At 34.3% G+C, this 60,948-nt stretch overlaps 5 protein-coding genes and 1 pseudogene across 7 annotated transcripts; 2 read left to right on the top strand and 4 right to left on the bottom strand.

The window, feature by feature from the left end:
* Positions 1 to 1,428: 1,428 nt before the first annotated feature.
* LOC131610429 (probable glutamyl endopeptidase, chloroplastic) lies at positions 1,429 to 7,724 on the bottom strand. The gene is made up of 11 exons (XM_058882375.1): positions 7,429 to 7,724; positions 6,289 to 7,276; positions 5,474 to 5,602; positions 4,835 to 5,134; positions 4,291 to 4,749; positions 4,092 to 4,154; positions 3,726 to 3,786; positions 3,484 to 3,633; positions 3,210 to 3,347; positions 2,754 to 3,070; positions 1,429 to 2,623 (listed from the first exon to the last, which is right to left on the bottom strand). Exons 1-11 carry the CDS (start codon positions 7,670 to 7,672, stop codon positions 2,593 to 2,595), a joined length of 2,880 nt encoding a protein of 959 aa, XP_058738358.1. The 5' UTR covers positions 7,673 to 7,724; the 3' UTR covers positions 1,429 to 2,592.
* Positions 7,725 to 10,416: 2,692 nt separating this feature from the next.
* LOC131610428 (probable glutamyl endopeptidase, chloroplastic) lies at positions 10,417 to 16,577 on the bottom strand. Of its 3 annotated transcripts, none has more exons than XR_009286471.1 (12): positions 16,260 to 16,577; positions 14,548 to 15,535; positions 13,741 to 13,869; positions 13,122 to 13,421; positions 12,578 to 13,036; positions 12,376 to 12,441; positions 12,018 to 12,078; positions 11,776 to 11,925; positions 11,488 to 11,625; positions 11,025 to 11,341; positions 10,724 to 10,896; positions 10,417 to 10,566 (listed from the first exon to the last, which is right to left on the bottom strand). XR_009286471.1 is itself a non-coding variant. In XM_058882374.1 (11 exons), coding segments are annotated over exons 1-11 (2,883 nt in total). In that variant the 5' UTR covers positions 16,534 to 16,577; the 3' UTR covers positions 10,417 to 10,895. The 3 variants fall into 3 exon arrangements, 1 of the variants encoding a protein (XP_058738357.1); XR_009286472.1 differs by having other exon boundaries at positions 10,417 to 10,729; positions 10,839 to 10,896; XM_058882374.1 differs by having other exon boundaries at positions 10,417 to 10,896.
* A 5,015-nt stretch (positions 16,578 to 21,592) lies between these two features.
* On the bottom strand, positions 21,593 to 24,928 carry LOC131612714 (FACT complex subunit SPT16-like). Its single transcript, XM_058884473.1, has one exon. It carries the CDS (start codon positions 24,821 to 24,823, stop codon positions 21,737 to 21,739), a length of 3,087 nt encoding a protein of 1,028 aa, XP_058740456.1. The 5' UTR covers positions 24,824 to 24,928; the 3' UTR covers positions 21,593 to 21,736.
* Positions 24,929 to 36,353: 11,425 nt separating this feature from the next.
* Positions 36,354 to 37,893, top strand: LOC131614965 (uncharacterized; annotated as a pseudogene).
* On the bottom strand, positions 37,405 to 45,832 carry LOC131610427 (serine carboxypeptidase-like 11). The gene is made up of 13 exons (XM_058882373.1): positions 45,563 to 45,832; positions 45,300 to 45,445; positions 41,775 to 41,851; positions 41,526 to 41,648; positions 41,306 to 41,408; positions 41,176 to 41,213; positions 40,805 to 40,903; positions 40,473 to 40,709; positions 40,292 to 40,363; positions 40,028 to 40,146; positions 39,811 to 39,924; positions 39,665 to 39,710; positions 37,405 to 39,556 (listed from the first exon to the last, which is right to left on the bottom strand). Exons 1-13 carry the CDS (start codon positions 45,703 to 45,705, stop codon positions 39,473 to 39,475), a joined length of 1,401 nt encoding a protein of 466 aa, XP_058738356.1. The 5' UTR covers positions 45,706 to 45,832; the 3' UTR covers positions 37,405 to 39,472.
* Positions 45,833 to 57,308: 11,476 nt separating this feature from the next.
* Positions 57,309 to 60,015, top strand: LOC131610426 (pentatricopeptide repeat-containing protein At1g09900). The gene has a single exon (XM_058882371.1). It carries the CDS (start codon positions 57,526 to 57,528, stop codon positions 59,884 to 59,886), a length of 2,361 nt encoding a protein of 786 aa, XP_058738354.1. The 5' UTR covers positions 57,309 to 57,525; the 3' UTR covers positions 59,887 to 60,015.
* Positions 60,016 to 60,948: the final 933 nt, after the last annotated feature.

Below are 60,948 nucleotides of genomic sequence, written 5' to 3'. Positions count from 1 at the left end.
AAGTGTTTTCTAGCTAAGGGGTGCAAATAATGATAATTGGTGGTACTATAGTAGACATAAAGGCCCAATTGCACCAAGAAGGTAAAATTACGTAAGCCCGGTCGATTAGCGCGTGATAATAACTGATTAGAAAAGCTTGAAACAAAGTATGCTCAAGCAAATCAAATCCCAACATTAATGAAGATTTCATAAAATCCTAAGAAATTGGAAAATCTAACCGATTAGAGCCCTTAGCCAATCGATTAAGAGATTCGAAAAGTAATAATTTTGATTTGATTTTCGATCAACACATCTCCGTATTTTGTCTATGCACAAAATTACATAGTAATTTTGCTTTTAACTTTGGTTTTTCTTTATTCATGTTTTCTCAAAAAGGAAGGATTTTTTTTCCAAAAGATGCATCTTTGTATCTAGTCCAAGCAAACCATACTAGGTATTTGGAGCTTCCAATTGTATTTGGAAGGTCCAAGAAGGAGGTGTTCGCATTTGTTTTGGACTGAGTTTGGAAAAATCTTAAAAGGTGGAAGGAGAATGCGTTGTTAGGAGCAGGCAGAGAAGTCCAAATTAGAGCAGTTTCTCAAGCGATTCCTAGTTGAATCATGAGTTGCTACAGGTTGCCAGAGGGATGTTGTCAGAAGATTGAACATATGGTGGCTAAGTTCTAGTGGAGGGCGAAGGAAACTCCAATGGGTAAGCTATGATAGGTTGCCAAAGGCTAAAGGTAATTGAGGCTTGGGATTCAAAGGCTTTTCTGATTTTAACAAGGCTTTAATAGGAAAGCAATGTTGGAGGCTGATGAATGGTAGGAATACCCTTCTTGGTAGGATTTTCAAGGCCATGTACTTCCCTAGAAGCAATTTTGTTGATGCTAAGGTTGGTTTTGCGCCGAGTTTTGTCTGGAGAAGTATTATGAGTGCAAATGATATGGTGGTGAACGGGTGTAGATGGAAAATTGGAAATGGAAAGAGTGGGAGAATTCAAAAGGATAGTGGATTACTTGGAAATTCATGAGGAAAAGTTGTAAGCCAAGTCACCTCTTTTGAGGCTGATGCAAGAGTCAACATTCTTATTGATCCTGACATAAAGCAATGGAAGAAGGACATGGTCATTTCAAACTTTAGTGAGCATGAGGCAAAGAAGATCCTGAGTATCCATATCTCTAGTAGACTTCCTGATGACAAGATGATTTGGTCCGCAGAGAGAGATGACACATTCGGTTCGTACAACTTACCATAGTATTGGAATGAAAAGGGAGCGTTTTACTGCTAGTACATCTGGAGACAACAACAAGAATTTGTGGAGCGCAATCTGGAGAATATAACTCCCTAATGCAGCAAATAACTTCCTCTTAAGGCTAGCTAAAGAAATCTTTCCAACCAGAGCCAACTTCTATAGGTTGAGGAGTTCAATAAAGTAACTACAAGGAAGGATTATAAATCCAAGGATCCTAATGTTGGCACAAGCACTGTTGACTTTCATGCAGATGTTTCCATCTCTGTTGATGCTGGGTGTTTCCATGAAGGGGTAACTACTTGGGACTGCTATGTGAAAGACCAGGAAGGAAGGAGTTGCTCTCAGCTTGTAAGAAGGAGATGATAGCCATGGAACCTACACTTGTTGAAGCTTTGAAAGTCAGGTGAAATTTGGAGCTTGCTAGGAGTCAGCAATGGCGCAGAATTGTCATTCAAACTGATGCGTTAGTGGTCGCGTAATACATTCAAAGGAAATATTCTATGGCAACTTTAGACAGGTTTAGAAAACAGGGTTGGTGATTGTTTTTCTCTTTTGTCTGATTTTAATTTTGCTACTGTCTGTTTCATTGGGAGGATAGAAGCATAGAAGCTCACAAACCGGTAGGTTTAGCTTCGAATGTTGGTTCAAGAACTTGGCTTGGTGACCTTGTGGGATCATCAGCTTCTTGTTTTCCCTCGTCATTTGCTAAATGAAGCTTTTTAACCATAAAAAAAAATGTCAAAACTCTTGGGAAGAATTAGCCACTCATTTGACTCCCACCCACAGGCTAAAGGATTAAACTCGATGGATTAATATTTAAAGTTGCACACACAAAATAAACGATTTACGCCAACAAAAAAAAAACTAATGTTAAAACCAACTATTCATTGACTAAATAAATCCAAAACAATATTCTGTCTGATATATTTGAATGATGAACCCAAATACAAAATAATACAGAACTTGTACATCATTTAAACCAACATCCTTGATCTTCTGATAATGAATCACGGCTGAATAATTAGGAAGGCAAGATATTAGAAAGCCCAACAGCCCTAAACTGCATTTTGGTGCATATTGTTTAGCTAGATATTACTCGAGTACATATGTTTAAATTTACCGTGCATTATTCGCCTAAGCAGCTAAGATCTTTCTGAAAACACTGACCACAGATTATAAACATCCTGATAAATTAATGAAGGTATGATTTGGTAACCTGCCACTGCACCAGCAATGCAATTATTGCTATAGAAGCTATTGAAGGAATGCGTTTGATATTCAACAACTATAATGTAAGTGTTCCATTCTCTCAGTGAAGGGCATCTATCTTCCACAGTGTATCATTTGGACGCTTCAATTCTAGTGCTTCCCAGAAGATTGGAAAAAATTTCTACAAAAAAGAAGAGTTTAAGGTAAGAATACAAGTGGAAGGAATAGGCACTAAAAAACATTGAAGTGTTTAACTAGTTTGGCAGAAAGTGTTTTATTCAGACTTCAAATTTTAAAGTTGAAGAGCTTACCCCAGGAAAGATCTTGGAAGAGAATGAGATTCTTCGTGCTCGAGATCACATTCTTCTTTGCTGCTACCTCCACTGGCTGCAGCCACTTTGCTTTCAGCATCTATAGTTCCTTTGCTAATATTTTCTTTGACTGTACCAGGATAATCTTCACCTGCATCGGAGGTATTTGACACGCAGTATTTATGCAGCCATCTACCTGTTTCCCAAAGGACATGCATGTTGCCTTCTCTGGAAGAATAACCATGGGTTTCATAAGGCAGAATCACCAGCCGACAAAGAGCACCATGACCCTTCAGAGCACTGAAAAGCCTGTCTGACTGCATAGCAGCACAAAGGATAGAAGCAGCAAGAAATTGACTAAAGTAAGGCTACAGGAGGGTTTATTTCTTTCAAATACTGCAATAGTCAGTTACTGTCTATTTACAAGAATAATAGGGGTGGAAATTTCTATCTTGCCTGTATGGGTAATGTTCCTGAATTATTATCCTCTTCCCCATGGATAAGCAAGATAGGCTTCTTAATTTTATTAGCGAACATGAAGGGACTCATCTCGAGATAGGTATTAGAGGCCTCCCAAAGAGTTCTATATTCATCCTACAGAAGAAAGTAGTATAAGATGTAAGATACTCGTTTCTAAATGATATTTTATGGAAAGGAGATTAAAAGTAACTATGGAGCAAATGACAATTTATGAAAAATACTAAAAATCGAGCCATTATATAGGTAGTACCTGAAAACCAAAAGGAGTAAGCGTTCTATTGTAAGCACCAGAACGAGCAATTCCACAACAAAAGAGATGAGGGGCATGTGCTAGGAGGTTGGCAGTCATGAACGCACCATAGGAATGTCCACAAACAGCTATTTTCTTTGGATGAGCTACCTAGACAGGATAACCGAAAAATGCTTGATTCAAATGATATTTCTATTGGATTGATAACTTAATCTACTACACAAGTAAAAACAAAAGCTTACCCCACGCCGGATAACTTCTTCCACAGCAGCTTCTGCACTTGCAACTAATTGCTCTACAAAGCTGGTTTATAGATATCTAATCAAATAAACGTTTTTTTTTAAAACACAATCAGATACACTTTAACTGCTTATTAAGTATGGAGTATGATTACTTCAATAAAATTTGAAAATGCAGAACAAGAAACCCACTGAAGAAACCTAGGCCTCACAAGAGTGAAGAGGCCAAATATTTAAAGTTCAAATTTGAAGAGAAATGAGATTGAAGAAGAGGAGATTTCTCTAGATACTTAAGAGCAATTATTTAATACAGTAGTAAGTAAACAGTAAAGATCTCACAGCTATATAACAGTACTGCTATCAACTTACCTATCTTTATCCTCTTCTCCCTCACCAATAATAGGAATGGTTGGCCTAGATAGAACTGCAAACCTGCGACACTTAAAGTAATCAAAGAACAGTCCAGCTAATTTAATTCAAAATATTCTGAACCGGAACAGAGGAACTAAATAATGCCAAATCATCTAGAGCATGACAACACAGATAATTGTCAAAGATATTTTCACACCTTTGAGCCAGCCAAAGAAGGGGTGATGTGGAACCGATCACAGCAAACTCATTTGGAGAACCACGAACTTGGCTATCAGCATCTTTTCTCTTAAACTCTCTAGGGTAAGACCAAAACAAACATGGCAAAGGACCATCTGTTGATGGATTGTAACCGGGTGGCAAGTATAATGTAGCAGCAAGCTGAACCCCATCTTTTCTTTGATACCTGATTATCTCTTTCTGCAATGATGCAAGCTGAGGGTATGGATGAGGGAAATTTGTAACTTTAACTCTTTTTGCATCTGGCCAGCTAACAAAGTAATATTGGGTGTTTTCTCTTCTTGACTCTTTTGAAATCAGTATTTTCAGCCTATCTAACTGCAAATCCCCTTCTTCTTGATCAGACATTAGAGCAACAACAGTCTCAAAATACTTTTGCTTATCACTCTCCCAGATTCGTTCTTTATTACCTGTATGTCTGTAACAATTTGGTCGAAACCACCGGAGCATAAATGAGAATCTGTAAGGGCATACACCGGAAACAAATAATTCAAGACACGTACATGTCAAAAAGATCAAGGAATGGAATGTTTCCTTTTGGTGTTGCACCACTTCCCTTTAGTAAGATATATCTTCCTTCATCACCCCCTTTCTTTATCTTGGTAATAATATATGTCCCAGCTTGGGTTCTCCGCAGCATGGGAGTGCCAGGATTAGAGTACACATCATCTGAAGATCGATCGAATAGGATGCGTGGAGGCACATCTTGAGATCCAGGAGAGACTACCCATGTTCTTATTCGTCTTGTTTTAAACCAAGATTCGTATACAAAAGCTAACGAATCATCACACCAAAAAATTCCTCTGTAGATACAGAAAACAAGAATATCAACCATGAACTTGGTCAGACCTTTTCCTAACAAGTGTTATATGATGGACATACATGTTAGACTATGAGAATGCAAACCAAATGTTGGTCATGATGATGATCAAGCATGTACAAAGATATGAATAGCAAGCACAGCACTAGCATAGAATTTTTGAAAATGGTTGAGACTTGGCATTGAAGTCACAATGTCAACTGCAAACCTCGGCTTAGAGCAGCACATTTGAAATGCTAAGAAAGAATAAACAGTTTTAGAAAAGGATCCGGTTATGTCCAAGTATGTTGGCTAAATGTGAATCAATAATTTGTATTCATACCTATAGCGGAGATCAAGCTTGTGTAATATCACCGGTTGTTCACCTTCTAGTGGTTCAGCAGGTTGTGAGTAGACTATATCACGAGGAGAAACTTCCACTTTTGCATCACCCCCATCTTGAGTCTCTACCCTAGAAACCTCGAATGAAGAAATTTTAACAAAAAGAAATCACAAAACAAATAAATATATAACTAATGGGACTACAAAAACAATATAAAATGCAAAGACAAACATATATTACGTAAAATAAAGGAAATGTTAAACTTGACTGTGAAAAAATCTAACTGAGAAGTTAGTTCGTACGATGAAAAAGTCAAAAACTAACCATAAAAGGGGGAAGAAAATGAGATAAGCCAGTTGGAGAAAAGAACGTAAGTGATCAAACATTGACTTGTAAATTGCAATATGAGTAATTCAGTAAAAGGTAAAACACAATTTCAAATGCCTAAACATAATATTCCACGAGAAGAGCATCCAAATATTGTGATGCAAGTGGACAACATATGTGTGTATGGATACATGTATACAGGTAAGCTTACCCGTATACCCGAATGGTTGCTCATAAAAACTGCACACTTAGTACTATTTGCATGCCAATGAACTTCATTATTAATACATTCTTGGGAAGTTTAAGTTTACAAACACTTACAAGAGTTTGAGAAAAAATAATAAAATTATTTCAACTGCAGATCAGAAAATGTCTAAATAAATAAAAAATGCATGCTTTATAAGTTGACTTAAACTATTATAATACTTTGTGATGTTGCCAAAGCACATGCCCAAGAAGAAATATAAATTATTAACTCAGAATTATACCAGTAGAGAGTTGACGGCTTATCAGCTCTCCACTTAATAGAACGCATCCCTTTTCGCACACTATTTGATGTAATTGGTAAGTCTTCGGCAAGCGGCAAATCACAAAGCTCCCTGACAAATTTTCCATCGGCACTCCATAACTCTACCTTCTTCGGAAATAAACCACAAGGTGCAATAAAAGAGTATGGCCTGTGCAGTGAATTAATCATAATGTACTTCTCATCTGGGGAAGGGTCCAGAGAGGTATAAACAGCCGGCGGTCCGAAATTCTTTGTCGTACCATCCAAAGATGCTAAAACAAGCTGAGATGTTGCATAGTAGTCAAATAAATCTTCATCATATTCATCCTTCAGCAAATGCTTGTATGTCCTTACTCGAATAACGTTTTTCGTTTCATTAGATTGAATTTTTGGGCCTCCGGGAACCAAAGGTTTCTTCGGTGGAGCTCCACGAGTAGATGGAATGGTACAAACTAACAGTGTAGAGTTATCTACCCAAACATAGTTCTCAAAAACTGCATTCAAATATACATCAGGAGACTGAAACAAAGGTCTAGCATTCCCTGTTTCCACATCTGCAATCCATACTCTGAGTTTACTAGTATTACAATCTTCCTCGTTCACACGAACACTGAAGGACAAATGGCGAGCATCCGGAGACCAAGTAACAAAATTGATCTTCGCGCCTTCAGGGAAACCACGCACCTCAACCTCCGGTCCTAATGTACCATCAGGAAGAATTCGATGGATCCCTAAACCTGTGTAGAATGACATACGACTCCTTGAATTTAAGTGTCCATCAATTCGTATACCGGCCAACTTTTCCTCCGGTCTAGCCAATTCAGTTAGCGGAGGTAAGGCTGTTCGCTTAAGAAAAATAATTTTGTCTCTATATGGTGAAAATGACAATGCAGGAACGGGCGGAGCATCAACAATGTCCCTGATCACTGGTGGAGGAACTCGATACCCTACTCCTAGAGTTGAATCATCTAACATCAATCAATTAAAACAAACATCAGCAATTATTTTCACTGAACAGTACCGAGAAATGAAAAGTGCTGCATAAGAAAAATCCAATAAACACTTTAATTTTGCAATAAACGTGTGGGGATAACAGTAAAGGAGTGAGAATTGAGTTAACCTTCGTAATCAGCGAAAGTATCGGTGGCGGAAGAGGGAGAAACGGAGCCGTTGGAGGCTCCGCCGGCGCTGTCTTCGGTGGACACAGCAGCGAGAGGTGCTATATGGCTAAACCGGGAGGTGGATACAGAGGCGAAGTTGGCGGCGGTTGTGTAACGGAGAGTGAGGGGAAGAGAAGGATTGGAAGGGAGGGATAGTGGCGAAGATGAAGAGAGGAGAGTGAGGCGATAGTAGAGTTTATGCATCTTTGATTGCTATTCTATTCCTGCTTCATACTTTCCTTGGTCTAACAATATTTAGATTTTTCTTTTTAATAACTTTTTGAAATAAAAAAATAATTGCCGACAAAGAATTCTTTCAATTTCCTATGTATATTTTATTCCACTAAATGACAAAATATTAGCCAAAGAAATTAACGATGATTATGTTGGGTTTTGGCTTCAATCCTATGCGGAGAAAGTCACAAATATAATTATTTAATGTATCTTATTTATTTAAGTGGAAACATTGATTCAGGTTGTAAGAGATAGAGAGAAAAAAATGTTTAAAAAGAGAGAAAAGAGGAGAGAAATATATTTTCGTTTTTTTGCAATCAATCTCATTAAATTGATAATTTCGGCTTCGTTAACGGTCGGGTCGAGCTCAAATTTGAAGGGCAAGTTTGTAATATTTGTATCTACTTTTTGACTGTATTGAACTTCAAAATAAGTCTTAGGTGAGAGATATCTGCCTCACACTAAAGTTGTAAACTTGGGTAATTTTTTAGCTTCTTAATTCTTATTTGTAAGCTAGTATGCTTCGTGATTTGTATTTAGCATTAGTTTGAGAATTACTCTAAGACTCTCTCGAAATTTTCCAAAACGTCGTTGGAAGATTGCCAGAACAGTAACGACAACAGTGGCGACAAAGTGGTTACCGGGAAATTTTGAGAATTGAGAGGCAAATCGGAGTGATGACACGGTTTACAAAAGAAAATCTTACGAAAAGACAGTGGGTCAACCGGGTAAAACACATCGAAGAATTGCCTCTTAGTAGGCTCAAGATACCATGTTAAAATAAGCGAGACTAAGAGACATTTAGGTTAAAACTGTATGTTTTGTAAAACACTACAACGACTTTATTATATAGAGAGATTACAACTAATTATATGATATAGTCGATGTGAGACTATTCTATATACAAATATTCTTAACACTATATATTTACAAATATTAACAGTATCGTCTTTTCCCCTAGTCTTCACCGCAAAATGGAAAAATGCAAAAAGCCAATGAACTACCGCCAATTTTAAATTTTTCGGTAAAACTTTTAACATAGTAGAATTTCTGGTACAGTTGTATGAGCAAATACCAAAAATTCTAAAATTCCTAATAAAAACTCATGAATAGATACCTGCATTTATGAAATTCCTAATACCGATTTAAAGAGTTTTATCAAAAATTATAAAATTTCCAATAAAAACACATTATTTCTAGAGATAAAATCTTACTTTTAATTAAATTCTGGTATGAAGAGCAAACTTTTCGATATCTCAAGAAATTTTGAGTGGATTTTAAAAAAATTAATTAAAAGGTGTGAAGAATAATATAGTTTGTTCACTCAAATTGTGGGAGTGTCATATATAAGTTGGAGTGGCAGGTTAAATTCTTCTAATGTAACAACCCTTAAATTGAGTTATTTTTTATAGAAAATTTTACTTGCCACACCTCAAATTATACCTGGCACCCCTCCCCCTATTTTTTATTATTTTAGAAATGGCCTTGGTGAAATAGGAACATTTTTTTCCGAACGTAATTTCTGATACAATATTAAAATTTTCGGTATATACAAAATTATCGTTTGAAATTTTCGGTAAGTTGCAAGTACCGAAAATTTCAAAATTTCTAGTGAAATCCTTTAAATTTTGAAATTTGTTGTAAAATCCTAGAAATTTCGAAATTACTGGTAAAATCTCCCGAAAATTTCAAAATTTCAGGTAAAATCTAATGGAAATTTCAAAATTTCTTGTAAAATCCCCCAAAAATTTCTGATAAATATCTCACTTTTAAAAAAAATTCCGGTATGTGCTTGGAATTTCTGATATCGCCTAGGAGATTTCAAATTTTTTGGTGGAAACTTCGATCAAAGGTTATTTTGGTCTTTCCATACATTGTGAGGGTGCTTGATATAAGTGTGGGGTGTCAGGTTAATTTCTCCTATTCACAGGACCTTCCTCTCTAGGCCCAATAAAATTGTATGTGTATATTCTATGATTAATTTTGAAAGGAATTCTTATCCCATCCCATGGTTTAAAGAAATACACTTTGCAATTTCGATTTTGTCCCTCTAAAAATCAAAAATATATTTCTGGTGTGCATCTTCTTTAAGTTGCATTTACGTAAAACCGAAAATGCACTTTTAAAATCAAAAATGTATTTATGCATTTAAAGTGTGAAAAAAAAGTAAAGATTGCAAGATTGGGAGCCGCCCCATTTATTCAATTCTCAGAAGAAATTAAACACTGTGTCACAAGAGAATTGACTTTTCAATTCTTAATAAAAACCTATAATAGGACTACACGTGGCACATGACTTTTCTATGCATTATCTACTTTATTTTTCTATGCATTTATAGGTTTTTCTACTTTTAATTAATTACAAACCGGAAATACATTTTCGGTTTTTTATTGGAAGTGTATTTTCGGAATAAATTTTATCGTAAATTGGAGACGAATTTCAAAAACAAATGAACAATGTGGGTGGGAGTACGAACCGGAAATATTTCCGGTTTTCATGAACATTTTTGGAATTTCAAGTGATGTACTGGAAAAGTATGGAGGGAATAAGAAATTCCCAATTTTGAAACTAATGTTTTCTTTAGCAATAATTCGTAAACTAATGTTGAAATTCCTGGGAAGAATTAGCCATTCATTTGATTCCCACAAGCTCATGGATTAAACTCGATGGATTAATATTTAGAGTTGCACACAAAATAAACGATACACACCACACACACACACAAAAATCTATTGTTGATTTAAAAATAATACAGAACTTGTACATCATTCAAACCAACATCCTGGATCTGCTGTTGAAATACAATAATGAATCCCGGTTGAATAACTAGGAAGGCAAGATGTTAGAAACCCAACAGCCCTAAACTGCATAGTGGTGCATATAATTTAGTTATTTATTACTAAAGTACATAGGTTTAAATTATACTGTCCATTATACGCCTAAGCAGCTAAGATCTTTCTTAAAACACTGACCACAGATGATAAACATCCTGATAAATCAATGAAGGTGTGATTTGGTTACCTGCCACTGCACCAGCAATGCAATTATTGCTATAGAAGCTATTGAAGGAGGCATTTGATATTCAATAACTATAATGTAAGTGTTCCATTCTCTAAGTGAAGGGCATCTATCTTACACAGTGTATCATTTGGATGCTTCAATTCTAGTGCTTTCCAAAGGATTGGAGAATTTTTCTACACAAAATAACGAAGAATTTAAGGTAAGAATATAGGTGTAAGGAATAGGCAGTAGTTGAAGTGTTTAACTAGTTTGGCAGAAAGTGTTTTATTTGGACTTCAAATTTTAAGGTTGAAGAGCTTACTACAAGGAAGATCTTGGCAGAGAATGAGATTCTTCATGCTCGAGATCACAATCTTCTTTGCTGCCACCTCCACTGGCTGCAGCCACTTTGCTTTCAGTATCTATAGTTCCTTTGCTAATATTTTCGTTGACTGTATCAGGAGTGTCTTCACCTGCATCGGAAGTATTTGACACACAGTATTTATGCAGCCATCTACCTGTTTCCCAAAGGACATGCATGATGCTTTCTCTGGAAGAATAACCATGGCTTTCATAAGGAAGAATCACCAGCCGGCAAAGAGCACCATGACCCTTCAGAGCGCTGAAAAACCTGTCTGACTGCATAGCAGCACAAAGGATAGAAGCAGCAAGAAATTGGCTAAAGTAAGGCTACAAGGGGGTTTATTTTTTTCAAGTTTCAAATACTGCCATAGTCAGTTAGTGACTGTTTACAAGAATAATAGAGGTGGAAATTTCTATCTTACCTGCATGGTTAATGTTCCTGGATTATTATCCTCTTCTCCATGGATAAGCAAGATAGGCTTCTTAATTTTATTAGCAGACATGAAGGGACTCATCTCGACATAGGTATTAGTGGCCTCCCAAAGAGTTCTATCTTCATTCTACAGAAGAAAGTAGTGTATAAGATTTAAGATATTCATCTCTAAAGGATATTGGAAAGGAGATTAAAAGGAACTGTGGAGTAAAAGATAATTTATGGAAAATCCTAGGCAATTGGAATAATGAAAATTGAGCCATTATATGGGTAGTACCTGAAAACCAAAAGGAGTAAGCGTTCTATTGTAAGCACCAGAACGAGCAATTCCACAACAAAAGAGATGAGGGGCGTGTGCTAGGAGGTTGGCAGTCATGAACGCACCATAGGAATGTCCGCCAACAGCTATTTTCTTTGGATGAGCTACCTAGACGGGACAACCGAAAAATGCTTGATTCAAATGATATTTTCATTGGATTGATAACTTAAGCTACTACACAAGTAAATACAAAAGCATACCCCACGCCGGATAACTTCTTCCACGGCAGCCTCTGCACTTGCAACTAATTGCTCTACATAGCTGGTTTAAGGATACTTAATCAGATAAACTTTTTTTAAAAAACATAATCAAATAAACTTTAACTGCTTATTAAGTATGGAGTAAGATTACTTCAATAAAATTTGAAAATGCAGAACAAGAAACTCACTGAAGAAACCTACGGCTCACAAGAGTGAAGTGGCCAAATATTTGACACTCAAATTTGAAAAGAAATGAGACTGAAGAAGAGGAGATTTATCTATGTGCTTAAGAGCAATTGTTTAGTAGTAAGTAAACAGTAAAGATCTCACAGTTATAACAGTACTGCTATCAATTTACCTATCGTTTGCCTCTTCTTTACCCTCACCGATAATAGGAATGGTTGGCCCAGATAGAATTGCAAACCTGCGGCACTTAAAGTAATCAAAGAACAGTCCAGCTAATTTAACTCAAAATATACTGAACCGGAACAGAGGAACTAAATAATGCCAAATCATCTAGAGCAGAACAATACAAATAATTGTCAAAGATATTTTCACACCTTTGAGCCAGCCAAAGAAGGGGTGATGTGGAACCGATCCCAGCAAACTCATTTGGAGAACCACGAACTTGGCTAGCAGCATCTTTGCTCTTAAATTCTCCAGGGTAAGACCAAACCAAACATGGCAAAGGACCATCTGTTGATGGATTGTAACCGGGTGGCAAGTATAATGTAGCAGTAAGCTGAACCCCATCTTTTCTTTGATACCTGATCATCTCTTTCTGCAATGATGCAAGCTGAGGGTATGGATGAGGGAAATTTGTAACCTTAACTCTTTTTGCATCTGGCCAGCTAACAAAGTAATATTGGGTGTTCTCTGTTTTTGACTCTTTTGAAATCAGTATTTTCAGCTTATCTAACTGTAAATCCCCTTCTTCTTGATCAGACATTAGAGCAACAACAGTCTCAAAATACTTTTCCTTATCACTCTCCCAGATTCGTTCTTTATTACCTGTATGTCTGTAACATTTTGGTCAAAACCACCTGAGCAAAATTGAGAATCTGTGAGGGTATACACCTGAAAACAATAATTTAAGACACTTACATGTCAAAAAGATCAAGGAACGGAATGTTCCCTTCTGGTGTCGCACCACTTCCCTTAAGTAAGATATATCTTCCTTCATCATCCCTCTTCTTTATCTTGGCAATAATATATGTCCCATCTTGGGTTCTCCGCACCATGGGAGAGCCAGGATCAGAGTACACATCTTCTGAAGATCGGTCGAATAGGATGCGTGGAGGCACATCTTGAGATCCAGGAGAGACTACCCAGGTTCTTATTCGCCTTGTTTTAAACCAAGATTCGTATACAAAAGCTAACGAATCATCACACCAAGAAATTCCTCTGTAGATACAGAAAACAAGAACATCGACCATGAATTTGGTCAGACCTTTTCCTAACAGGTATTATATGATTGACAATGACATACACATCAGACTATCAGTATGCAAACCAAATGTTGGTCATGATGATCAAGCTTGTAAACAGATATGAATAGCAAGCACAATACTAGCATAGAATATTTGAAAATAGTCGAGACTTGGCATTGAAATCACAATGGCACATTTGAAATGCTAAGAAAGAATAAACAGTTTTAGAAAAGGATCCGATTATGTCCAAATATGTTGTTGGCTAAATGTGAATCAATAATTCGTATTCATACCCATAGCGGAGATCAAGCTTGTGTAATATCACCGGTAGTTCGCCTTCTAGTGGTTCAGCAGGTTGCGAGTAGATTATATCACGAGGAGAAACTTCCACTTTTGCATCCCCCCCATCTTGAGTTTCTACCCTAGAAACCTCAATTGAAGAAATTTTAACCCAAAGAAATCATAAAACAAATAGATATGTAACTAATGGGACTACAAAAACAATAAAAAATGCAAGGACAAACATATCTTAAGCAAAATAAAGGAAATGTTAAGCTTGATTGTGAAAAAATCTGACTGTGAGAAGTTCATATGATGAAAAAGTCAAAAACTAACCATAAAAAGGGGAAGAAAATGAGATAAGCCAGTTGGAGAAAAGAACGGTAAGTGATCAAATATTGACTTGCAAATTGCAATATGAGTAATTCAGTAAGAGGTAAAACACAATTTCAAATGCCTAAACATAATATTCCACACGAAAAGCTCCAAAATATTATGATGCAAGTGGATGACATATGTGTGTATGGATTCCTGTATACAGGTAAGCTTAACCTGTATGTTTGCTCATAAAAACTGCACGCTTAGTACTATTTGCATGCCAATGAACTTCTTTGTTAATACATTCTTGGGAAGTTTAAGTTAACAAACACTTAAAAGAGTTTGAGAAAAAATACTAAAAATTATTTCCACTGCAGATTTGAAAATGTCTAACAAATAACAAATGCATGCTTTATAAGTTGACTTAAATTATTATAGTAATTTGTGATGTTGCCAAAGTACAAGCCCAAGAAGAAATATAAATTAAAAACTCGAATTTATACCAGTAAAGTGTTGATGGCTTATCAGCTCTCCAATTAATAGAACGCATCCCTTTTCGCACACTATTGGATGTAATAGGTATGTCTTCGGCAAGCGGCAAATCACAAAGCTCCCTGACCAATTTTCCATCAGCACTCCATAACTCTACCTTCTTTGGAAATATTCCACACGGTGCAATAAAAGAGTACGGCCTGTGCAGTGAATTAATCATAATGTACTTCTCATCTGGGGAAGGATCCAGAGATGTATAAACAGCTGGTGGTCCAAAATTCTTTGTGGTACCATCCAAAGACGCTAAAACAAGCTGAGATATTGCATAGTAGTCAAATAAATCTTCATCATATTCATCCTTCAGCAAATCCTGGTACGTTCTTACTTGAATAACGCTTTTCATTTCATTAGTTTGAATTTTCGGCCCCCCAGGAACCAAAGGTTTCTTCGGTGGAGCGCCACGAGTAGAAGGAATGGTGCAAACTAACAATGTAGAGTTATCTACCCAAACATAGTTCTCAAAAACTGCATTCAAATATACATCAGGAGACTGAAACAAAGGTCTAGCATTCCCTGTTTCCACATCTGCAATCCATACTCTGAGTTTACTAGTATTATTATCTTCCTCGTTCACACGAACACTGAATGACAAATGGCGAGCATCCGGCGACCAACTAACAAAATTTATCTTCGCGCCTTCAGGGAAACCATGCACCTCGACCTCTGGTCCTAATGTACCATCAGGAAGAATTCGATGGATCCCTAAACCGGTGTAGAATGACATTCGACTCCTTGAATTGCAATGTCCATCAATGCGTATTCCGGCTAACTTTTCCTCCGGCCTTGCTAATTCAGTCAGTGGAGGTAAAGCTCTTCGTTTAAGAAAAATAATTTTGTCTCTATGTGGTGAAAATGACAATGCAGGAACAGGCGGAGCATCAACGATGTCCCTGATCACTGGTGGAGGAACACGATACCCTATTCCTAAAGTCGAATCATCTAACATCAATCAATTAAAACAAACATCAGCAAATAGAAACAGCAATATAATCTAGACATTAAAATGGCAGTTAGTTTAGTTCTACTTCAACCAGAAACTCAAATACTAAATCTAAAAATTGCAAGGCTTCCCTTCAGTACATAATGACCAAGGGCCTGTTTGGATCAACTTATCTGAGTTTAGTTATTGGCGTAAGTACTTGTGAGACTGCTTGAGGGAGTTTATGAAAACAACTTATGACTTGTTCACAAGCTTTTTTCAAGCTCATTTCGATAAGCTCTTAAGAATATCTCATAAATACAGTTTATATTATAGCCTATATAAAAACAATTTGACTTTATTTTTGTCTGTTATTATAAAAATAGTTAATACATAAGCACCTACATGATAAATATGTTAATTAAGTTGATTATCCAAATAGAGCCTTAGGAGTATATAACTGAAAATGAAGAGAAACTCTTCACTTCATGAGCTTAAGCTTTAAAAGTTGCTAATGCAAAACTCTAGACTATAAGTAAACACGAAGGTGAAAATTCATCATATATTAATCAACAATTATCAAATCATCAGATCATATAATAGTGTATTAACTATAGGTTTCTCAATTACGTGGATAAAGATGCAAGAACACTACGAATTGCGAGATTATATACTAGTGAACTAGTGCGAAACTCAACAGCTAGTATATGATTTTCAAATAACAGTATCGAGAATTGAGTAAACCTTCGTAATCATTGAAAGTATCGGCAGCGGAAGGGGGGGAAACGGAGCCGTTGGAGGCTCCGCCGGCGCTGTCTTCGGTGGACACAGCAGCGAGAGGTGTTATGTGGCTAAGCCGCGAGGTGGACATAGATGTGAAGTTGGCGGCGGTTCTGTAGCGGAGAGTGCGGGGGAGGGGAGGAAGGAGAGGGAGAAGAGAGGGATTGGAAGGGAGGGATAGTGGCGAAGATAAAGAGAGGAGAGTGAGGCGATGGTAGAGTTTATGCATCCGCATCATCGATTGATTGATAAAATTATTCTATTCTATTCTTGCTTGATATTTTTCCTGTTATTACGATATGTAGCTTTTTCTTTTTTTTTTTAAATAACTTTTTGAAATAAAAAAAATATTGCCAAATACTCTATCTTGAAATGAAAAAGAATTCTTTCAATTCTCTACTTATATGTTATTCTACTAAATGACAAAATATTAACCAACAAAACGTGAATTGAAATTATCGATGATCCTCTCTCTTATTGTTTTTCTATTATATTAATTATATGAAAATTAATAATATGGTTAATAACTAATAAATATAAAAATAATAATTAATTAATGAGTGATAAACTTGATTTCATGACATGTATCTCAAATATGAATGTGTTCTCCCCTATTTTGTAGGTTGATTACGTACAAGGAGATGTTTAAAGGGGTCGTTTGGAAGAGTTATGCACCTTTTAAGGTTATGCTCTACTTCAAGATAGATTGTTGACTAGGAGGAATCTTCTAAGGTGTGTCAGATTGTGTCTAGTAGTCGTGATGTGGGGTGCACCGTGTGTGGAGGGAAGCTGGAGACGACTGATCACTTTTTTGTGTTGTGCGTGTGAGTGGACTATCCCCTTAGATATTTTGAATGATGTCAAAACTAGGTAGTATTTAGTATTTATACATTGGACATTTTCTCTTTTATGTCTATGTATGCATTTTCATCTTAGAGACACTTATAGAACAAGTCAAGAGCATCCATGTTAGTAGTCGGCTCCCTTTGAAGAAAAAAGAAAACAAAATTCTTTGCCACTTATGAGTCGATACACAAGCATTATGAGTCGACACACAACATAAATGGGTCGACTCCCTCGAGGCGTGGGTCGACTCCTACTGAAATAATTTTTAAAACAAAATATTTGTCTCTGATGGGTCGATACGCAAGTGTTAAAAGTCGACACACGACACAAATGGGTCGACTCCTTTGAGTTGTTGGTCGACTCCTTCTATAGCATTTTTCTTGCAATTTTTTTTGTCCTCTTGGAGTCGATTTCTAGGCCGCATGGGTCGACTCCCCAACTCCTATGAGTCGACTCCCAATGCGAATGGGTCGACTCCCTCTGACTTAAAAGTGTCTAAAACTATAATTTTTCAAATCTGATTTTTTTTCTGTTACTTATTTCTCTCTCACACACACATATAAAAGGATTCATGCATCAATTCTAAGCTATTGAAACCATAAACATAAAAAGAATTTTTCTTCATAATCATCCTCTCTCATTGGATTTATACAACAACTACATTCAATCATTTTTGTTGTGTGATCTAGAGATAGTGTGATAAGGTCCAATTAGGTTTGCTGTAATCAATTGAGCTGGAAATTCTTTGGGGATTTCAAGATAAATCCAACTGGAGTTTTCTTCCAAGATCGAGGTTGATTTGAGAGTTTTTTTTACAAGATTTAGCAAATTGGATTCATTCGAGTGAAAGATTTGAAGAAAGGTGTTTCTGTCAAAGGAGTAACGGTAGCTGGAGAATCAATTTGGTAGTCTTGGCGCAATTTGGATTCCGCCGAGTGAAACTTTAAAGAACAGAGTTTTTGTCAAATGAGTAGCGGTAATTTGATGATCAAATTGGAAGTATTGAGTTACTTGATCTAACTTAAGATCAAGGGAAGAGAAAAAGTTATGATCAACATCAAACATAGGGTTGGATTGCTACTTTTTCTTTTGTAAACAACATTTGCAAAGGTTAATTTTATTATCTCAATTCCATTTGGAATTAGGGGCAGACGTACCTATAGCGAGGTCGATTGGGGAACTACCTAAACAAATTCTTCTCTCTCTTACTTTCATAGCAAATTATGAATCCATTGATTGTGCAATTAATCCATTGAGAAAATTTCTTAGTCAATAATATTTCAAACTATTTTTGTTGAGTTGATTGCAATCTATAAGATTGCAATTGGACTTTCATATCAACAAAACCAAAGAAAAATCTTACTAGAATTGATTGCACATCAAGTGTTCGACAAATTGCTTAAGTCAAGTTTTTGTTTAATATTTCATTGAAAATCTATTATTATTGGGTGATTTTATTCAAACATTATAGTTGAAAATATATTGATTAGTTTTCTCATCATTTGAATTCCTTTTTAATGCAGTTTAACGAAAATTCGATCCTTTCGATAACGGTTCGGGATAGACGATTGTCGATCCGAAATTGCTTCCGCTTGTCATAGTTGATATAATTTTTAAAATAATTTTTAAACAAGAAAATTGTATTAGCGATCTATTCACTCATCTATATTGTTGTCTATCGTTTAACAAGTGGTATCACGAGCACCGGTTGTTTTGTGCTTCAAAATTGCTTACTAGATTATGGCTTCCGAACTGTTTTCAATGACGAAAATTATGGTTATTGGAAGGATTGTATGCATGTCCATATAAATCTATTAATATGAAAGTATGGAAAGTCATTCAAAATGGTCCTTTTCAAATTACTATGACTAATGCGGATTTGTACATAAACCGGAAGCACGTTGGAATGAGGAAGATGAGAAAAGTGGTCGTATGATTGGAAAGCAAGGAATATTATTATATCCTCTTTAGGAGTTGATGAATATTACCGTGTTTCCCATTGCACAACCGCTAAACCAATGTGGGACTCATTACAAGTTGCCTATAACAGCACATTTGAGATAAAACAGGCTAGAATCAAAACTTGAACTAAGAATGTAAACTCTTTCATATGAAGCATGATGAAACCATTGTCAATATGCAAAATAGGTTCACTCATCTTGTAAACTGTTTAAATGCACTAGGTACGTTTGTTTCCAATGAAATTGCTACTAACAAAGTTTAAGATGTCTTAATAGGGAATGGTAACTGAAGGTCATCGAAATCAAGGAAGCTCACAATCTCTTGACAATAGATATTACTACTTTGTTTGGAAAGCTTAAAGAACATGAACAAGAGCTCATTTACTTAGAGAAGCATGAGAAGAAACTTAAGAAAGAGAAGAATAAGAAAAAAGATGTAGACAATAATGTGGCTTCTAGCTCTAAATCCTCTACTATAGAGCAAGATGATAATGGAATTAGTGATGACTTCTAGCTCTAAGTATATTTCTTCAATCTTTAACTCAACTTATAATTCTCATCTTTATAAGACATTTAATATATTTGCAACAAAGATTGGTCTCCTTAATGTGTTCTTATCATTATGACTTATATTAGCAACATCGTCTATGCAATTTGAAATGCAAGGAACTATGCTAGGTTTAGTAACAAGTTCATCCCATGCACTTTTCTATCTCCCATACCATCTCTTTTGTTTCTCTTACAAACTAGAAATCTAAGTTAACTGCAAACTCTCACTAGATACTTTGTGATTCTAAAGGCTTTGAAAGTCAACATACAATCCTCCAAACACTTTTACATCAAATCAAAGAGGTAGTGTGGAAGCCTTTTTTAACTTAATGGATTAAGTGTAATTATTATAGGGCTTCCCTAAACAATCTTAGGAATTCCTCGTATTTTCACGAATATCACAGGCTTTTTTTTTATGTCTTGTTGAAGACTTGGGTTGGAACAACTCTCTCGTTGTTAATTTCTTTAGGGTATGAGAGCTATAAAGGTAGCCAAAGACAATTGATGGAACAACCTGTGGCTCAAAACTCACTCCATGCCTATGGTTTTGGCCTTTAAATCCTCCGATGTAATGCCTTGGCAATTAAAAAATCGGTGGAACGGTTGTTTTCTATAACTTCCACCATGAACTTCTCGGTATCAAATATTTATAAGAAAGGTAATAGTTGTGCTGAAAAACTACTTATCATTAAAATTTCCTCCATTTTTTAGTCATTTAAACTTTGTTCCTTTAGTTTTCTATAACTTTGTTCCTTTAATTCACATTTTTTTAGAGGATTTTGGTATAGTGGTCTATGTCCTCTTGTTTCCTTTTCTTTCTTTAAATATATTTGAGTTTAGATAACATATTAATTATATATATATATATATATATATATATATATATATATATATATATATATATATATATATATATATATATATATATATATATATATATATATATATATTTAAAATAGAGAAACCTAGCTATTTTAATTGGCAAGACCCTTCTTTTATTTTATTCTTTATTAAACTTGTTCTTGCAAATAATATCATCTGGTTAATTTTTCTGATGCTGGTCAGAAAAAACTACAAATATTTAGGAAAATAATGAGAATCAGTGTTTAGTGTTTTTTGAGAAGAAAAGAATAACTACCATTTTTTATTCCTCAAGCTTTTTTCGCGTGTGTACAGGCTCTATCCTTTTTGTCAAATTCCTCCCTCATTTTATCCTCAATCATGAAGGGATACATTTAATTACGTTCAATGACCATCACTAATGTAACATACTCCATTAAACATTTGTAACGGATTTTATTAACGATTTATAACAGATTCATGATCGTTGATTGACACTTTAGGTACTATAACAGAAACACGCTACTAGATGCGGCTTCCCAGAGTCCGAGATGAAGAGTCCATCCCAACAATGAATAAACCCGGAATATTCACGAATTATGACACCGTCATCGCGCCATTTACAAATTGTTGGTGTGCAACCCAGCCTTATCCGAACTATATTCCGGGATGTGCAGAACTAAGGGCAATTATTAAATACTATAGTTTTCTCTTTTACTTAACTTTCAAGAGAATTTTTTTTAAACATTCAATTTGAAATAATAAACAGTCCAAATAAATCTAAAATATTCACTTTTTAAAAATTATATACCTAAAATACATTCAACAATTTAGTTACTCACTAATTGCTGAATAAATTATTATCTTTATCCAATTTATATAAAATAAATCAGTCACCTTTCTATCTTGGCTCTTATTGATTAAATAATATTGAATTGTCATGAAAGTTTGGTTTAGTTCAAAAGAAGTCAGTAACAGTTTATGTTTGGTTTAGTTTGAAAGGAATCAATATAAATTTGGTTCCATTTTTTTGAATTGTTATAACAATTCAGTACAGTTTCTTCAAACCAAACCATGAAAATCTTAGTTGTCATCAATAAACATTCACTTGTATATTTTTGTAGTTTCAAAACCTGCTATGTTTAAACAATACTAAGAACACTTATAAGCACACACTCTTATGAAATCAGTGGCATAGCTCTCTAATGTTAAATTCTAGTATGAACCAATAACAGAAACTATAATCTATCTTAACTTGCGCCGCTTTGACACACTACTACTTAGATTGCCTCGTGACTTACCAAAGGCAGCTTTTACTTTCCTTCTTTTACTGTCTTCTTCACTGTCAGACTCATTCCCTTCCTCCCTATCTGCACTGCTTGCTTCCCTCTCAAGTTCTTCCCATGTCTTTCCTTTCTCTTCCTCTGAATCCTCATCAGAGTCATCTTCCTCTTCATCCTCCTCAGATCCAACAACTGATTCATTGTCATCAGTATCCGGTGGTTCGTATTCTGATTCCTCCGAGTTATCTGATTCTGAATCAGTAGCTTCCAAATTCAGAAACTCCCAGCCGCCATCTTCAGTGAAGCTTTTAGGATCATCGATGAATCTCTTCAGGGTAGTACGCCAGATTAGATTCAACCTGCTTTCATAATATTTGATGTCTATTGTGTCAAGCCAATCCTTGATGCCATCGAGTGATGTAGAAGGTATAGAATCGATCCTGACGACATCCCTCTTGAAGTCCTTAAATACAATTGCCATATCAAAGTTCTTCTGACCAAGGTCAACCCTCTCCAGATTCACAATCTCAATATCACGTAGGGTGACAACAAGAAAAGGAGTCTCTATCAGTTCAACAATGCAGGCTGATGTTGGGACGATAAATACCGAAGATTTATGAGGTACCCCGGGAAAGCCAAGTTCTCTAAGAGGTTGATCAAACTCCAAGTCAAGGTCACTGAATTGTGGCTGTCGCCAGAGATCATTTACTCGATTCACAAAGCTTTGAAATTCTACATTAATCTTGTTCTTTCTATCTCTTTCTCTTTGTTCTTCTTCAAGCTCATCAGGATCATAAGCTGATCTCTTCCCACCTCCAACATTCTGAACCATGTCCATTACCTCAACATAAAACTGAACATCCTTGGTCTTTTTATTTCCCACCATAATATGATTGTGCAGATGAAAGTGCAGGAGAGTAATCATTTCATTTCGTGCTGGCTGGAAGAATGCGTGTTTAATATTGGCAAACATCACATCAACACGCTCATTAGCTCTCGTGGTAGAATATCGAAATCCATTCACATTAGCCTCAAGAGTGCCTGGTATCTTCCTTCCACGCCTGCCAAAAGCAGGACGAATCGAAAGGTTAGACAGTCTTATTGGCTTAAATCGGTTGTTGGCAAGCTGCAGTTTCTCCTGAGTAACCAAAGTTGCTCTCTCGGCTCTCTCGGACTCCCTTGCTTTAACTTGTTTCCTGAGTGTTTTGATGGATTGCACAACCTCACTTATGCGCCTTGAATCCTTGGAGCGGAATATAGCTTCCTTCAAATATATAGATCCTTGGAACTTCATTGAGTTTGAATTGCGAGGATTGAAAGGTATCCCGGGTAAATTGAAACTAATTCTTATATAGAAACTGTGATTGGTGTCCTGATGGATCTCTTCATTTCGAATGAAATACACATGGAAAGGAACCATACTTCCATTAATTGGCAAGAGAACCGCTTCATTCTTTTGATCAACACGAATCATCATCTCTCTGGGAGGGGGAAGGTCGTTTACGTTCTTGTAGGCAACCAGTTCTGCAGAAGACCTGGAAGAAGAACGGTTTTCTCCCGCCTCATTACCACCACCAGCAAGTCGCCTAGCAGTTTCTTCATTTTTTCGAAGTGCAAGTTCTGCCTGATGCTGTCTTCGGAGTTTCTCTTTTGAAATCTCTCGATTATTTGACCTCAGTGCTGTCTTAGACATCAAGGACTCTGCACCACTGCGACGAGCCTTTGGTTTGGGCTTTTCCTCCTCCTCGTTGAAAGAATAAGCCACGTCTTCCAAAGCTTTGGAGCTCATTGAAGTCACAATATCCGTCTTGTCTTTGTTGACGATAACTGTATCAGCAAGCAAAAGAGAGAAGACCTTGTTCTTAGACTCACTGTTCTCACACTGCAAATTCTGAAATCCTATCGACACATTGAATGCCATGCCTTCTTTAACTATCTGGTCATTCTCCGCATTAATATCCAAACCCAACTCTCGAAACTCAATACCAATGCCCGTCCCAGCAGACTTTGTCAAGCAGGCAACCATACGAGGGGCAACCTTCTCCACAACAGAAACTGCAGCTAGATACACAGCACCCAACTTATTTCCAGGCTTTAGAGAACGAATAACAGCCTCATGCGCTTTCAGAAGAATCTCATAAGCCTTAGATTGAAAAGAGTCTGCATCAATCAAGAATGTCCTAGCTAAATTCGAGCAGTAGCCCTTGTACCGGGCACCGAAACCACATATAATTACACTCCCAGAGGCATAGTAAAGCACCTCATTGTCACTAACAGCACTAGGCCTAAGATCAAACCTCCCCCCACTCTGAAAAACCGGACGATAACAGATATCAACATTATCCTCCTTCAGTTTACAGTTAACTTTCAAAGGCTCCAATATAACTCTCTCAGTCTCCTCCATCAATCCAGAATGCAAAATTTCCTTCTTATCATAAATCACATTCTCAACCTTCGAAACTACAAAGTTCTTCATCACAGTAGCCGTAAGGTACGCGGCTCTCTTGATAAACATAACTTCTTCATCACTTTTCTCCGCAAACAACGCAGAAAACCCATTCGCCACATCACTCAAAACAAACTTAGAATTTCTTAACTTTTCATCCCATGCAACAATCAATTTCCCTTCAGGTTTCTCTCTAGCTATATATCCAACCATGGAATTTTCACGAGCACCAACGGCACGAATTATAGCATCCATAAGAGAAGCTCCATCGTCATTCTTAGCCTTAACGTGCAACACAATCTCCACACCAACCGACTCTATCGCAGATTTTTTGACAGATTCGAGAATATACGCCTTCTTCTGGCTGCACAGTATATGAATCTGCACCTTTGTGAAAACCATTATTGTTTCCGGGAACTCATACCCAAGAAGCCACAAGAATATAGCACTGGATTTCAAGTATCTTAAATCTTCTGAAGGAGAAGGACATGCAACAGAAACTGCATCAGAAGAACCCCAGAGATTTGTTCTGTGTTCATCCCAATGTTTGTAGAATAACTTCAGTCTTGTTTGAAAAGCATTCAAATCAATAGCATAGGCCATGTTCTACTATTTCTGGAGAAAAAAAAAAGAACAAACAACAAGAAACATGAATAAGAAACTAGAAGAACATCAAGAACGTGCAAAAATTCAATCAGTTTCCAATTTTCCAAAAGGTCTATAACCTAGGTAGTTAGTTGCGACCAATTACGTCGCGATTGCGGCCGCTATAGCGATGCCTGAAGCGGCGGCGCGCAACACTGCGGTGCATGTAACTGCCGTCGCGGAGTTTCGCGGCCGTTGCAAAAATTAAAAAAAAAAAAATAGAACAAAAATAAGAACAGAGAAACTACCGAAAGAATGAGAGTAGATGGAAGAGGTATGGTGAAGAAGAAATAGAAGTTCTCAAGGGTATTTATAGGTAATGGGCCATTGAATAGGTTCTCGCTTTTTTTATTAATTCTTACGTATTTTTAGCAAAAAAGAAACAGAAAAGGTGGGTCCTATTTCTTCTTATTTTAGTTTATTTTTTCATTTGTTTTCGAGAACAATAAAATAACCATTAAAAAAAATAATAAAATAACTTTAAATCAAATTTATTAATAAGTCATTTTGCTAATATAAATTATTATAAATTATAAATTATTTTACAATTTCAATTCAATGTACGTTTGTTAATATACCCATAAGTATTTTTGGAGAGAGTGTGCATGAGTTCGCCATTGTTAGGGTTTGTTATCGCAAACCTTGATATGCAAGAAGAAGATCTGAAGAAGTGAAGAAGATGACGAGATAGTGGAGGATGTAACGCCCGTATAATTTTAATATTAATTTAATCAAGAATATTGAATTAATAATTAGAATTATTAAGGATTTTGTGAAAATAATAAATAAATAATGGTTTGTGGCATTTGGGCCATGTGAGAAATAGTAAAAGAGGGGGTGTGATATAGGAAGGCCCTTTACTAATATTATTATTATTTTCATAAAATAATTGGAATTGGGAAGAAAGAAAGAACGTGAAAGAACAGAAGTCTGAGGAACGAGGAACGTGAAGGAGAACGGTAGAGGGAGAGACCAAGAATCAAGAATTTGTCTAAGGTAAGGGGGGACTTATCTGATTATCATCTATTATCGGGTTAGGGGTTGATAATACTGAATAGATGTGGAATTCGGGTCGATTGAGTCATATGATAGGTTTAGGGATTAAGTCAATTGTATGATGTTTGATCTCTATGTTTGAATCTATGATGTCTGCGTTGTTATGGTCTCAATTGATGTGTAATCGGTGTATTATGAGACGTATTTTGTGTTGTTTGTGCATTCTATTTCCCTAGGTTCGTACTGGTATGGTTTGGGTGTGTTTGGAATGCATAGAATGCTGTTTTCTGCAGGTTGGGGTTCTGAAATCGCCGGTTCGCGCCGCGTGCACAGGGTGGCGCCGCGAACAGGTGGGCAGAATGCCAAGAAGTTGTGATACGCTCAGGTCGCGCCGCGTACCTGCGTTCGCGCCGCGAAGGCGTAACTTTTTCTCGTTTCGCGCCGCGTGTGGATGTTTGCGCCGCGAACAGCTTGGCAGAGAGCCAATGAATTTTGGGACGCTCAGTGCGCGCCGCGAACTGGTGATGGCGCCACGTGCTGTTGGTGTTTTGAGATGTTTTTAAAAGTTCAAAGATGTATAACTTTTTAACCGTTGGTCCGTTTGATGCGCCGTTTTGAGCTAAACGAACCTTGTAGGATAATCTATATGATGATGATTGATTGGTTTTTAGAGTGATGAAAATACATGTATGCTATTCTTGTTGAATATGATGATTGGTGCAAATACGTGTATGTTGTGTATATGATGATGATGAAATTGTGATTGAATGATGTTAATGTATATGAACATACTGGAATGATGATGATGATGCTGATGATTGATGATGATGATGGTATAAGTATGTTATATATGTTGCATTCATTCATATTCATTGATGATACTGTATCCATAAGGGTGTGTTGGATCAGTGAAGGGCATGATTCCCATCGTGTGGAATCTGTGCTGGCAGGGCCGTATCTTGGACGATGTTGGATCGGTCATGGGTTACCCCCATTTGATGATGATCGGTACCACATGCATAGTGTCAGTTCATACATATGCATAATTTATAACATGATTGGATGTATTCCAGTGTTGTAAATGTTGATGATGTGTTGCTTGTTGTTTGATTGTTTGGAATGTCTGTTATGAAACAATTGGGTGAATGATACAACTGTGATGTGTTATTACTTTATAACCTTATAACATTTGTTAATTATGATGAGACTCACCCTTACATGTTGTCATTTTCAGATTGAGGATAGCGGCTGTTCGACTCGGTGAGGATTAGCTCATGAGTCAGGGTCTTAGTAGCGTCAGGTGTCATGCTCTGATAGTTGTAACACTGGGGACGCGATTTGTTTAGAGTTTATGATTATGACTCTAGTTATGCTTTGATGTTTTGAAGGATAAGTTTTGAAGATGTTAAACTTAGTCCGTTTTTGATAAATTTCCGCTGTGTGAACATGAAACGTTTTAATTTATGATGATTACCTCAGTGTATGCATGACATGACTGAATGATGTTTGTTTATTATGAATTGTGGCACCCTTATTTCATGTACTCTAAATAATTGTTTTAAAATTGCCGCGGGGTTAGTAAGGGGTGTTACAATAGTGGTATCAGAGCATATTTGGTCGTTATGACCAGAGTCTTAGTGTCAGTTTTGCTTTCCTATGTATGCGACTAGTAAGAGTTAACTGTCGATACTTCTGTTCTGATTAAATTGGTTGTGATTTAAGCAGAACAATGGCTGGAAGAGGAGGAAGAAACGATGATGCTATCGCTGAGGCTCTGGGCATGATTGCTGGTGTGCTGGGAGGAAATGCCAATGGAGCTGCGATCGGTGCTGACAGGCAGCTGAACAGCTTTCAGAGGAACAATCCTCCATTGTTCAAGGGCACGCATGATCCTGAAGGTGCTCAGAAGTGGCTTAAGGAGATCGAGAGAATCTTCAGAGTCATCGATTGTGCTGAGGATCTGAAGGTGAGGTATGGTACTCACATGTTGTCTGAAGAGGCTGACGACTGGTGGCTTACTACCAGGACTGAACTGGAAGCTGACGGTGTGGCTATTTCTTGGGCTGTGTTCAAGAGAGAGTTTTTGAGAAGGTACTTTCCTGAAGACGTGAGAGGTCGAAAGGAAATTGAATTTCTGGAACTAGTTCAAGGTAGCATGACAGTACCAGAGTATGCTTCGAAGTTCGTGGAGTTGGCGAAGTACTACGTTCACTATAACAACGATGAAGCTAGTGAATTCTCGAAATGCGTCAAGTTCGAGAACGGTCTCCGTGATGAAATTAAGCAGGGTATCAGATATCAGAGAATCCGGAGATTTGTAGACTTGGTGGACTGTAGTAGGATCTTCGAGGAAGATAATCTCAAGCTGAAGTCATCTCACTCTCGCGAGTTAGTTGACAGGAAAGGGAAGAAGCCTATGGATAAGGGTAAGCCATATGGTAGAGGTAATCCAAAGACTGGTGGTTGGAAGAAGCCTAGTGGGGGAAACTCCAGTGCTTTTGTCAGGTGCTATAACTGTGGTGAGGTCGGGCACCGTAGGAATGAGTGCAAGCTGAATCAGAAGAAGTGCTTCAAGTGTGAAGAGGTGGGTCATGTTGCCGCTGATTGTAAGAAGAAGATTGTGACTTGTTACAATTGTGGTGAAGAGGGTCACATTAGCCCACAGTGCCCTAAACCGAAGAAGAACCAAGCTGGAGGGAAGGTCTTTGCTTTGTCTGGATCAGAAACCACTCCGGAGGATAGATTAATTAAAGGTACGTGTTTTATTCATGGCACACCTTTAGTTGCGATTATTGATACTGGAGCAACTCATTCTTTTATTTCTTTGGATTGTGCTGAGAGGTTGAATTTGGAAATATCTGAAATAAATGGAAGTATGGTTATTGATACTCCAGCGTCGGGGTCAGTAACTACTTCGTCTGCATGCTTGAATTGTCCGGTTGATATTTTTGGTAGGGAATTCGGGATGGACTTAGTGTGCCTTCCGTTGAAACAACTTGATGTAATCCTGGGAATGAACTGGTTGGAATTCAACCGTGTTCATATCAACTGTTTTGCGAAGACGGTAATCTTTCCTGAAGAAGTTCATTCTGATGATCTGGAGATGACGGCTAGACAAGTGGGTGAAGCTATCAAGGACGGTGCAACAGTGTTTATGTTGTTCGCATTGATGAATGTGAAAGAAAAAGTGGCGAGTAGCGAATTACCTGTGGTGTGTGAATTCCCAGAAGTTTTTCCGGAAGAAGTGAATGAATTACCACCGGAAAGAGAAGTGGAGTTTTCTATTGATTTAATTCCGGGAACTAGCCCAGTGTCAATGGCACCATACCGTATGTCACCGTCTGAACTGACAGAACTGAAGAAGCAGTTGGAAGAATTGCTGGAGAAGAAATTCATTCGTCCTAGTGTCTCTCCGTGGGGTGCACCTGTGTTACTAGTGAAGAAGAAAGAGGGTTCAATGAGGTTGTGTGTGGATTACAGACAATTGAACAAGGTTACTATCAAGAATCGGTATCCCTTGCCGAGGATTGATGATTTGATGGATCAGTTGGTTGGAGCATGTGTGTTTAGTAAGATTGATCTGAGGTCTGGGTATCACCAGATTCGTGTGAAAGATGATGATATTCAGAAGACCGCTTTCAGGACAAGGTATGGACATTACGAGTATTCGGTAATGCCGTTTGGAGTTACTAACGCACCTGGTGTATTTATGGAGTATATGAATAGGATATTTCATCCTTATCTCGATAAGTTCGTGGTGGTGTTTATAGATGATATCCTAATATATTTAAGAGTAAGGAAGAACATGCAGAACATCTCAGAACTGTGTTAGAGCTGTTGAGAGAGAAACAACTTTTTGCCAAACTGTCAAAGTGTGAATTTTGGTTAGAAGAGGTTAGTTTTCTTGGACATGTGATTTCTAAGAATGGTATTGTTGTTGATCCTACAAAGATAGAAGATGTGTCTCAGTGGGAAGCTCCGAAGTCAGTGTCAGAGATTCGTAGTTTTCTTGGCCTTGCAGGTTACTACAGGAAGTTCATTGAAGGATTCTCAAAGTTAGCATTGCCGTTAACTAAATTAACCAGAAAGGGTCAAGCTTTTATTTGGGATGTTAAATGCGAGGAAGGATTCCAAGAGCTAAAGAAGAGGTTGACTAGTGCTCCTATTTTGATTTTGCCGAATCCGACAGAATCATTTGTGGTATATTGTGATGCTTCACTGATGGGTTTAGGTGGAGTATTGATGCAGAACCAACAAGTGGTCGCGTACGCGTCGAGACAACTCAAAGTGCATGAAAGGAATTACCCGACTCATGATTTGGAGTTGGCAGCAGTGGTTTTTGTCTTGAAGTTGTGGCGACATTATTTGTATGGGTCGAGATTTGAAGTGTTCAGTGATCATAAGAGTCTGAAATACCTATTGACCAGAAGGAACTGAATATGAGGCAGAGAAGGTGGTTGGAATTCCTTAAAGACTATGATTTTAATATGAATTACCATCCGGGTAAGGCAAACGTAGTTGCTGATGCTTTAAGTAGGAAGACTTTGCATATGTCTATGATAATGGTGAAGGAATTGGATTTAATTGAACAATTCAGAGACTTGAGTTTGGTATGTGAAGGTACTCCTACTAGTGTTAAGTTGGGTATGCTGAAACTAACCAGTGGTATTCTTGAAGAGATCAGAGAGGGCCAAAAGGCTGATGTCGAATTAGTCGACAAGTTGACTTTGATTAACCAAGGCAAGAGCGGTGAATTCAGAGTTGACGAGAATGGTATACTGAGGTTTGGAAACAGAGTTTGTGTTCCGGATGTTGCTGAACTCCGAAGAAATATTTTAGAAGAAGGACACCGTAGTGGATTAAGTATTCATCCTGGTGCTACCAAGATGTATCATGATTTGAGAAAGCTATTTTGGTGGCCTGGAATGAAGAAAGAAATTGTTGAGTTTGTGTATTCTTGTTTGACTTGTCAGAAGTCAAAGGTTGAACATCAGAAGCCATCTGGATTTATGCAACCAATGTTTATTCCTGAGTGGAAGTGGGATAGCAAATCGATGGATTTTGTTTCGGGTTTGCCGAGAACTGTTAAGAATTGTGAAGCTATCTGGGTTGTGGTGGACAGATTGACAAAGTCTGCACATTTCATACCGGTAAGAATGGATAACCAATGGAGAAGCTGGCTCAATTATATATTGAGAAGATAGTTAGTCTGCATGGTATTCCTTCGAGTATCGTGTCAGACAGAGATCCGAGATTTACGTCTAAGTTCTGGGAAGGTTTGCAGAAGGCTTTGGGTACTAAGCTGAGACTGAGTTCTGCTTATCATCCGCAGATGGATGGACAGACTGAGAGAACAATTCAGTCGTTAGAAGATTTGTTACGTGCTTGTGTATTAGAAAAAGGAGGTGCTTGGGATAGTTATCTGCCTTTGATTGAATTTACCTACAACAACAGCTATCATTCGAGTATAGGTATGGCTCCGTTTGAGGGATTGTATGGTAGGAGATGTAGAACTCCATTGTGTTGGTACGAAGCTGGTGAGAGTGCTGTGATTGGACCAGAAATTGTACAACAGACTACGGAGAAGATTAAGATGATTCAAGAGAAGATGAGAGCTTCTCAGAGTCGTCAAAAGAGTTATTATGATAAGAGGAGGAAGACACTCGAGTTTCAAGAGGGAGATCATGTGTTTATGAAGGTTACTCCTATGACGGGTATTGGTCGAGCTTTGAAGTCAAAGAAGTTGACTCCGCGTTTTATTGGACCATTCCAAATTTCAGAAAGAGTGGGAGAAGTGGCGTATCGTATTGCGTTACCGCCAATGCTTGCCAACTTGCATGATGTATTTCATGTGTCTCAATTGAGGAAATACATTTCGGATCCGTCCCACGTGATCCAAGTGGATGATGTACAGGTGAAAGACAACTTAACGGTTGAAACGTTACCTGTGAGGATTGAAGATAGAAGACTGAAGCAATTGCGGGGCAAGGAAATAGCTTTAGTCAGAGTAGCTTGGGGAGGACCAGCTGAAGGAAATGTTACCTGGGAGCTAGAGAGCCAGATGAAGGATTCGTATCCAGAGCTCTTTACCTGAGGTATGTTTTCGAGGACGAAAACTCTTTTAGTGGGGGAGAGTTGTAACGCCTGTATAATTTTAATATTAATTTAATCAAGAATATTGAATTAATAATTAGAATTATTAAGGATTTTGTGAAAATAATAAATAAATAATGGTTTGTGGCATTTGGGCCATGTGAGAAATAGTAAAAGAGGGGGTGTGATATAGGAAGGCCCTTTACTAATATTGTTATTATTTTCATAAAATAATTGGAATTGGGAAGAAAGAAAGAACGTGAAAGAACAGAAGTCTGAGGAACGAGGAACGTGAAGGAGAACGGTAGAGGGAGAGACCAAGAATCAAGAATTTGTCTAAGGTAAGGGGGGACTTATCTGATTATCATCTATTATCGGGTTAGGGGTTGATAATACTAAATAGATGTGGAATTCGGGTCGATTGAGTCATATGATAGGTTTAGGGATTAAGTCAATTGTATGATGTTTGATCTCTATGTTTGAATCTATGATGTATGCGTTGTTATGGTCTCAATTGATGGGTAATCGGTGTATTATGAGACGTATTTTGTGTTGTTTGTGCATTCTATTTCCCTAGGTTCGTACTGGTATGGTTTGGGTGTGTTTGGAATGCATAGAATGCTGTTTTCTGCAGGTTGGGGATCTGAAATCGCCGGTTCGCGCCGCGTGCACAGGGTGGCGCCGCGAACAGGTGGGCAGAATGCCAGGAAGTTGTGATACGCTCAGGTCGCGCCGCGTACCTGCGTTCGCGCCGCGAAGGCGTAACTTTTTCTCGTTTCGCGCCGCGTGTGGATGTTTGCGCCGCGAACAGCTTGGCAGAGAGCCAATGAATTTTGGGACACTCAGTGCGCGCCGCGAACTGGTGATGGCGCCGCGTGCTGTTGGTGTTTTGAGATGTTTTTAAAAGTTCAAAGATGTATAACTTTTTAACCGTTGGTCCGTTTGATGCGCCGTTTTGAGCTAAACGAACCTTGTAGGATAATCTATATGATGATGATTGATTGGTTTTTAGAGTGATGAAAATACATGTATGCTATTCTTGTTGAATATGATGATTGGTGCAAATACGTGTATGTTGTGTATATGATGATGATGAAATTGTGATTGAATGATGTTAATGTATATGAACATACTGGAATGATGATGATGATGCTGATGATTGATGATGATGATGGTATAAGTATGTTATATATGTTGCATTCATTCATATTCATTGATGATACTGTATCCATAAGGGTGTGTTGGATCAGTGAAGGGCATGATTCCCATCGTGTGGAATCTGTGCTGGCAGGGCCGTATCTTGGACGATGTTGGATCGGTCATGGGTTACCCCCATTTGATGATGATTGGTACCACATGCATAGTGTCAGTTCATACATATGCATAATTTATAACATGATTGGATGTATTCCAGTGTTGTAAATGTTGATGATGTGTTGCTTGTTGTTTGATTGTTTGGAATGTCTGTTATGAAACAATTGGGTGAATGATACAACTGTGATGTGTTATTACTTTATAACCTTATAACATTTGTTAATTATGATGAGACTCACCCTTACATGTTGTCATTTTCAGATTGAGGATAGCGGCTGTTCGACTCGGTGAGGATTAGCTCATGAGTCAGGGTCTTAGTAGCGTCAGGTGTCATGCTCTGATAGTTGTAACACTGGGGACGCGATTTGTTTAGAGTTTATGATTATGACTCTAGTTATGCTTTGATGTTTTGAAGGATAAGTTTTGAAGATGTTAAACTTAGTCCGTTTTTGATAAATTTCCGCTGTGTGAACATGAAACGTTTTAATTTATGATGATTACCTCAGTGTATGCATGACATGACTGAATGATGTTTGTTTATTATGAATTGTGGCACCCTTATTTCATGTACTTTGAATAATTGTTTTAAAATTGCTGCGGGGTTAGTAAGGGGTGTTACAGAGGACACCAATGTCGACATTATGACTGAAGAAAAAAAATTGCCCTGGAATTCATTCTCTCAACCATGGAAGAAACACGAGTAGCAAGACCTTGGAGGAAAGGCGTGATTATTAATGTGATGGGGAGAAGATTTGGGTGTCGAGCCTTAGAGAACCGATTGAATCAACTATGGACCAAACTTGGAATCTGAGCATAGTTTACCTAGAGAAAGAGTGCCATTTTGTGACCATCAATAAAACATATTCCGAATCATAGTTATTATCATTAGATATACGTGCATCTTAATCACTTCTTTAATTCTTCCTCCCTTCTTTCTTGTACCAACACTCATTAGAAAAATCTCCAAAGTTTTCACAATTGTAGCATTGCACCTTCCTTTTTATCAAATTATTTTTCCTGTGATTGGTTGGCTTCATATCCTTCTTCTCTTAGAGGATTCAACTTTATCATGACCTCCGACTTTCCATTGTTGGACTATTTTGAATTTTTTTTAAGATTCCTTTACCTTTCTTCTTAAACTTCCTTTAATGTCCATTGTTACTCATCAATTGTGCTTACAATTCTAATTGAAACAGCCTGTCACTTCCTCTATCAATTACCATGATTTCATTAGCCTCTAAAATTCCATAATTCATCGATTTTCATAATCTTAAAATCTTTGGATTCTTGAGTTTCCACCACTATGAAATAAAATCTAGAAGTAAAGGATCTCATCACCTACCTAATAACTTGTTAATGAATAATTACCTCACCACATGTGTTCATTTGATTCACCACAACAATCAATCTAGAAAATTAGTCATTTATCTTTTGGTCCTCTTCCATTTACATTAGTTCATATTTCCTCCTAAAATATAGAAGCTTCACTTGCTACACCTTTTCTCCATGATTATATTTCTCTAAAATATTTCATGCTTCCATTGATCTTGTCACTTTAAAATATTTTCAAAATGATGAACATCCACATTTTGTTGAATGTACAACAAAGTTTTGGAATATTTCTTCTTTGACTCCTTGAATGTGGCTCTTCGTCATCTGTGGGTACCGCTCAAAGGCGTAACTAGGGGCAGTGATGGGCCACGGCTCACCCCAAATTTTGTTATACCATATAAATGTACTAAAATACCCTAAAAATTATTTTTATATGAAAAATTTTCATTCTATTTTAAATAGTTTTCACACAAAACTTCTTTGACGTAGCTTTTTTCTCTTTTTCTCCTTGTTTTACACATATCTAAATTTCATATTCTTCTCTTTGCTTTTTCATCCTTCAAGTAATTATTATTTTCTTTCAATTTTATATATATTATTGTTTGATTCTCTTTTTTTAATGTTTCGCTTCCCCTAAACCCTAAAACTGTATGTTTCCACTGTCTCCTAAAGTTTTGTTGCTCTCCCTTAAATTTTACCCTAAAAATAGACAAAGTAACAATTAAAATGGTATGTTTCTTATTATTGGATAGTATTTTTATTTATTTAATTCTGAGTGGGATGTTCAATTAACACACGAGGTTGGATTTTTATATTTATACTTGTTGATAATAATAATTTTTTATAGAATGTGAAATTGCTTAAATGAATGAGTAATTTTGAAATCACATTTGATGATTGTTATTGTTATTAACTTGTAAAGTGTTTTTTTTGGTTTGTTATAACTTGTAACAACAGATTTGATTGTGAATTTGGGATTGTGTTAACTTATAACAACAAGTTTTTATAACTTATAATAACAATTTTTTTCACTTAAAACAACAAGCTTTTTTCGGTTTGAAATGTAGTATATGTTATATAGATTTAGTTGATTGATTGTCGATGATTTCTTGTAAGGCTGAAGAAATAAAGATGAAGAATGGAAAGATTAATCAATTTTTAGGAGGAAATCTTGTGAGAATGCTTCTACATTTGAACTTGTTAAAGTTTCAAGAATTGAAGCAGTGACAACTTCTATGCCCCGACCAGTTGAAGTTCCACCAATTGAAGAAGTGGAAACTGCTACCCCTCACAAGTTGAAGTTCCAACAATAGAAGAAGTGACAACAACTATCCCTCAACCAGTTGAAGTTTCAGATGATATTTCGAATTCTTTAGAACGTGATCCTGGAAAGCGTCCTCCAGTATGGAAATATTCAACAAATCAAGTCGATCAAATATGGAGAGCTTATATGAAATTGGGTCCATATCAAGTTTGTTTAAAAGAATATCCTTTGTCCATTAAAGAGGATCATCCTAGACAGTTTCAAGAAACTTGGTTTGAAATCTTTTATTCATGGCTAGAATGTTCACCTTCAAAGGATGCCACATATTGATTTCCATCTTATCTTTTTAACAAAGGACCAAGTGGAAATTATGGATTTGATGCCTTTATTACTAAATATTTTAGAGGTTGGAAAAGAGTAAGAGATGGAAAGAATTGTGCTTTTCTTAAGCATATAGGGAAGGATCTTCGCTCGACACATAAAAATGCAATGGAAGCTTATCAAGACTTGTTGAATAAAGAGGTACATGTTGATAATGTTTTCCAAAAAACAAAGTTCAAGTTAAAGAAATAAGAATCGATTATGTCTCAAGTCTTCAATTGACACTGATCATTGGTTGACACTTCAAGCTTGTACTTTTAGGAGACATGATGAATCTAGCGAGTAAAAAAACAAGTTAATTTTCTTGAGTTGCTAAAACTCTTGGCATCTTATGATGATAAAGTAACAAAAGTTGTGTTCGACATAACCTTGATGTTTATAACCTTTGTTGCCAAGGGTATGATGGTGCAAGCAATATGAGAAGGGAATGTAATGGTTTAAAGCATTATTTATGAAGGATTGTCCTTATGCATACTACGTCCATTGTTTTACTCATTGATTGCAACTTGCTTTAGTTACTGCATCAAGAGAAATCAAAAAATTAAATAAATTCTTTGAAAAGCTAACTTATGTGGTCAATGTTATTTGTTCTTCACCAAAGCGACATGATGAGTTACAAGAAGCCCAACTAAAAGAAATTGAATAGTTGTTAGAGATTGATGAGATCATTACTAGTAAAGGCGAAAACCAAATCGGTACTTTGAAACTAGCTGAGACTACTCGTTTGGGATCACATTTCAATTCTATTTGTAGCTTGATAAATATGTATGAAGTAACTTGTCGTATTTTAAAAACATTATCAAAGGAATGAGCAAATTATAATACACGTGGGGATGGTGATAATGGTTACGATTATTTGAAGGAATTTGATTTTATATTGATCTTGAATTTGATGAAAGAAATTATGGGGATAACAAATGTGCTTTGTCAAGATTTACAACAACAATCTCAGGATGTGGTTAATGCTATGATTTTAGTTCGTGCAACAAAAACTCTTATTTAAGAGCTGAGAGAAAATGGTTTGGATAAGTTGTATGCTAATGCGACATCTTATTGTGTGAGACATGATATTGAGATTCCTAATCTTGATGATACTCACTCAACAACAAGATATGGACGCTCTCGTCTTGCAGAGAATCAGGTCACACTAGAACATTACTTTAAAGTGGAAATATTTTTTGCTATTACTGAGCAACAATTACAAGAGTTGAATAGTAGAATTAATGAGCAAGCAATGGATTTGTTAACTCTAAGTTGTGCTTTGATTCCTAAGGGTGGTTATAAAGCTTTTGACATTGATACTATTTGCACTGTAGTTGAAAAATATTATTCTTTGGATTTCAATGAGCAGGAGAAGATTATTTTGCCATTTCAGCTTTGGCGATTTCTTATTGATTCCCATCAATCAGCAGATTTGAAGAATTTATCAACTATTCAAAAATTATGTCCGCGTTTGGTTGCAACTAATAGGAATAAACTTTACTTCTTGATTAATAGACTACTCCGTCTTATCCCGACTCTTCCAGTTTCTACTACCACAACTGAGAGATCTTTTTCGGCAATGAAAATTATCAAGACTAAGTTGCGAAATAAGATGAAAGGTCAATTTCTAGCCGATAACATGAATGTTTACTTTAAAGTAAAATAAGTGCATGTATTAGTTCAAATTCTTTTATTGATGATTTCAAGTCACTCACTGCATGTAGAGTATTATTTTAAGATATATAGTATTTTTTAGTAATCAATTTTGTGCTTATTACGACTTAAACTTTATATATAATATGATTTTTGTATTTAATTTAAATATTATAGTTTACTTTACTGGCCCACACACAGTTTTTTCCTCATTCTGCCTCTGGTACCACTCACATTCTTCATTATCATTATGCACCATCTCAATCACTTCTTGAGCTCCAAACGATAAGTCTATTTTTAGTTGTGCTTTATGTTAAATTTGGTGTTTGTTTCTTGCGATTTTAGCTACTTTTTCCAAATTGTTTGATTTTATTTGTCTGTTTGTTTGGTATTTCAGGAAAATAGTGGTTGTTAAAAAGATCCAAGTACACAATGAAAAGCCATCGGAACCAAAAGCACAAAGCATAGAAGAAAAATCATAAAAGTGAAGAAAATAGCTCAAGACATTGCATATTACGTCCAAGGTGTAATAAGAATTATGTCTGTAATTTGTTATCGGAAAAAGGTCAATTTTATGGTCTCCGAACAATACTATTTTTTTTATATAGTTTTGCACTTGTGGCGTGTCATCAAACAATGATTTCATACAAATACTTCATCTTTTCCACTTACTTGCATCAAGAATTAAAAGGTTTGATGAAAAGCCATCATTTGTGTTCATTCTTGATGATCATGATCACTCTAGAATCACTCCTCACTCTGTGTTTCCAAATAATATGACCCCTCACAATTCTCTCATGTTTCCCTTGTATCAAAACCAACTCAGATATCGAAATAATTATTTATGGTATCGAAAATGATTCCTCTAATATAGAATACCAAATCACACACTAGCATAGAAACAAATATTTCTCTAGAATCTAACCAACCTTTTGGTATCGAAACCAATTTCTCTAGTATTAAACAAGACTTTTGATGGCAATTGTTAGTGTAACTTTTGTTTCTTGTGATGCAATCAAGATCATTAACACATGATAGAAGATGAAATGATATGACATTCACTGGAAATGGATAAGATGAAATGATATGAAATTCACTGGAAATGGATAAGTATACACATGATAGAAGATGAATGAGGATCAAATGACATCAATGTGTCAAATTTAGTAACATCACACATCTGATAACTCTCCACCTCATGTCCGTATAATAACATCTAACATTGGATTGAAAGGCATTATTATATAGATCACGCTTATAAATTTTCACATCAATAAAAAATTATTTGATATGTTTAGGAGAATAACAAAAATTAATAGTTTTCATGAAATTTTGTAAGATGTTAGTTTTAATGTATCTCGCTGGCATGTCGAATGATTTTCGATTGATGATAAATTTTATATACATAATCTATATGATAATAACTTTCAATCCAACGGTGGATTTTATCATATGAATATGCGGTAAAGAGTTATAGGAGGTGTCATGTTACTAAGTTTGACACCTTGGTGTCATTTGATTCTGACCATATATATATATAATGTGTCACGCCAAGTGATAAATATTTTTTACTAGTTTATTTTAGTTTATTTCTACAAAACTCTCTTTGATATCCACCTACTATACATGTCAAAACATTCTTCGGGTCGGAACTCTGGAGCTGTGTGTCCTCCACCCTAAAAATTTAATCAATCAATAGATTAAATAGATTAAATAAAGCTTACAAGGTAAATGTTTATAACAAAGAATATAGTATAACCAAAATTAAGGAACAAGAGGATTACCTTCACAGTTGCAAATGTCATATTATTAGAGTAAGTCCTTGTATATCTATACATGTAGAAATTTAAAACAAATATCAATTCAACTTGCTCTTAAAACAACTATGTTTAAATCTTATATATAATGAGTTATAGTTATGTGAATATACCCTGAAACTTGGTCATTTGTATGCCACTGTCTCCAATCATTAACAATTGAATAGTTTAAAGATCTAATCCATGCTTGTGTCGCTAAGAATGGAACTGTCATGTCATGATCGCCACTGTTTTTAGAAACATATATATTAGATCTATTTTCCATAAAAAAATTATAAAATTATATATTTCATCTTATGCAATATATAAACATAGAGAAATACTATTGACCTGTAAATTAGTGAACGAATGCCTTTTCTACTGAGATTTACATGATAGTCATAGGTGTTAAAGATATCTCTCTTAAAAGGTATATTATAGGAACAGCGGTGCCATTTTCCAATACTACCCTGCAACCAAGTATTTGAATGGCGGGAAAATATATGAAATACAGAAGTGTGAAAATTTGTCACGTGTTATTAGGAGAAAATATATAATGAATATATGGACAACATAAAAAAATATAACTTTAACTTATATGTATCAACTATATACCTTACGTATGTGCAATGCTTTGCGAACATTATCATCATTGGCCCAAAAACCGCAAAGAAAATACGAATAACTCTAAGGATGGAAAGGAAACCAAACAAATAACAAGTTAACAAAAGTACTTTGATTTTTATATAGTAAAATTATCATTGCATTTTATAAAAATATGGAAAAGAAGAATTACTCGACAGCTTATTGGAGGCAGTCTGAGATTTGTAGTGAGAAAGTTGGAAGGATATTTCTTAATTAGAGATCTCCTCAGAAACTTTTCAGTATCATCACGCCACTCACATTTTGGGTCTAAAGTATGAGCTGTATTAAGTCCTGATGTACACTTGTCAAATGATTTGATATCTCTAGAACATAAGACATTTGTGGTATCTACATTTATATACTCTCCATTGCAATTTATTTGGAGTGACTGCAAAATATTATAGATCAATTAGTTAGCATATATCTCGAGGCTTCATAAATTTTCAATATTAAAAAATTATAATTTGATTTTTTCTTGATTACGTTGTACAATTCATCAGATATGAGTCCCATTCCATGAGCAAAAGGGATTAGATAGTTTTTTTCCTTTCTGTCTGTTACAGGATTCCCCAACAAGTATCCCTGAAAAAAACATTTCATAATTATTCTAGAAGCTATTCGATATTGAGATGGTCAGATTAGAAGTTGTTATAGTATAGTATTTTGTTCCATATCATGTTAAATCTATTTAATCAAATTCAACTAATTTGTGTTTGATATTCATATTTATATCAACACTTTATTAGTTTCTAATACTTATTTATATTGTTCACATTTTTAAAGTATACATTAAACACTTGTATTTTTCAAAAGTGTATTCCTAAATTAATAATGTAATCCTTTAAGATGCTAACCTGGAGATTAATCCAAGGTTGGGTACCTTTTTCATTTCCTGCAAACAAGAGAATTTGTGAATGATGAAACTTCTTTTAAAATTTCAACATAATGCTACTATAATCCATAATTGAGCCATGATTTTTTTACCTTCTACAATTTTATGAACAATTACTGGAACAGGAACTCCAGAGTATGAATCTCCACCAATATAAATTTCATTTGATTGAAATTTTGGATGATCAACTAACCACTACAAAATATTTATAATACAACTTTCATTATTTTCTTGACCAATCGTCATAAATAAAATTTAAAAACAAAGAAAAATTTTATTAGTAAAACCAAAACAATGGAAATTGTTGGATACCTTTCTAAGAAATTGATGAGCTTGATGAACTAATATCGAGTCGCTTCGATCAGACCCTGGATTTGTTGTGGCATAAGTGAAGCCTGTGTATACAGGCAAATCTACAAATATAATGTTACTCACCTATATGAAAAAAAATTAAATAATAATAAATAAATATTTAATTTAAAAAGATCTGATAAAATAAAAATGATAAAGAATAAAAATTAAAATCAAGAAACAAAAAACAGTGAAATGATAACTCCTAACCTTTGTCCATGAGTGTGGCTTCAAAATCAAATTAGGCAAACTCCCATTGTATTCCTCCTTTCTAAATCCAAGAGGTCCTATAATGCAACATCTCAAGTTTCATTTGTTTTGAATAATTATCTAATTATTTATTATATTTTAGGGTTGTTATGTAGGGTTAAAGAAATAATCTTTTTCACATTAGTCAACTACAACAAAAAACTTACCATTGTGTTTTACAATAACACTTGTAAAGTTTTCCATAAAGAAAAAGACTTGATTATATCCATAAAGATGCCCTCCAATATAATGTTTGTGATATTTATCCCAATTGTAATTCCAATATTCTTTTCAATGACCACAGAGAGTAATAGTTATCTATGACGTTACAGATATGGTCATTTGAGTTTAAAAGGTTTGAACATTTGAGTTTAAAAGGTTTGAACACTCTTGTGAAGAATGATTTTTTTGTGTAAGCAAGATGGAATTAAAAAGAGAACTAAGGGTTCTCAAAACCTGATTAGTTATGAGAGGAAAAACAAATGATCTTTGTTAAACTTATAGAAACTATATATTGGGTGCGTGATTTCTCCGATGAACGACCACTTCTTGTGAAGAATGATATAGTAAAGGTATTTTCTGCATTGTAGGAGCTTGAATAAATTTACTCAATTTTGTGATTGAAAAACAACACAGAGATTTTATTCCTAAACATGTTTCTTGGCGATCCATATAGAAATTAGAGCTCATACACTCAAAAGTATGTGGACCAATTAATCCAATAATAGAGGAAGCATGTACTTTGTTACATTCACTAATTACTTTAGTAGAAAAGCCTAGACTTATCTTTTAAATGAAAAATTAAGTGTATTTAATATTTTAAAAGGTTGATTGATTTTGTTGAAAGAGATCAAGTTGTTGGATTTAGAGTATTAGACCATCTCTGGTGCAACCTATTTTTGAGTTTTTTATGGGTCCCACCAGTCATATCATCTCAAAATAATTTATTTAATTTTTCTTTTATTGGTGTAATTCTAATGGGTCCCACAACTTTACCTCATAAATTAATTTGATTGGGTACCACAAGTTTTTACTAGTTACATTGCAATGCAACTGTACTATGACATGGTAAATTGTTTCAATATTTAATTATTATATTAATGTTCAGCCAGAGAACTCAAAAGAAAATACTACCATTGGAGATGCTCTTAGAGCCGATAGAACTGGAGAATTCAAGTCTATTCAATTCAACGATTCTTGTAGCATGTATGGTATACAAAAGAAATTAATGACAACTTATACTTTTAAACAAAATGGAGTTAGAAATAAAGAACATAACTCTGATGAATATGGTAAGAAGCATGATAGCTAGAAGGCAGAGATTAAAACTGTGATGAATGAAGAGACTATTAATGAAAGAAACAGTGATATCACTCCATTTGATCATATTAATGAAGAAACGTGTAATGATGTAGTAGAGTCGACTTCAAATGAAATGATACAACATGTTTACCTCAAAGAATATGCCACATGTTAAGAAGCAAAAGAAGAAAGATAATTGCATATTTTAGTTGTTTTCAGCGCATGTGTATAATTTGCCAAGTTTGTTGTTTGGAGGGAAGCTATGGATTAAGAAATAGAATTTATTGAAAAAGGATTTGATATGTTTTCCAATAGGAAGCAAAAAGATAGATGTGAAGTGAATTTATAAAACCAAGTTTACAAAAAATGTAGAGATTGAAAAGAACTAAGAAGGACTAGTAGCTAAAGGTTATTCTAAACAACATGGAATTAAGTATGATAAGGTGTGTTTTCCCTAATTGTTAGATGAGGCACTATTAAAACAATATTAATATTAACATTGTGGAAGAATTGGAATGTGTATCAGTTTTATGTGAAAAGTTCCTTCCTCCAAGATGAATTGGTTGAAGATGTATATGTTGATCGACCTCTTGAATGTAAGATGGAGGAGAAAAACAAAGTGTACAAGTTAAAAAGGGTCTCGTAGGAGCTCGGACAAAATTGAGTCTTATTCTATCACAAGAAGTTTGATAAATGTGAATAAACACAAATTATTTGTAAAATAAGAGATGCTGAATTCTTATAGTCAATCTATACGTTGATAATCTTATATACATAGAAAATGATGAAAGAATGTTTGAGACATTTAAGAAGTCGATGCAAAATGTGATATCTATGATCAGGGCCGGTCCCGAATTTTTAGAGGCCCCAGGGCAAACAAAAAAATGGACCCTTTGATAAAAAATTGATTTTTTACTCGCCTTCGAAATGAAAAAGAATCTCGAAGACAAGATCAAAAATATGAAAAAGAAATTCAATACGGACAAGAAGATCATCTGCAAATCGTTAAAGAATTCAAAATCGCAATATGATTAACTGAATTAAGAATAAAAATCTTTTAAGGACCTTAATTGTTCTAATTTCTAAGCAACAAACATCGTCTCAAAGGAATGAAAGTAGTGTTTTCTCTTACTTCAGTTGCGAAAAACCGTCATATGACTAAGAAATATAGGAGTAAGTCTACACAACGTCTTGATCATAATACGTAGGTTTACCTGACTAGTAAAAAATTTATTTTTATGGTCATAAAAATGATAAATCAAAGCATAAATAAATAATAGGGAATTTGATTTCATCATAAAAAAATAAGTTAATTATATTATAAACTTTTAAATATTTAATTATAACATATAAATAAATTTATACTAAAATAAATTAAAATAAAATTATAAGGTTTATAATAAATATTTGAAAATAAAATTTGATTAAAATATCAATTTTAATTAATTGTATAAGAATAATTATATTTAAAATTTGAGAATCTATGTAATTAGGTTACCTCCACTTATTTTTACTGGAATGAAATGAAAATTAAAATTATGGTTGGAGTAGGGTTTGAACATACAAATGAATAACCGCTGGGATTCTAAAGAAAAACCGCTGGACCACAATTCCTGATTTGTTTGTCAATTTCGGTAATAAATATATTAATTTTTACTTCAGTGTATTATAGTTTTTTATATACACCTCCCAAATTGAGGCCCCCATTTTCTTGAGGCCTTGGGTTGTGGGTCTACTTGCCCTGGCCCAGGGCCGACCCTGTCTATGACAATAACTCTTCTATAACGTTGTCAAAAATACAATTATGCATGATATGTACACAAGTATGTCGATGTGAAATATCACATCCTAAGAGATTTTACAAGAGAATAAGTGACCGAGCTTAATCACTACAACTCTCAAGAACGTATTTTAGACATAATAATTCATTGTTTGAAACCTCAGTCATTTTGTAAATAGAGAAAGAAATTAGACATTTGTAATTTGTCTAGTTTAGATCAATTAGTTTTAATCATGTTAAACTAAACTACTTGATTGTTTGTTTTGTATAGTAATGTTCAATTTATGTGAGCATTTGTTAGAATTAAGCAGTTTTTAATTAAGTGGCTTAATTTGTAGTTTAATCTACTTACTTGTGATGCAAAAACTTTTTGTAAGAGTATCCAAAAGCAAAGTTGCAATTACCAATTTCAAAGATAAGGCCAGACAAAGCAGAGCAGCCAGGTCCACCAGTGAGCCAAAGCATGAGAGGATCTTCCTTTGGATTGTTCTCAGATTCAATGAAATAGTAAAACACTTGCACATCATCATTTTCTCCCACTCCCACATACCTTATCACCAAATATTAATATTAAATAATTATTTTATTTCCATAGTTTAATAACAAAAAAAAAAAACATAAAACCCATGAAGTATATATATTATGTAGCTATGTAAATAAAACTAACCCAGTTTCAAGAACAAAAGGAAGAGGTCCATTGAATCCAGGAAGAAACTTTACTATGGATCCACATGTAGCAACTTGGAATAAAATATGTGATAATAAAAGAAGAATAAGATGAAGAAGAACACTTGTACTAGAGTTGGCCATTTTTAATGTTCACTTCTACTCTCTTTTCTGTTTGAGAATTTGCACCAAGGTTTTTAATATAGAAGACTCTAGTTCTTGATGTTATTATGAATTTGTGTTTAAATTGGAAAAAACAACGTTGATTAAATTACTTAAATTACTATACATCACACGTATCACGAGAATAAATTAAGCAAAATTACAAAATGATGAAGCATACTTGTCAATATTTTATTAGGAAATTAATAAATGATGATGTGTTTGTATGTGATGATTGTCAAAGTGAAATGAAGTGTGGGATTTTTGCTCTTTAAAATATGTCAAGTTTGAAATGTGGTGAGAAATAGTGAAGATGGATGGGTTGCCTAGTTATATAAGGAAAAGATAAACACTATGGGAATCTTGACAAATCTTAAGATGACGTTGAAATTGAAAATGATAACGTTGTTTGTTGCTTTCAACTCTATTCGCATGGTTCTTACCATATCGCTTAAAAATTTTTAAAAGAAAGACTATGTAGTAAACAATAATAATAATAATAATAATAATAATAATAATAATAATAATAATAATAATAATAATAATAATAATAAAAAATAATAATAAATAGGTTTATTTATTAATAATAATAATAATAATAATGATGATAATAATAGTAAATAGGTTAATTTACATATTTTCAATCATGCTATTCTATGTCTCGCTTTTAAAAAATTGGTAAAATATTCATTTTGATTCCTTAACTATACTCTTAAATTTCTCTTGATTTTTTTTCATGTCATTTTAGTTCCTTAACTTTCATTTTAGTCTTTTTTATCTAATTAGAAAAGAATTTAGCGACCAATTTTAAAATTTTCCATTGCTAATTAAATAAAAATAACTAAAATAAAACATTTTAAACGTGACCAATGTGACAACTAATCCGAACCCAAAAATATAATTAAGAAACCAAAATAAATATTTTACCTAAAAATTCAAACATACTATATTTTCTTTCCATCTCATTTTTTTTCTTTCAAATTTTGAATATTTTCATAACAAATCATTTATATTTTCATGCACATATATTACACAACAAATCATTTGTATTGTGAGAGTTAAAATTCTAACAAAAAGATAAATTATTGGATTTTAATTAATTTTCTTATCTTTTATTGCGTCTTACTTTGTATTCTTCTTCTTTTTTTATGCTTGTTTATCTATTTGTATGAGAATTTTATTTTATATATTATAATATAGATTAATTTTATTAAAATGTTTAATAATATATTAATTAATTTTTTTTAATTTAAATTTAATATACAATTTAATTACAAATTAATCTATTAAATTGATTGAACTTTAACTCCGCGCATTTTGCCGATTTATTCTCTAGTTTGATTTTTTAAATAATGTTCAAAAGTCACTTAAATAAATAATAAAGTCAATTAAAAACTCGTACGTCAAAAAGGTTATTGAAATTAATATTTTTTAATACCCGCAAAATTTTAACAAATTATAATATTTTAATTGAATACCAGATATACCACAAGATTTTTTATATTTTAAAATCTTTAAAATTCAAAGTGATCACACAATTAAATTTACACAAAAAAAAGTTACACCAACATAACAACTAATGTTAAATTATTTTTAAAAGTTTGACTTTAAACAATTAAATTAAGATGTAACGAATTCAAACAAATAATTTATTAATTAATTAATTAATTAATTAATTAATTAATTAAATTGATTTAACAAGATTATTATATCATTTTATCTATTAATAAAAATAATTAATATAAAATATATTAAAAGGTGCGGCAGCTTTCATAATTGCCGGCCGGCCTAGTCGCCCAGTCCCATTCACGTTTGTCGTTAATGTCAAACGAAATGTATGATTGGCTTACTTACCAAAGCCAACAATATTTATTTTGTGGTAATTGACATTAAAGAGACGTAATGTGGAACAACACATCCATCTTTAACTTGATTCTTCTCACGTTTATTTTCTCATCTTATTTAGATACAGTTTCACTTTTTTCTAGCATCATCCTGGGTCACTATCACTATATAAATCAAAGAGAGATAAAATGAACGAGAGAGATGGATAGGTTGGGAGAGTATTTGCATCACAAACTAGCACATCAATTAGTTGATTTGATCGTGGTCAAGTATGAGCAGTGGCGGAGCCAAAAATTTTATACAGTCTGGGCAAAAACTTTACACCATTGATTTTATCTGTTTTAATTTTTACACTCTATTTTTACTAATTTTATCCCTAATTTTACCCTTGATTTTATCTAAAAATTGACTATTAAATTAGAGGGAGTATAAAGAAAATAGGAGTTGAGCCCGGACGCCTGCCCAGGCTAGCTGGGCCTTGGCTCCGCCCCTAAGTATGAGTGTTTTAAAATAAAAGATAGGATGATTCAATGATAACTAATAGATTCGGTAGATAATTTTGATGAAATCAAGTGAAGTACTCCCTCCGGTCTCAAATATAAGCAACAAAAAAAACTCTATGGTCTTAAATATAAGCAAAAAAAATTAATATTTATTACATTCAATGTCACTATTCCAAATATACCCCTACAATTTTTTACATTTTAAATGTTTGCAACAATTTCCAAAGCAAAAAATAGGGGTAGAATTAGAAAGAGAGTAAGAATTAAATGCATTGAGACATTCTACTTAAAGAGTGAGCTTTTTTGCAAATTTGCTTATATTTGAGACCGGAGGGAGTATAGATAATAAATGTTTATCAAGACTATCTATCTAATTCAATGGTAAACATTGAATTCTCCTATCTCTTATTTTAAAAATCCTCCTACTTAATACATTATATATATATATATATATATATATATATATATATATATATATATATATATATATATTTATATATATATATATATATATATTTATATATAGGGGATGTATCAAGTAGGAGAAATTTTTAAATAAGAGATAAGAGCATCCAATCCTAACCATTGGATTAATCAAGATAGAGAAATTAAATTATTTATTAAAATATTAATATAATTATTATTTCTCTCTCTTGATTAATCAAATGGTTAGCATTGAATGCTCTTATCTCTTATTTAAAAACCCTCCTACTTGATACATTCCCTATATATATATATATATATATATATATATATATATATATATATATATATATATATATATATATATATATATATATATATATATATATATATAACCAGATGTTCTCACTTGAGTCGTCCCCTATATATATATATATATATATATATATATATATATATATATATATATATATATATATATATATATATATATATATATATATATATATATATATATATATATATATATATATGGGACGACTCAAGTGAGAACATCTGGTTATTATGAGAAATGAGAACAATGAATCACGACCATTAAATTTTGATTTTGTTGATTTTAATGGATTGGATTGGTTTTTTTTTCTATGATCCTTAATATTTATATATAATAGCGTCCACTTGAGACCTAGTAAAACTTTCCCAGGCTGCATAAAATTGCGAACAGACAAACTAGGAGTAGGGCTAGCAATAATGGTTAGGGATCCCAAGTCATGGAAGAACTGGTCGTCGATGTGGAGCATTTACGTCAACAAATGAACACTTATAGAACACCGTCCACGAGCTACAGCAGCAACATCCCCAACCTCCCCCAAAAGATGAAGATTCAAACGATCCTATTGATAAACAACCATTATCTGAAGAAATTTGGAACGACGAGGTCTTGGAGAATTTCAAGCCCTCAAACTCTCATCATTTACCGGGGAGCACAATCCACAAGAGCATATCCTGACCGTCAACACATCATATGGCTATCAGCGGAACCAGCGAGTCACTTAAATGCAAACTGATGATCGGGACCCTAAATGAGGAAGCCTTACGTTGGTATATAGGGTTACCAAAGCACTCAGTGACAAGTTACTAAGATTTAGACAGAAGACTGGTACACATATTCTCCGCCAGCTAGCACCAGAAAGTTTCAACCACTAGTTTCTTCAACGTGCGTCAGGGGTAGGACGAGATGCTTTGGGAGTATGTGGCACGTTTTAATGAGAAAAACATCAAGGTGACCCATCCCAACCAAGAAATGTTTGTGGGAGCCTTTCAGAATGGTTTGAGGGTTGGACACTTCAACGAGTCGCTGGCCCGAAAACCTGCCACCACCATGGAAGATATCACTACCCGGGCGAAATGCTACATACGAGGAGAAGAGCGAAATGCAAAGAAGAAAACAAGATATGCCAAAGAGAAGCGTCCGCCTCTTCGATCTAAAGAGGTCATACATAAAAAATCTAAGGAGCAAGAATATAGGAGAAACAAGTCGCCCAACTCATGGAGGCTCGACAGAAGAGCATTGGAAATTTTGAATCCACTAAACACCGGCAGGGAGAGGATCCTGCAGGAGACTTACACAACTCGAATCATACCAGAAGCAGATCCTCCCAGGGAAGATGTGATGGGACCCAATTCGAGTAGTCGGTGCAAGTATCACAAAATTCGAGGGCAACATATTGAAGATTGTTATCATTTAGAGCAAGAAATTGAGAAGCTTATACAAAGAGGATGCCTCTAGAAGTATGTACAAGGTGATGGGCGTTCCCCCCCAAACCGCGCTAATAAGTGAGTGTCACCTCCGAAGAAACTCGGGAGGGAGGAACAAGGGCGAAGCGCTCCACGCCACACGCTTAACACCATAGCCGGAGGTTTAGCGGGGGCAATGAATTAAATCGATCACAAAAAAGTTATGCAAAGCAAGTGACGCACATCTCACGTTATCCCCATCCGGAGCACCATCCCTTAGAACCCCAAATAAGTTTCTCTATGCAAGATGCAAAAGGTGTGGTGCCGCACGAGGATGATCTGATGGTGATTAGCATCGAAATTGGAAAGTGGGACAAGAATCGAGTTCAAGTCGATCCGGGCATCTCGGCGGATGTTATGTATTGGGAAGCCTTCCAAGATTTAAAGCTCGACATGGACTTGTTGCGATTATTTATAGGATCGTTGGTGGGGTTCTCGGGAGAGCAAGTCCAAGTATTGGGTTACATCACTTTAGGCGTTATCTTCGGGAGCGGAGAAAATGCAAAAGAAATTGAAGTCAGATATATGGTCGCCAATGCCCCATTTTCATACAACATCATAATTGGGCATCCGACTTTCAATGCTCTGGAGGCGGCTCTATCCACTTTCTATCTGACAATGATGTTTCCTCTAGAGGATGGGCGGGTAGGAATCACTAAGAGAAATCAGGAGCATGCTAGACAATGTTACCGAGACAGTTTGATGTTGCGAAAAGTTTAAAAGGAAAAAATGACCCCAAAGTCGTACAACGTATAATTCGTAGATCTCGACCCACGAAGCGAGTCCTCAGAGAAGAGTCTGACACCAATCAAATACTTAAAAAGGATCCATATCGGTTCAAAACCTCACCAAACGACTCGAATAGGAACCACGCTTTTGGCAGAGGATGAGTCGGAGATCGTAAACCTACTAGGGAAGAATGTCGACCTCTTCGCCTGAATCCCGACAAATATGCCAGGTATCGATCACGACGTAGTGTGTCACCAATTATCCATACGCTCTGAAGCAAATCCCGTCATCCCGACCTCTACATTTCTCTCTTTCTCTCTCTAAGAATCCTATCTCTCACATTATGTTTTTTTTCTTCTATTTCTCAAATCTCTCCAAATATTACCTAGAGTCACATAAGGATTGAAAGTTATTGAATCCCTTTCCGCGATAGAATTACAAAATTTAAACAAACTATTATTATCCGTTAAATTTGGAGAAACTTTTCTTAAAGTAATAATTATGTAATGTTACTAAAATTTGGAGTCATTTCATGTTCTCAACATTATCAATTGTTTATAAACTCCATCCCTATGTAAGGCTGCAAAACAAGTTATTTTCTCAAATATCTTTTTTACATATAGAGCATTTGATTTGTTATGTACTTATGGACAAAATAATTTGTATTTCTAAGTTGAACTTACCATAAAATGAAAGGTGTCTTATAATGAACTAGTGAGAACCGACCAAAATCGGAAAAAACTGACGAATCGGCGGTTTTAGAAAACCGGTGGTTCAAATACATACGTTTTTTTTCCGCACAAAACGACGTTGATTTCATAATTCTTTTTATAAAAAATATAAATAAAATATAACTAGACTTTATTCAAACCTTATTTGAAACAACTTTTCTTCTGTTTACAATTATACTTTCTTTAAAATTTATTTCAATTTATATTTTGTTGTGACTAGTGATTATATTTAGAATTTGAATGTAAAAAATAAACATGTGAAATTATGATATTTTAAAATTGTAAAATTTTATAGGTGTTGTGATATTTTTTAGTGACTAAATCATTCGGTTCGATTGATTTAATAAATAGTATTGCAATAAAGACTGATTTATTCAACTGAGTTATCCGGTTTAGTCATGCGGTTCGACCAATGACCCAGTGGTTCAACCAATAAACCGGTGACTCAATACCCTTGTCGATTTAATAACCTATCCGAATTTTAAAACACTGGTTGTAGAAATCAAACTATAGTTTTTCTTACCAAGTCCAACACCAATTAATTATTTGTAAAACAACGTAGTACAAATTTTAGAACTTCAAACAACTTAACAACGTACAAATTTTAGAACTTCACTGATTATGAAATAATTGCATTAAATTTCTTTCACTGAAAAAAAAAAATCACTTGAATTTTTTCTAAGGACATACTAGAAACATGTAAGAAAATCACTATAACATCTCATATCGTGTTGTATGCAGAGATGTTATTTTCCTTAAAATACTGAAAGTGGAAATGCAAATGCAACATATGTTTACTTTCCATAATTTTGTTTATGAGAAAAGCTAGGTTGACATTCACTTTTTAGTATCATATACCGTATAGTATCGTGAAAAATGTTATTTTTATATTAAAATTTTACTTATGCCGTATTTTATTTTTCATTAATACGGTGTACAATAAAATATTGTTATAATAAATTATTTTTTAAATAATATAAATTAAAGTATTTTTTATTTAGATTAAGAGGGTACATATAAAATATACGTAATTAAACAATTTTATAATTTCATTAATCAATTTTATAACTACTAAAAATTTGAATGTTTATTAACTAACTTCATAATTTCATTAACCAATATTTTAGTTTTCATTAATCAATTTTATTTTTTAGTATTAAAAACTATTTTTAATATATGATCAACTTCATAAATTTATTAACTAATATTTTATTTTTCATTAATCAACTTTGTTTTTCTACTAAATTATTTTTAATATTTGAGTGTTTATTAATCAATTTCTTCACTTTATTAACCAGCTTTTATACTTCATTAACCAACTTTATTTCACCATTAAAAATTATTAATCATATATCACGAACACTGTTTATTGACATTGTTCACGTTATTGTTCATGAATATATTTTTATTAAAAAAAACAATGTTCACCTATAAATACGGTGAACCGTGTTTAGTGTAAGAATTTGATATATAGTTTGGTGTAAGAAAAACAATCATATATATATATATATATATATATATATATATATATATATATATATATATATATATATATATATATATATATATATATCCATCCAAATGATAAATAAGTTGAAAGATTAATACCTTGTAATGAATAATGGATCCATCAAATAAGTTGATTTTTTTTTTTAAATTAACAAAATTATTTTAAGAAACTGACTTTTTATGCTCGAATTCAATTTTCAACCGAAAAACCAATTGTAAGAAATAATATTCAATTTTAAAAATTAGAATTTTACGTCAAAAATTAGTTTTAAACAAAAATCAGCTAAGAACTTTAAAGTCGGTATAATAAATTTGGTTATATCCATCCAAATGATAAATAAGTTGAAAGATTAATACCTTGTAAATTGTAATGAATAATGGATCCATCAAATAAGTTGATTTTTTTTTAAATTAACAAAATTATTTTAAGAAACTGACTTTTTATGCTCGAATTCAATTTTCAACCGAAAAACCAATTGTAAGAAATAATATTCAATTTTAAAAATTAGAATTTTACGTCAAAAATTAGTTTTAAACAAAAATCAGCTAAGAACTTTAAAGTCGATATAATAAATTTGGTTATAGACATGATCGATTCTTTAATGATTTTGAAAAAACAAAATTATACAGGTTAAAATGTACAAGTGTGCACGTTACTCCTGCAAGAACATCGATACTCAAAGGTCTTAGTAGATATATTAAATTGTATGGTGATTAGAGCTTGCCTACGGTGGCGAGAATCCCTGTACGGTGGTACTCCCTCTGTCCCAAAATATAAGAGAGAAAAATAAAAAATACACTTATTAAGAAAAGTATAAACATAATCATTTAATTTGTTGGTTTAATGAAATAAAGTGCTTAGAAAGATGTAAAAACAAATTTGTTTGGTTGTTGGTTATAGAAAAGATGAGAGAGAATGTAAACCAAATGCAATTTGCATTTAATTTTATTTTGAAAATATGAACGATTATTTTTCTCTCTTATATTTTGGGACAAGAAAAATACACTTTTTTCTCTTATATTTAGGATGGATGGAGTATTTTGTGGTGGTTTATAGGATCTACTCACGTGGGGTGAGAGACTCAGTATGTAGTGTGATGCTTTTAGGATAGCGATATATGTAGTATGATGTGTATCAGTTAAAATCTTCCTTTTCTTCGTTGGAGATAAGTATTTATAGAGGCTTTCTATTTAGGTTTTTTTTTGGAAAAGATTAGTGCCCACTTATTATAAATACAACGTTTAAAAATTACTTTAAAATATAATATATTTTACACTGTCAGTGCATCACTCATTTTCTCTTTAATAAGATTAATAGATGACTGATATATAATGTTGGTAGATGAAATCTTACGAGTAATTTATTCCCACTGTTTTTAATAGATCATTGTTAAGTCTGTGATTAGTTTTATGCCTATTTATATCATGCAGTTTGTGGCTTCTAGAAGGCATTTGTAGTGAGATTGATTCTTGTATAAGATAATTTGTTTGGGGAGAAAAATCTAGTCACCGAGTTAAATGAAATACCATAATTCAACCTTCTACTAGAGGTGGTCTTGGCATTAGGAGAGTTAGATCTCTTAAAGTTGTCATGTTGGGAAACACGTGTTTAGGAGATTTTCCACAATACTGACAAGTTGGGAGTTCAATTATAATCAGCTAGATATAATTCTGAAACATGTATCCTAGGCTAATAAACCCTAGAGCAGCAGCTAAAGCAGCTGAGACTCTTAGTCTAGGTTTTACCTCTAGAGTAAGGAGAGGGACAATTTCCATTTGGTATGATAAATGATTCCTAAATGGTAGAATTTGTTATTGAATTTCTTGATGGATGAGTAGGATACACACCTACATGTCATTGATGTATGCAATTATGGTGCTTGGTATTTTGATATCATCTCACACACTCTTAGAGTTCGCCCTAAGGCCATGCAAGTTTGATATATATAATTTGATGAAAATTAATGCGGCTGTCAATAATGGCCCTTTGTTTCTCATTTGTTGGATGATTTGGAAATCAAGTAAGAAAAAATCCTTTAAAGACAACACTCGCTCTCTATAGAATATTCTTAGTCAAATAACTACTCTTTTACACAATAACAAGCTGATTTTGTGGATTCTAATACGTTATCAGTCCTTATACTTGTGTCTTGGCACCATTCCTTAGAGACTGTAATAAAGGTTAATGTAAATAGTAGTTTCATTGGCAGTTTAGGGCCATCCTGCTTTGGATGTCTTTTGAGAAACTCTTGTGGAGGTTGGATTACTGGTTTTGTAGGAAGTTGGATTATGGGCCTGTTTGTTTCAGCTTTAAAAAAATAGATTTTTTTCTTTGTATTTTTTAGAATAGATTTTCCAAAACCGTTTTTCAAAATATTACAAGTTTTTTTATATGTTTTTTCTAAAATGAAATATTAATTTTGACATCCTAGAACATAAATATAGGTTGTTGAAGACCAAAATTTAGTCAAAATCGGATTTTTTTCAAAAAGTTGTATTTTAAAAATAATTTTTATGAAAATCTATTTGAAATAACTTCAAAATTAAGTGATTTTTTTGAAATTTTGATATCCAATTTTTTTTCTCATAAATATATGAAATACCTAAAATCACATTTTAAGAATAACTATTCAAACAAAATTTTCATTTGAAGCTTTTATAAAAAATTTCTTTGTAAATTTTTTTTTCACAAAATATTGTAACATTATAAAAATCATTTGTAAAAAAAACCAAAACAAACGGGCCCGTAGTTTCACCTCTAATATTAATGGCGAGCTTTAAGTCATTTCTCATGATTTTGATATTGCTTGAAATTATGATTTCAAAAATATGATTTGCGAGTCTGATTCTCAAACAACTATGAAATTTATTCAAAAGGGTCTGCATTCTAATCATCCTTATACACCTTTGATGGATTATATCCAATCTCTTATTCATAAAGAGTGACAATTTGTCTTTGTTCATACCTTACGCGAAGATAATACTAATGTTGATTGACTTACTAAATTGAGAGTCTCGCTTTTTCAGGAACTATGAATATTTTTCGGTTTTTTCATTGATAAAAAACTTATTACTCCCTCCGTCTCATAATAAGTGTCTCATTTGCATTTTTTCTGTGTCTCAAAATAAATGTCTCTTTAGAATACCAATGCAACCTTTATTATTTTTTCCCCTACTATACCCCTATTTATTAACTTTCACATTTTCCAACTACTCTACTACCTATAATAAATAAGGGTATTTTAGTAAAAGATATTAATTTTATCATTAAAACCAATGCATCTAATCATTTTTTTAAGAACCGCGCAGAGCTCAAATAAGATACTTATTATGAGACGGAGGGAGTATAACCTATCCAAGTTTTAAAAAATCTGTATAACTAAAAATTGAATAAACCTATTTATTTAGAAAGAAAAAGAAGCAAATTACAAGAATACCATTTGATTATTTTTTGGCAAAATTATACCCAGGGTCCTTTAAGTTATTTTATTGTAACAAGTTGGTCCTTGATGTTTTTTTCGCTACAAGTTGGTCCTTTATGTTAACTAACGTCTGCACAGTTAACCTTTTTCATAAACTTCGTTCCAAAAAAACCGAAGTGACACTAATGGTGTTGATGTATCACTTAACATACGTTAGAGACCATCATTGAATCCTATAATAAAATTTTCAGAATTTTTTAGAGCATAAAAATATTTTTAAACTAATTAAAATGCACACAAAAGAAATAAATTAAATAAAAATAATAAATCAGAAAATAAAATTCTCAGAAAATTACACAAAGTGTAAAATGAGAAGAAATATTTTTAGGAATTTTTTCATAATTTTTGGACCAACAATGAGTTTAATATGAATTTTAAAAGTTAAAAACGAAATAAAATAAAATTAATAAAACAGAAAAAATGTCAACGATGCATACATTAATTAACATAAAGGACTAACTTATAGCAAAAAAAATATAAAGGACCAACTTGTTATAATAAAATAACTTAAAGGACCCTGAGTATAATTTTGCCTTATTTTTTTTTATGAAGAAACCCATAAACCCAATTTTGATACAAACTCTAACCTAAAACTCAGACACATCAGAACGAAAGGTTTAACCTCAGAATTTGATTTCACTATCAGTTTTCGGTTACCCACGTCAAGTTTCAAGGTAAATTTTGAACTTTCAATAAATTCATAACCATTGTTGATGAAATTGAGATGTGGGTATTGTTGCTATCCCCGTAACTAACACATCAATATACTTGTTGTTGTTGTTGATGGCAATCCTGAGATTGAATCATTATCTGCTGGGAAAAGCTTTAGCTTCCCATTTCTGTGTTAATCATTTGTCATGTATTGCTTTGAATCTTCATTCTGTTTTGGGTTCTTATTCAACCACTAGTAAGGGTAAATCCAACAGTGAGAATTTCAATGATGGGTTTGGGAAAGTGGGTCATGGGTTTCCTGAAAAATTAGGTTTTGCTGCAAGTGTTAATGATAATGTAGAAGAAGATGATGAAGAAATTGAAGAGGAAGGTAGTGATATTGATGAGAGTCTTGAGATTATTAGTTCATTTCATGGAAAAGATAACAAAAAGAGAGAAAGTATTGCAAGATTTGAAATTGATGAGAGTGAATTTCGACACCCGTTGGTTAGGGAAGTATGTAGGTTAATTACTCTTAGGTCGAGTTGGAACCCTAAATTTGAAGAAAATTTGAGGCATTTATTAAGGAGTCTTAAACCGAGACTTGTTTGTGCTGTTTTGCGGTCTCAAGAGGATGAAAGGATTGCTTTGAGTTTTTTTTACTGGGCGGATCGGCAGTGGCGTTATAGACATGATACTATTGTGTACTATACAATGCTGGATATTCTTAGCAAGACTAAATTGTGTCAAGGTGCGAGGCGGGTTTTGCGGCTTTTGACTCGCCGAGGAATTGAGTGTTCTCCTGAGGCTTTTGGTTATGTGATGGTGTCGTATAGCCGGGCAGGGAAGTTGAGGAATGCGTTGCGACTTCTGACATTGATGCAGAAAGCTGGAGTCGAACCTGATTTATCGATATGTAACACTGCTGTTTATGTTTTGGTTAAGGGCGATAAATTGGAAAAAGCGTTAAGATTCTTGGAACGAATGCAGGTGGCTGGAATTGAACCTGATATTGTTAGTTATAACTGTTTGATCAAAGGTTACTGTGATTTACATCGGATTGATGATGCATTGAAGCTTATTGCAGAAATGCCATCTAAGGGATGTCCTCCGGATAAAGTTAGTTACTATACGGTAATGGCTTTTCTATGTAAGGATAGAAAAGTTGAAGAAGTGAAGCGTTTGATGGAGAATATGGTTCGAAATAGTAATTTAATACCGGATCAGGTTACGTATAATACACTTATCCATGCATTTTCGAAGCACGGACACGCAGACGATGCTCTTGCTTTCCTTAGGGAAGCAGAAGACAAGGGTTTCCACATTGATAAGGTCGGGTATAGTGCAGTAGTCGACTCGTTTTGTAAAAAAAGGAGGATAGACGATGCAAAGAGTTTGGTGATCGATATGCACTCGAAAGGTTGTAATCCTGATGTAGTGACATATACTGCAATTATCGATGGATTTTGTCGTGCGGGGAAGATAGATGAAGCCAAAAAGATGCTGCAGCAAATGTACAAACACGGGTGCAGACCAAATACCGTGACTTATACAGCCTTGTTGAATGGCCTCTGTCAGAATGGAAAATCATTAGAGGCTAGGGAGATGATAAGTGTAAGTGAGGAGAATTGGTGGACTCCAAATGCCATCACGTATAGCGCTGTGATGCATGGATTCCGTAGGGAGGGAAAATTGTCCGAGGCGTGTGATTTGATTAGAGAAATGATCGGAAAAGGTTTTCTCCCAAATCCAGTCGAAATTAACCTGCTTATACAGTCGCTATGTAAATATCAGAATGTAGTAGAAGCTAAAAAATTGTTAGAAGAATGTCTGCATAAGGGTTGTGCTGTGAATGTGGTAAACTTCACTGCTGTAATTTACGGTTTCTGTCAGATTGGTGACTTGGACGCAGCTCTATCAGTGCTAGACGACATGTATTTAAGCAATAAACATCCTGATGCCATCACATACACAGCATTGTTTGATGCATTAGGGAAGAAAGGTAGGTTGGATGAAGCTGCCGAGTTAATTGTAAAAATGCTCGGCAAAGGTTTTGATCCAACTCCTGTAACATACAGAGCAGTCATTCATCGTTTTTGTCAATGGCGACGAGTAGACGATATGATGAAACTATTGGAAAAAATGCTTGCTAGGCAGCCATTTAGAATGGTATACAATCAAGTTATTGAGAAGCTTTGCCATTTCGGAAACTTTGAAGAGGCTGAGAAACTACTAGGGAAGGTTTTGAGAACAGCGTCCAAACTTGATGCTAAAACATGCCATATTCTGATGGAAAGCTATTTGAATAAAGGGACTGCTATGTCAGCATATAAAGTGGCTTGTCAAATGTTTCGACGAAACTTGATTCCGGATTTAAAATTGTGTGAGAAAGTGAGCAAGAAACTGGTGTTAGATGGTAAATCGGCGGAGGCCGATAACCTGATGTTAAGATTTGTTGAGCGGGGAATACAACAAAATGAGATGCATTTGTGAAGTTGGATGTTATTGTAAGATTAAAATGTTACAGCAGTGGTTCTATTTTCAATTCTATTCATGTACAGTCTTGAGTTGGACACCACCATTAAAATATGTACTTTTATATTGTCGAAGTTTTGAACCATAGTTATGGCTGAAGAGTTTGTTTGTTGCATTCATATCACAAAATGGAAGAATACATAAACCAGAAGGAATGGAAGACCCAAATTTTTTATTTATTTAGGCATGAAACATATAATAAAAAGGTCAAATGTATTAGTAGAGTTGTATAAAAAAAATATACTTAGCTATAAAATTGATATTTTCTCTATTAAGGTGGAAGTGGAAGTCTGTAGAATAGTTATGTTAATGAAATTAGGTTTTAAATATTTGTATAAGAAATAATTATAGTACATGTCAAATGTATAATTGTACCAAAAATAAAAATGTAAATGTATGAAAATCGGATAAGGATTCTCTAACTTTTTGGTGGGAAAGTTAGGGTGACTTTAGGCATATTTTAAGTGAAATAAAGGAAATAGTGGTGTTGATTTTGGAGGGAAAAATATGTGAGAGAAAGTCGATTAAGAGAGAGAGATAAAGAGAAAGTTAGAGAAAGATAGAGAAATGGAAGTTAGAGGATCCATATCCATGAAAATCAAAGATGAGAATGACACGTGAAGAAGAGATACTTAGAATAAAGCATCCTTTTATCATAGGACATACTTCGTACAAATAACAATTGTTCATCAAATGTTAGATACTTAATGTTCAGACGAATTAAGACTTACTTTACGGTTTGAAAAATTAAAAAGAAAAAATCTAGTTATCTTAAGAAGTTGATTTTCTCATTTGTCCTATTTAGTCTCTTGATTATTTCTTTGAGTAGGTCTTTAATAGAGGGTATTTTTAGAATGTTATGGTCAAAAATCTTCTAGATTCATGGGTGTTTATTGATTTTGCTCTTCCATTCCTCTTTTCTTTCTTTTGAAAGGTTTTTGAATTATTTTTTCATTAATAATCTTGTAACTCATTATCCCTAGTGCAACTTCTCCTATCTTTGTCACACTTTTCTCGAAA

Source organism: Vicia villosa, linkage group LG6 (assembly GCF_029867415.1).
Source record: "Vicia villosa cultivar HV-30 ecotype Madison, WI linkage group LG6, Vvil1.0, whole genome shotgun sequence".
In the NCBI taxonomy this organism is placed as follows: domain Eukaryota; kingdom Viridiplantae; phylum Streptophyta; class Magnoliopsida; order Fabales; family Fabaceae; genus Vicia; species Vicia villosa.
The sequence above is the reverse complement of the archived record's forward strand: the minus strand, read 5'-3'. Positions and strand labels throughout refer to the sequence as shown.

Bases quoted from the DNA above. Each gene is read 5' to 3' on its own strand.
- LOC131610429 (XM_058882375.1), bottom strand. From the start codon at position 7,672: ATGCATAAACTCTACTATCGCCTCACTCTCCTCTCTTCATCTTCGCCA. The intron at 5,603-6,288 runs GTATAATTCTGA...CGAGGTTTCTAG, and splicing joins AAGCCGTCAACTCTCTACTG to GGTAGAGACTCAAGATGGGG. The intron at 3,071-3,209 runs GCAAGATAGAAA...GCTGCTATGCAG, and splicing joins CAGGAACATTACCCATACAG to TCAGACAGGCTTTTCAGTGC.
- LOC131610428 (XM_058882374.1), bottom strand. From the start codon at position 16,533: ATGATGCGGATGCATAAACTCTACCATCGCCTCACTCTCCTCTCTTTA. The intron at 11,926-12,017 runs GTATGCTTTTGT...TGTCCCGTCTAG, and splicing joins AAGAAGTTATCCGGCGTGGG to GTAGCTCATCCAAAGAAAAT. The intron at 11,626-11,775 runs GTACTACCCATA...TTTCTTCTGTAG, and splicing joins TTACTCCTTTTGGTTTTCAG to AATGAAGATAGAACTCTTTG.
- LOC131612714 (XM_058884473.1), bottom strand. From the start codon at position 24,823: ATGGCCTATGCTATTGATTTGAATGCTTTTCAAACAAGACTGAAGTTA.
- LOC131610427 (XM_058882373.1), bottom strand. From the start codon at position 45,705: ATGGCCAACTCTAGTACAAGTGTTCTTCTTCATCTTATTCTTCTTTTA. The intron at 40,904-41,175 runs GTTAGCATCTTA...TGTTTTTTTCAG, and splicing joins AACCTTGGATTAATCTCCAG to GGATACTTGTTGGGGAATCC. The intron at 40,364-40,472 runs GTAATTCTTCTT...TTCCATCCTTAG, and splicing joins TGCCTCCAATAAGCTGTCGA to AGTTATTCGTATTTTCTTTG.
- LOC131610426 (XM_058882371.1), top strand. From the start codon at position 57,526: ATGGCAATCCTGAGATTGAATCATTATCTGCTGGGAAAAGCTTTAGCT.